Source organism: Pinus tabuliformis, chromosome 6 (genome assembly GCF_031772625.1).
Source record: "Pinus tabuliformis cultivar Carrire ecotype Pingquan chromosome 6, CPIR1, whole genome shotgun sequence".
Classification (NCBI taxonomy): Eukaryota; Viridiplantae; Streptophyta; class Pinopsida; order Pinales; family Pinaceae; genus Pinus; species Pinus tabuliformis.
The window spans coordinates 981,507,213-981,579,301 of NC_142292.1; the positions used below are offsets into that span (position 1 = coordinate 981,507,213).

Sequence of the window (72,089 nt, forward strand, 5' to 3'; positions counted from 1 at the left end):
TTGAATTGTAAATTTGTAAACAATTTAACTTGAAAAGAAAAACAAATTGGAATTTGGAATTTCTTACCTGGTTGATCCACATCTCTTGCCATCTTTGCCAAGTTTTTGCTAAAGGTACCAGTTTCCATACTGAAAACAGTAAGTTTTCTATGTATTTCCAACTGGTATGCATGGCTAGGGACATGTGCTCCAAGCAATCAATCAATCCAGCTTTGACCTCCCCATCCTGCAGATCTCCTAGTCGAGCTTTATAATGATACTTTGGGTCCAAAAAATACCCAGCTGCATGTATAGGATGATGGAGTTGATTGTTCCATATGTTATCAATGATTCCCATATACGACCATATTTAGCTAACATGTCCTTATAAGATGCATGTATCTTCTCCTTTGCTTGACCCATAGCCTCATAAATGTAGCAGCCCATGACCAATTTTAAGGGGCTCAGTAATTTTCACAAGATCTACAAACCTTTTGCAAAAATAATTGTCAAACACTCTATTTTTGGTGTCTTTGCCATCTTGTCTACGAGCCCACTGAGATTCAGTCCAATCATCAGAAGAAAACATTTTCTGCAGGTTTTTATGTTGACCATTAAGACATTGCAACATGAGGAAGTGAGTTGCAAATCTCGTAATTGCAGGCCTAACAAGCTATTTGTCCCCAGTGTTTTTCCTCATTAGGTTCAATACCCATGAGTGGTTGTAAATTTATTTTGTAATGCACTTGGCATGCTCTACAGTGTTTTTTACCCACTCCACTTTGCTTATGTCCTCAAGCATGAGGTCTATGCAATGTGCAACACATGGAGTCCAAAATATGGTCCTACATTTGGACTCAAGCATCTTTCCAGCAAGAACATAATTTGAGGCATTATCGGTGATGACCTGCACAACATTCTGCTCCCCAACTTCCTGAATAATTTCATCCAAAATCTCAAATAGAAGGGTTGCATCCTTCACCTCATCAGATGCATCAACTGATCTAAAAAACATGGTTCCTTGAGGGCAAGAAATAAGTAAATTAATGATAGTGTGGTTCTTTCCATCGGTCCATCCATTTGACATGATGGAACAACATGTTTTGAGCCATCAATCTTTATACTTAGCCAAATACTCATCAATGGAATAAATCTCTTTTTGCAAAAGAACTCCCCTCAAGTCATGCATACTAAGGCCTTTGAAGCCCTTTCCTGTAGCTATAACAGGGTCCCACATAGCTTGGTAATAAGGTGAGTGAGAAACATTAAATGGGATATCTTAATCATACCACCATCTAGCAATGTATTGATGAGAAGTTTCTTTGCATTTTTTTTTCCAATGTTGATCCAAACTGGATTGAAGATTTGGCTAGGAGGAAGTGGGATTAGAAGAGGAAATGTTATCAGAGGATGAGAAATAAATTTGGATGTTTGTTCTCTTTGTTCCTTTTGATAGTTGGCCAAAATAAGGATGAACATAGTGAAAGGCGCCATTGGTGGAAGGGATAGAAGAGGAGTCTTGAATCTCATAATCATCATACCACTCTCTTTCATGGCTTCTAATAATTCCCTCTTCCTTGCAATGTCATCTTGGATGGCCTTCTCCCTAGCCTTATCCTCATGAAACTTTTCAAGCTTGGAAAGGTATTATGCCCTAATAGGACCTAACATTGCATTTGGTGCATCACATGGATTTACTAGGCCTCTTACCCCAACCGAGTGTTGTTTCATTCTAAGAATACCCCCACCTCCAGTAGGTTTATGGCATAGTTTGCATATCATTTTTCCATCAATCACATCACAATGAGCCCATGCACTGTCCTTGCCTTTTGGAGCCATGTTTGCTTGAAATAATTAAAATTTTCAAAGAAATCTGCCATTTAAAAAAATAACGTAGCTAAGAAACATGGAAAACCAAAGCTAAATTTAGGAAAACAAATGCACATGTAGCCTACAATCATTGATAGCATAGAACTATAGATTTGATAGCATAGATGATAGAAGTTAGAAGTTTATAACACATAAAATAAATTAATACATGGACAACAGTCAAATGAGGAATTTTCAAGTGAAAATCCTTACCTAGAAATTCAAACTAGATTCCTTAGCCTCCCCTTGAGGATCCCAACTCCAATGACAGCTCCAAACTATCTCCAAAATAGCTCCAACTCCAACTCCAAGCCTCCAAGATGACTACTCCAGCAAAAACTCAAGACTCTTCAAGCTCCCAATCAAACTCACAAATACTCCAAATGAGATGTGTGAGACAAATGAGAGGGAGAAGGGCCTTTTAAAGGCTTGGAGAGGGTGTTTTTGGAGGGAAAGAGCCCTTACTTTCCCTCCAAAACACCCTAAACACTTGGGAAAAGGCACTGCGTGGATCCTCCGCGGCCGTGGCAGCTAACTAGCCAGTTTGATCACAAACCATTCGGTTTCATCCTAAACAGGACAATAAGGACCGATTAGGGAAATTTTTTGGAAAAATGGTGGGTCAAACCGAGTTTTTTTGTTGGTTTGACTTGGTGGGCTTGCTAACCGGTCAGTTTGATTGGTTAATAGTTCAGACCGGCTGATTTTTAAAACATTGCAATTTCCCCTCTAGGGCTACAAGTATCCTCAATGAATACATATAAACCTCCATTGTAGTCTATTCTTCTAAGTTTGAGGCTACCTCCTATGATAGCCCTAGGATGATTCCCCTTCATTATAAATATTTCATATACCTTGATTATAATTAAAAAGGCCTAAGGATACGGACATAGATTCCAAAGTTTGAGGAAGGAGATTGCTTTGGATTTGAAGGAAGCTTGACTTGTTTATGATAGCCATGAATGGCTAATAGGTATGCATTAAATTGGGCTAATCATATCAATTAATGGAGTTGGGCAAGAGGACAGAGGAACCATGCCTGCCTTGGATAATTCACAAGGAAGAGAGGACAAAATTTATGGATGATGCTGGGATAGTTGAAGATAACCAACGGGAATTGTTAGGGAAGTGTTGGCACAACCACATTCCCCACCACCACTGAAAAATGATAGAACCACTGTGGTCGAGTGGGAAGCCAAGATGATCCCATCGGGATCTTGTGGCGTTGTAGGGTCATTTACTTGGCATTCGATGTAACTCAACGGAGGACCATATGATTTTTATATCGTAAAATTAAACTTTACCCCACAGTGAAGCACTGGTGGGACCCATGACTAACGTGGCATGGGACGCGCCCATAATGCAACGTGACATCCTAGGAGTAGGACATGTGTCAAACGAATTTGGGGTTTTTGTGGGGCCATGTGGCCTATAGACTAGTGACATATGGCACGCCCAGAGTGGAGCCACAAGGAGGGTGACATCACCCTAGCAACAAAAGACATTGATGTCACCTCAATGATTTCTTGTGGTGTGTAGTGCAATATCATTGGGATTTTATTTCTGCAGTGAAGTGGTCGTGGTGGAGCCCACATGCTCAATTGTAAGGTAGAGAAATGGAATGTGGTGGAGGAAGGGGGACAGACCCCACACAATTGACTAGAGCACATTCTAACGGAGAGACAAGGCAGCTTCCATGTAACCCCAGTGCCTTAATCCCAAAGATTTCAAAAGAGGTTGAGTGGGAAACTTCCGATATTTTATTTTTGGGAGGACGTAGCAAGGAGGGCCAGTGGACACACCGTATTGGAGCAGGGGAGCCTCGTTGGAAAGGGCTGGGATGATGTGACATGGGGTAGAGCTGAGCGCGCAGCCATAGTAAATGACGTTGGGACACGTGGGATGAGGGGTCCACGAGGGATCCATGTAACCCTAAAAGATCTTCCCCAGTAGTTTCGATGGGGGACTGCATAATAAATTCTTGGGATTTTATTTCTGGGGTGAGGTGGTGAAATAGGGGGCCCACATGATATTTATATATAGTTGGAAGGGGTTTAACGCTTGTATGATAATACACACAAACATTTCACGATCCATGGAAAGGGGAGTACCTACATATGTGACACCAGACATGAACGAGTTAGCAGCTGGGGTAGTGTTGCCATGTGGCAGTGATGTGGCTATGACTTGGGTAGCCATGTGGGGACCACATAAGTGCCACGTGGTAGACCACAGTGACATGGCACTATCTAATATGTCAGTCTTTGAACACCAATATCTGTTGATCTGGGAGTCAGATTGAAGAAAATATATCACTGGAAAGGTCTTGACAAGACAAATGCAACAATGTCATTCGTTTTAAATTTTTAGGAAGTTTTAAAAGATTGAAAAATTTAGACCCCATTTCCATAATTGGACTTTGGAGGTCGATTCAGCATTGTAACAGCCTCCTTCTACCCTTAGTAGGGACTAGGGATGGTAGGGGGTATGTTACACCTTCAAACTTTGTTGCAAATCAAGTTCGGTTCGGGGATCTCTGCAATCATAGACAAAGTGTCCATCACACCTCAACTTCAGACTTGGAACAACAAAATAGGGAATTGAGAATCACTAAAGGAAGGAACAGGGAATTTAGAATTTTGTGACAATAATTAAACCATCACTGGAACAACACATACCATCACAGCTAGCCAAGGGACATTAGGCAATGAGTTGCAATTAGTTTAGTAACACTTGATTAGTATTATCATTGTTACAATTGAATGTTGGATTACTAAATTGTGATATTGTTGTGTTGGTGGATTATTGATTGGATACATTCACTGTGCGTTCGGAAGACATCCTTAATTTATTGTGAGTTGGTTGAAGAATCATATTGTTGTGGACATCCCTAAATTTTTGCATACATAGAAGGATAACTATTATTGTAAGAATGTGCATTGCTATTACATATTATTTTCTAATTTGCTGGCGAACCTCGATGAAATATAAAACCCTAAGGGTAAAAAATACCTTAGGTCACTACAAGTTGATAAAGCTCGGACCTAAAAAAGGAGGAAACTATAAGATATATATTCCACTTCATCTCACGAAGGTTAATAAGGCCCAACCTAACAAAAAAGGAAAGTGTAAGATACATATTCCACTACATCTCAGGAAGGTTGATAAGGCCCAAACCTAACAAAAGAGGAAAGTGTAAGATATATATTCCACTTCATCTCAAGAAGGTTGATAAGGCCCAGACCTGACAAAAGAGGAAAGTGTAATCTTGGCCCTTGCATATCAAGATAAGAGCATATATTGCTACAAGGTGATAATAAATCGATCATTTTACAATAGAGAGAATCAAGAATGAAGAACACAAGCATAACATGACAGTTGTTTTCGTTGATGACCTAACTCAATTCCTGCTCTTGATCATTTAGAAACACTAATACCCATAGACAAATATTTGCACAATAGACAACTATTAAATTATGGAAGGGAAACTATGAGATGCCTAGATGATGCAATTGTTCTCATCTTTGGCCTTGAGGACCTTGGGGTTTAAGTGGCCAAAAATGTGATACTCACAAGAGTGAAATCAATGACTTTGAAAGACTATTAAAACGTTGCTTTGTGAAACTTGTCTGCTAACTTCAATATTGTCGAAGCTGGTATTGATGAAAATCATGCAGTTGCTTCTTGCAATAAGTTGCAGGAATTAAACACCGTCGTTGCAATTTCAGTTTCTATTGCATCTATGATATCACAAAAACACCTAATGTGTCCAGGTGGTGGTGTTCATGGACATAATTATTGAGAAAGCAATTAAATACAATGATTTCTGCCATAATTATAAATCGTCAATGGATTTTATCGAACGCTGAAATTTGGGGTGTGTTTTATGACTTAAGGACTTTAGCGTTTTTTATATGAGTGGTTGGGAAGCACAAATGGTTACCATTGATTCCATTACCAATGACAATCCAACTCTTGTGTCATGTGTGGATGATGATGAGAGGCTACAATTCGAGGAAGGGGATTTTGTTATTTTCTATTTAGTTAAAGGTATTTGTAAGCTTAATGATGGAAAACCAAGAAAAGTGATGAATGTTACATCATATTCTTTCCACCTCCAAGAAGACACCACTTACTTTTAACACTATGAGATGGTGGCATAGTAACTCAAGCAAAGAAACCCAAGCTCTTAAATTTTAAGCCATTGAAAGAAGCACTTGAAAATTCTGGAGAATTTCTTCACCATGACTTCTCCAAGTTTGACTGTGATCCACTTTTACACTTGGTTTTTCGAGCTCTAGAAAAATTTGTTCATCAATTTGGGAGTTTCCCTTGTGCTGCTTCAGAGGATGTTAGTAGATCCATTGACTTAGCAAGAGCTTTAGAAGACAATGACAGTTGCCTAATTAATTTGGATACCAATGTCATTGATGAAAATGTAAATACATTTGATCATTTTGCAAGTGTTTCCCATGCAATGTTGAATCCCATGGCAGTTATGTTTGATGCAGTTTTGCACGTGTACCACCAACCTTGAATTACCATTTCATGGAGTTTAACTACCAAGGACAGCATTATAACTTGCATGGTGTTGACTCTCAAGAAATGTGCATTACAATTGACAAAAAAAGCAAAAGCATAGACAAACATACAACAACAGAAGCAAGGAAAATAAGTTACCGAGAAGTTGTAATATCCCTAAGGAAAATTTACAATGATAAACAAAGCATGCATAGCAAAACACGCACAATTTTTACACAATATTAAACACCCATAAAATTACAAAATTTGCGTTGGACTGAGCCATTTTATTAAGATAAATGTGGGGTACAATATGAGATCACAATGCATGCACCTCGGCTTGCCCAAGGAAAGCTAACAAGGCCCAGGTGATTGAATCAGTTGCTCGACAACTAAGAAATTGTCCCCAACAAAGCTTTTTGCTAGCCCTTAGGAAACTATGTTGTTGGTTGTAAGAAATAGCTACTAGGTCCTTCTCTAGTGCTCATAAAATTCAAAATTAACCTTGCTCTCTCCTCCAATAACCCACCAAGACCCAAAAAGGGTTTTTCCAAATGTTGACCTCATAATTTCAGCGCAATTTCTCCTCACTCCTCCCACTATTGGGAATTTTGTCCCACCTGTAAATATCATTATTGAAGGTCCCCAAAATGGTTGCAATACTCAGTGATTTCCCTCCAAGAATTTCCCCACAAAACTCAGCCCCTAACTCCTCCTTTTCCCAATGCCCCATGTGTGGCACGAAGTATCACTGTGCAGGCCCACGCAGTCTTTGCTAATGATGGTCTTTGCCTAACCAACTCACTCAAAATGGAGCTCTGAAATCTCTCCAAATCTTCAGCAAATGATGGCCTTAGGTTGTCCAGAAAAGCCCAACAAGTCCCTTTCTCCACAAAAATCTCCTCCAATAACTGTGTTTCCCTTCCTACGTCCCACCTGCTGAACCAACTCCTCAAATATGCTAAATAGACCTCTAGATCAGATCGAATGTGATGAAGGTTACCTCCTTGGGTTGGCACTCGAAGTCCACCGAAGGTAGAGTGATATTCTCGCTCGAAAATCTCGCATGCTCAACAGCACATGCAGACTTGGCTCCCAGATCAAGCGTGCTAGTCAAGGGTGAATGTTCAAATGATCAAAAGATGCCCCAAAATTAGTGTTCCCTCATATTTTGTCATTGAGCCTCCAATTTCCCCATTTGGGTCCGATCCTTCTATTTTCCCACTCTTTCCCTCCAAGAGTGTGTACTACCAAGAGGGGAGCATATTCCTTCCTTAGGGTGGCCCCCACCATCCACTAACCATTTGATTTCCTCTTTTCTCTTATGTTGGGTCCTTACTTTAGCTCAAAACTTTATGAGGGGTCACACAACCCATTTTTCCTAAGTAGTAATCCAAAATTTGACAAAATTGATATTTCCCTTAGCAATATTGCTAAGTGGGAATATCACAGTCCTCCCCACCAAAATGTTGCTTGTCCCCAAGTAACTGCAATGTTGGATGTTGGAGAATATTCTCACCCTCCCAAGTGGCATCCTCCTCGGGTAGGTTCTTCCACCGAATCAAAAACTCCCTGATGACTCTGCTCCTCAACTTCCTCTCCCTATTGTCTAAGATGTCCTCAGGCTCTAAGACCAAGTGCCCATCATCATCCAACAGAGGTAGCTCCGGAATTGTTGTCACCTGCAGGCTCAGTACCTTCTTGAGGCACAACACATGGAAGACATTGTGCACTTGGATTCACGGTGGAAGTTCTAACTCATAGGCCACTTCACTGACCCTCTGGGTGACTCGAAAAGACCCATAAAATCATGGTTGTAGCTTCTCGGCCCCCTTTTGCTTTAGCGTGGAATACCTGTAGGGCTAGAGGTGTAAAAATACTAGGTCCCCCACATCAAAGTAACTCTCAACCCGATGCCTGTCTGCATACATCTTATGTTGGTTTTGTGTTATTTGTAAGTTATCCTTGAGAGCCTTGAGAATGTCATGGCTCTCCCGGATCCAATCTTTGGTCCTTGGGGCACCACTGTCTCCAAAGATAATGTCAACAAAAGATAAAGCATCATAACAATACAAAGTGCCGAAAGCAGACATACCAATGGACATGTGATAGGTAGTATTGTAGCAATACTCCCCCAAGTGTAGTCATCTTGCTCGTGCATGTTTTTGCCCTGTCGCGTAGTTCCGCAAGTAACCCTCCAGCGATTTTTTGATGATCTTGGTCTTCCTATTGGTATGGAGGTGGTAGATGGTGTTGGGTGTAAGATTTGTGCTCACTAGCCTGAAAATCTCCTGCCACAAAGCCCCCATGAAGCGATTGTCTCTGTCACTCACGATGGTCTTGGGAAGACCATGCAACCGAAAAACCTCCCTGAAGAACAACTTTGCAACTTGCAAAGCAGAGTACCTATAGCAAAGAAGTGGGCATACTTCTTCAATCCGTCCACCACCACATAGACGCAATCACGACCTTGCACCATGGGAAGGCCTGTGATGAAGTCCATCGAGATGCTCTCCCACTTCCCCTCTAGAATATGGAACGACTGCAACAACCCTGCTATATGAGTCAACTCCCCCTTGTTCCTCTAGCAGGCCTCACACTCCTATACATATTTCATGATGTCCCCCTTGAGCCTTTCCATGAGAAACGCTCCATAACGATCATGTAAGTCTTCAAGAACCTTTGATGTCCTGAAAATGGTGAATCATGGGTTGTGGGGAGGATTTTCTCCTTCAGCTGTGAACCAAGAATCAAATAGATGCACCCCTTGTAATAAATAACATCTGCCATCACGCGATAGCGCTTATCCCCATAGGTACCCTCCAAGATCTCACATGTCTGACGATCCTTGTAGTACTCCATCAACAACTATTCTTTCCAATCATGACAAATGCTCATGAGGGAAAGTGTTGTGGGCCTCATAGATAGGGCAATTGCCACCACATTGTGCTTGCCCCTAATATACTCTATATCAAAATCGTAGGCCTGGACTCTGTTGACCCACTTCGGATGCTTGTCATTGAGGTCCTTCTACCCCAGAAAATGGTGGAGACTATTGTGGTCAATCTTCACTCTAAACATGTTGCCCACTAAGTATTATCAGAATTTGGCCAATGCATGCATAATGGCCAACATCTCCTTGTTGTAAATGGAATACAACCTACCATGTAGAAGGAGTTTTTGGCTCTCAAAAGTGATGGGATGGCCATCTTGTGACAGAACTGTACCAACGCCTTCACTTGATGCATCACACTCCAAGGTGAATGGTCGAGTGAAATTGGGGAGGGCTAATACTGGGAAACTGCTCATCACCTCCTTAAGGTGTTCAAACGTTGCCTGTGCCCTATCTATCCATGTGAAGGACCCCTTCTTAGTCAAATCCATGAGGGGAGCTACCAACTGTGAGAATCCCTTTACAAAATTCCTATAATAGGTGCATATTCCCACAAATCCCCTTAACTCAGTCACATTCCGGGGTACTGGCCAATCCAAAATGGCCCTAATCTTATCCTCATGCACCCTCACACCATCCTTCCCAATAATATGCCCCAAACAGAGCATCTTTTTCAACCCAAACTCACACTTGGGCAGCTTGGCGTAGAACTGTTACTCCTCTAAAATACGTAACACCACCTCCACGTGTTGTAAATGTTCCTCCTAGGTCCTGCTATAGATCATAATGTCATCGAAGAATACCAGTACAAACTTCTACAACTTCCCACAGAACACATGGTTCATGCAGGACTGGAAAGTGGTCAGTGTGTTGGTTAGCCCGAAAGGCATAACCAGAAACTCAAAGTGCCCATAGTGACATTCGAAGGTCATCTTGGGGACGTCCTGATCCCTCAATCTAATCTGGTGGTACCCCAGATGCAAGTCTATCTTGGAGAAGTACTTGGCTCCTCTTAGCTCATCCATCAGCTCATCTATTTATGGAATGGGGTAGCGGTTCCTCAAGGTCTTTTTGTTGAGTGTCCAATAATCTATGCACATGTATAACGTCCCATCCTTCTTCTTCACCAAAACAATTGATGAAGTGAAGAGGGTAGAGTTAGGCCTAATGTGCCCAAGTGCTAACAACTCCTGAATGGTTCGCTCAATCTCATCCTTGTAGGCCTTGGGATGTCTATATGGAGTGGTAATAATTGTTTGTACCCCTGGCTCTAGCTCAATAGTGTGCTCAAACCCCCGGTCAGGTGGTTGCATTGGTGGTATGTCCCTAAACACTACCGGGTACCTATCTAAGATGCCCTGTATGTCATGGTTTGGTGGCTTGGATTGACCCCCAGCCTTAGAAATCCTCAATTCCACCGCTCACTAAATGTCACCATGCCTCAGGTCAGCTTCCATCCTGTATGTTGAAACTGTATGTGGCGGGTAAGAATGCATGCCCCGAAGAACAACTAATTTTCCATCCGGACCTGTAAACTCCATCTCCAACTTCCTCCAATCAGTAGTGACTTGACCAAGAGAATAGAGCCACTGGATACCCATCAACAAATTGGTGTCTGGCACATCCACCACAAAGAAATGATTTGTCACTGAATAGTTTCCTATGGTCACTATCAAAGCGGGAACATATCGTGTACACTACATGGTCATATCCCCTGACACAAGGACTGAGAATCCCTCAAACTCCTCGGTCGTGATACTCCGCCTCTGAACCATTTGTGCATCGATGAAACTTTGGGTGGCCCCACTGTCCACTAAAACTGAGACACGATGTCCCTACACTGTGCCTCTCATCCTCAACGTAAAAAATTTGGGAACCCCACGTAAGGACTCAAGGACCCCTCCTGTTGGTGCAAAAGGGGCTCCCTCTGATGGTGGTGGTGGTGGTGGTCCCCTCTCCACATGTATCATGCTGTCATCTCTACCTATATCCAACTCTACATCATCCTCTTGGTCACTGTCAGATAAAACCTCAATGTAATTAGCCTTGTCCGTTGTGCATCTATGGTCTGGTGCCCAAGGTTTATGACAACTGAAGCATAGCTTCCTCCTCAGGAGGTCTCTCCTGGTCTCCTCATCCAACTATCCACGCCCCTGGTTGGCTCTCGGTGGTGGAGCCCTAGTGTCTCTCCTCCTCTGCTGGAACACCTGTTCGGGTGGTATCTGCGTTTTGGTCCTTGGTAGAGGATCCTGCAAGTCTCAAGCCCTACCAACTCCGTCCTGCAAAGTGGTGGGCCTATTGGACCTCACCAAACCCTTCAGTGGCCCTGCTAGCCCCTCCAAGAACATGAAAACCCTCCCAGCCTCTGATAATTGGGCACCACCACTGACAATCTTAGAAACTCCAAGATATAAGCCTTGGCACTCCTCTTCTGCTTGAGCCGTGTCAGATATCCAAAGTGTTCCTCTGAATCTCTTCTCTCAAAGTGCTCTAGCACCTTCCAAGTGAAATCCTCATAGGTCGTAACTCCTGCATGCCCCATCATGGTCAACCCATGGAACCACCAGTCATGGGCTTCCCCCTCTAAGTGCAATGTGGCAATTTTAATTGCCTCCATGTTACACAGTAATTTGTCACTCTCTTGTCATTCCCTGTTCCTGATCCCAAAAAACCCTAGTAGTGACTATTGTGTTATACTTTCACCATGAAACCTATGCTCTTGCATCCCTTGAAGTTTGAAGAAAGTAGTCCACACTCCCTTCAGAACATTTCCAGAGAATCCTTCTTAAAACCTGGTTTTTAAGATCAGTGTTCTTTCCCAGTGTCTCACCCACGCCGATCAGTGCTACTGTTAGTCCAATACCCACGCCGGTCTACTTCTGGAAAGTTTTTATAAAAGGAAACAGAGTTTCATGTCTAGAAACTTCTAGTGGCGATGCGCTGGATGTTCGTTTGGTTGGATGAGGGCAGAGAACTCCATATAAGGTTCTTTCACCCTTAAAAGTGGACCTTCCCAAGGAGATAAGACCTTCTTCCCCCCTTGAGTGGATCTCATTCTTATCCTCCTCTCCCTATATAAACCACTTCCTCTTACCCTTTTTGGTTACAATACACACAATGCAACACATATTGACGCTGCAAAATTCTGAAATCTTTAGCTTTTGATAGAAGAATATGTCTTAGATGACAAAAGACTAATCTTTGGTAACTAAAGCATGAGGAGAGAGAGTTAGAGCTTGGAAGCCATTTCATGTCAAGCTAGGGAAGAAAAAGAGTGTTGAAAAGGCGTGTAGCAGGACTTGGACACCGCAAAAGAGATCTCCAACGTCAAGGCTTCGGTTGTATTTCTCTTTGAAGTTTATTTTAATACAACTAATGGTTTATTTCCTATATCAGGTGTAACATTACATTTGATAGCTTAGAACTCCTTGACCTTTTAAGTAGATTGAATTCAATTTTATGTTATCACATTTGTTGTTTTTTCTTTCTTGTTTGTTTAAGGTATTTGAATGAAAGGAACGAAAGAAAGCTGGAGTAAGGAAGCAAGATCAACGTCAAGTGGATTAGCACTATAAGAGGTAGGCCCTCTTATTCGATTCTAATCTAAGGAAATTTACATTAGATTGTCTTGTTTGTAGCTAGACCCACTCTTGGGCTAGAGGGATCGTCTCTGTCCGCAAAGAGGATACTCCACCAAAAATTGGCGACTCCACTGGGGAATACATCTCCTTTTTATCACTCTATTTTTTCTACTTGTGTGCCTAGTTTGTTTATTTATGGTCTTTTGGATCTGTATTGACCTATTTGAAGGCATATAGGCACTATCCCACCCTCTGATGTGTTAACTTTGGCCCTGTGTGAAGTTATTTTTTAATTTTTTTCTTTGAATCCCTCGATCAGCGCTCTTTTTGTCCAAACAGTCACGCCGATCAGGGCTATCATCTCTAGTTGTAGCCTTTCCAGTCGTACCAATCAACGCTAGTTTCAACCCAAAAGCGTGTTAGTCTCTGAGTTAAGAAAAAAATAATAATTTCTCCCATTCCAGTCCTAATGTGTCTTGACCCTCAAAGTCTCTTCTTCCACCCAGAAGTGACTAGAATGCTTTGTTTGTTGTTTTGATTAATTGATTGGCTTGAAGTTTCATTGCTTGATTTTTTGAGTTTTTTGGATGGTTTCTATGACCTTAGGGCATCTAGGTCAATTACCGTTCATTTGTTTGTTTACTCATTGTGTCAAGTTTCTGATTTGCTGCTTCATTTAATCCATCTTTCAGTTGCAACATCTTCATTGCTTCATTTTCAATTGAATGAGTGAAAGAGTCTCATTTGTTCTCTTATTTTGAGTGTCTCTTTTCTCTTTCCAAGCATAGATTACATTGCTTGGTTTTTCGATTGAAGCATTTGTGTGTTTGGTTTGTGTGATTCAGGGAAGAAGTTGCTTTTAGTTTTATTTATCATGCTCTGGATTTGATCGATGCTTGTTTGTTTGGAATTGTGAAAATTTTCATTAAAGTGCTTTATGTGAAAGATTCATTTTGCATTTTATGAAAAGAAAAACATCATTCTAGTTTACTTAAGAGAAAATATTGCATTAGTAGTGTCATTGAGAAGCTAGAATTACATCATCATAAGCATTGGAAATGAAATGAAACTTCTTTTGTTGTTAAGGGAAGATTAAGTGCATTTAGGACATGTATTAGTGAAATATTTCATTCTTTGATTGTTGCATTGATTGTGTGCTCTCTATCCCTCAATTAGTGTTAACTTTCATTGAAGAAAGATTTCTTTTCTCATATAGCTACATATAGGAGTTTTCAGATGACAGTGGTAGGGCCTTGGAATTGAAACCTAATTCAAGATCAACTGTTAAAATTTATTGAATTAACCTAAGGAAGCATTGAAACTTAACGCTCACATTTAGTGGTCTAGGCTAGAGATGTGTTCCGACGTCTTTAAACCTAGTAGTTGTCATTCGCTTCGCATTAGACAGTGCTAGTACGAACTTGTGCTCCCCGTATCATCGCGTATATAAAGGGAGACCCCTATAGATTGCAATCCTTTATCCATAGGAAGTCGAGTCTACTGCCTTGTAAACATGATACACCGAACACAACATTCGGGGAGATTGTCTACTCATACTTTTCGGTTCGCCGGGAGGTATTCTGCAATTCACAGTTACCTGGTACCCATTTTGCCTAGATTATCTTGAGTAGTCATTTTGGTCTTTTTTACTCTTCAAATTTAAAATATCATCGATCACTTGTCCTTTCGAGCTCATTAACTCCGAAAGCGACTAGAGTCACCTTTTGCCCTTTTCTCGACTCTTAAAATATGAAAAGGAAAAGTTTTGTTTCAGTGTCTTAAAATTAACTACCCACGAAATATTCCTGGTTAAAGTTGTCTTCCTTAATGATTCTTTAGGGTCGTTTCCAATGGCAACATTTCCAGAGTCTACCAGTCAAGGATTCCCCTCAGATGAGAATCCTGGTCCTTTTCCTTCTTTTGGAAATGTTGGTGCTCCTTATATGGCAACGTTGTCCCTCCCTGGGTTAACCATTGGTTTACCTATCTGGTTATTTTCAACCTCGGTGGTCCCAAGTGTCCCAACTCCTATCCATCCATCTCCTTCATTTGAACCACATCACGTTGATTCTAAGGTTGATCTCTCAACTTCTTCCCCTATTTCTTCACCTTCCTTTTCTACTTCGCCTGGTGAAAGTTTGAAATCTAGTAACCAGGGGGCTAAGAAGAAGAAAAAGAAGAATTCAGATAAGTGAGAGGCCAACCGTGCAACTGTTACTCCAAATGCACCTCCTGTTGACAAACCTTCTGACCCTTTGCGGAATGTAAAATTCCCTTGCAAGCTATGTAAGGGTGACCATCTCCTTCGAGACTATCCTAGTATACCCAGAGTCTTAGAGGTATGGTCTCAAAATCTGGATCGACCATCCCCATCGACCTCTGGAGATCATGTCGATGCTACACATTTGTCCTCTTATGGATAAAGCTTCCAATATTTTGGAAAACCTTACAACTCCTCAGGTCCAACTCCCTGTTGGTTATCAGAGACTTTCTTTTGACCCTCTCCTAGTTGGTAAAGAGATTGACTTGGATTCATCTCTTTCCCATCCTACTCTTCCTGAGCATCGCTCTCTTGTGTCTGTTGCCAACCAACCATTGGTCGAAAAGAGTGTCGACTTGGCTCCGCCTTCGGTTGTTCACTATGTTCCTGAAGAGCGTAGTGATGATCATACTGCTCATATTCTTCTCGTCTCCTCATATTCTCATGGATCAAAGAGTGACCCTCCCGTCCCAGTTGTTCAGGAGAGTCCTTCTCCTCCTCCTACAGGGCATGGGCGCAATCATATGATACCCCCACCAAGTTGTTATGTCGTTTCTTTTGATTGGATTCAATTGACTGTTTGCTGCCTCTCATCTTATGTGCCTTTCCAGATCACAGTACAAGCCTATAATATGGTAGTACATGGCACTATATTAGATGAAGGTGCGTCTGTTAGCATCGTGTCTTCTACTACTTGGCAAGCTTTGGGTTCCCCACAGCTTGTGCCTGTCACCCAGAATCTGTTGGCTTTCAACGAAGGAACTAGTCAACCCTTAGGGATCCTTCTGAAGTTCCCTATTACTTTGGGAGGAAAGACCATCTATATAGACGTGATGGTAGTCCAAGGTCCCTTAGGTTTCAATCTTCTCCTTGGACATGACTATGTTTATGTCATGGGAACTCTTGTTTCTTCGCTTTTTTGTGTGGTTTGTTTTCCACACGAAGGGAGAATAGTGACCATTGATCAATTGTCATTCATTGGTCACCAGGTGCCTCCTATGCAACCATCATCCCCTATTGGTTCTTTTTTGCAAGCAGTGCCCTCCTTGCCACAGGTCAATTATGTGGTTACCCATTCCGTCTCCACATTTGTTGATGATCACATACATGGTATAGTACATTATGTACTAGGGGCATTGGAACTCGATCTGTCATTGGTACCAGTTGACATGTATTCCTCCCAGAGTGTGGTTCTCCTGTCTAGTGAGGACCTCTTGGGAGCCATGTTCTCGTATGGTCCATGAACAAAGGGTCACAGCATAGTTCCTTGTCTTGTGTCAAGCTCATTAAAAAATGAAACAAGGGGTCGGAGCATAGTTCCTTGTCTTGTGTCAAGCTTGTTAAAAAATGAAACAAGGGTCCGAGGATAGTTTCTTCCTCTATCTACCTTGTTAAAAAATGAAATAGATGTCCAAGGATATTTCTTTTACTGTGTCAACCTCGTTAAAAAATTAAACAACTCCCTTTTCCAAATCGAGTCTTTGACTAAGATCTCGTAAAATCCCAGTTGAGTCTTTCTTGGATCTCGAAAGTGAACCTTCATTCCATCCACCTAGTTGAATGAAACGAAGCATTAGGGGCATGTACCTCGAATTGATTCATTATGTTGGAGGCATGCAAACTTAACTCAAGCATAGTTTGTCTTTGTTTCAAGCTTTTGTAAAAATGAAACTAAACTCAAGCATAGTTTTTCATTTCAAGCTTGTGTAAACATGAAACTGAATTCTAGCAGAGTTCCCCATGGTTCAAGCTTGTGCAAAAATGAACCCATGCCCAATTTACATCTCGTGATTGTCATTTTTATTAGCTAATTTCTGCTAGATGAGCCTTGGTTGCTTCATTCCATCGCCACCATCTCTTTGGCCGATCATATTCTTTCACTTGGTTGTTTTTTCCTTCCCAAGGAACCAAAACAATGAGTGCTTTTGCTAACTAGCCTCTTAACCTTTCAGTGTTTTGAGCAGTTCCCCCTTAACTGGAACTTGTTTCTACCCTTTATACCACTCATTCCTCCAAGAAGAGTCACTTTTAAGCTCTTTTCTGACTCGTAAAAAATGAAAATATTGCTGAGTATTTTTCCTTTTTAGACTCGTTAAAGTAAATAAAAATGGGCAGTCTGTGTTAAGCCCTTTTCCGACTCTCAAAACACGAAAAGATTGTTGAGCTCTTGTCATTTTGAACTCAATAAATATTGCGAAACATCGTTTACCCAGTATACATTTACCCCTTTTCGGGCTGGGATAAACTATTTACAAAAAAGGTACACCTTAGTCGAACATGGCTAGGAGGTTCTCTCGAGTATTGTTTTCTACCTTTTCGAGCTCGAGAGACAACTTTACGAAAAGGGACCTTTTGGAGTTTTCTTTTTCGCTTCTTTTTCAAACTCTCTAAACATGGAAAAGATTATGAGTTTCACTTTTATTGAATTCGTTAAAAGATTAAACAACATAGGACTTGCCATTATGACAAGACCGCTACTCCTTCCTAGGGCTCGCAAAACTTACTAGGATGGATCCATTCGAAGGATGGACTTATATTACAAGCATGTGTTATCCCCGTCAAACTTGTATAAAAATAACTGGAGTACTCGCCAGAAATGGTGGGGGGAAATTAGAAATATTTCATTAATTGTATTCTTAATTTGAGGCAGCATGTCGCTCTTGAACATTGACACTCATCTGTTGTTCATGTCGGGTTTTGGGACATCCTCACTTTGTCACTTGCCTCCCTGGGTTTTGGGTTATCCATTTTAAACCGCTCATATGATCTCTGCCAAGTCACCGTGACCTATGATCCTATGATGTCAAATGCTGCCAAAATCCGGAGTCATGTCATCCACATGTTCAAGAGAAGTCTTCATATTTGTACATTGTCTGATCATATGTCACCATCTTGGATTACTCCCATTGATTGTGTTTCCTGTTTCATGTCAATGATGAAGCATTCATTATGACCTTCCTTCGATGAATCACTTCCTGTCGACTTCATCTCATTATCCGAGAAGTTGATCTAGAAACTCCCTTCTAGTACCTCAGAGCTTGCATGCCTCAATGCCAAGTTCTTCGCACTCGACAACAGGTCCTCATCATTGGCCCTTGATCGAGTGATTTTAGAGGTGTTCGACTTCAGTTCCTTATTCACACTTTATGAATTGTACTGATAGTACCTTGAGAGCCATTGACATTATGGGTGGTTTCTCTCGCGCTTGTTAATAGTTCACATCATTGGCTGGTAATCAAGTGATTTTCGAGCATGTTCGACTTCAGCACATCTATTCACATGTAATTTGTACTTTGATCGGGTCATGTTGGAGTGCAAGACCCTGGGCTTAGATCACAAAAGTCCAAGTTGAGGGGAGTGATAAGTCATTCATGATTATATACATGATTTTTTAAACGGATGGTTACAACCATGTCGGGGTATCATTTTGATCCTGCTCAGTCGAATGGCTGCGACCATACCATGGGTCTTTTAATTTTGATCCTTTCTATGCAGATGGTTGCGCCCATGACGTGGATCTATTTCATATGATCCCTTCAGTGGGATGGTTGCGTCCATGTCGAGGATCCATGCACATGATCCTTTTCTTGATGGATAGTTGTGCCTATACCATGGATTCATGTATTTTTATATGCCTCTCATGTTTATCAAGCATGACTATCAAATTTCAGATATGTACATGCATGTTTGAGTTGCAGGTCTTCTGATGTTGGCATTCCAAGTCCTCGCTCTGTCTTAAAGCATTTCAACCATTGCTCTCAACTCCCACTTCATGCTTTAGGGGGCATCTATTACACAGTAATTTGTCACTCTCCCGTCACTCCCTGTTCCTAATCCCGGAGAACCCTAGTAGTGACTAGTGTGTTATAATTTCACCATGAAACCTATGCTCTTGCATCCCTTGAAGTTTGAAGAAAGTAGTCCCCACTCCTTTCAGAAAATTTCCAGAGAATCCTTCTTAAAACCTAGCTTTTAATATCAACGCTCTTTCCCATTGTCTCACCCGCACCGATGGCAGAAGTTTACACTGTGAATCGCACCGATCAGTGCTACTATTAGTCCAATACCCGCGCCAATCTGCTTCTGGAATCTTTTTATAAAAGGAAATAGAGTTTCACGTCTAGAAACTTCTAGTGGCAATGCGTTGGATGTTCGTTTGGTTGGATAAGGGCCGAGAACTCCATATAAGGTTATTTCCCCCTTAAAAGTGGACCTTCCCAAGGAAATAAGATCTTCTTCCCTCCTTGAGTGGATCTCATTCTTATCCTCCTCTCCTTATATAAACCACTTCCTCTTACCCTTTTAGTTACAATACACACAATGCAACACAGAGTGAATGTTATGAAAGCAGCTCAAGAAAAAGATAGAAAAGATAGATCAACCCCTTAGAATTCAGCCTCTTCGAGGGGGCAACCTCCTTTACATTACATAAATCAACAATTCTTGGATGATACAAATGAAAAGACCTCCTTTCTATATATAGGAGTCTAAGGGGTCATAACATAATCAGCGCTGACATAACAATAATAATGTAAGGGCACAATAATAACAATAGTGGGCTTCTATGGGGCACAATAGTAATAATATGGGCACTACATGGGTACATCAATATAATAAGTGGGTTGTACTAATAACAATAAGGGGTTACACTAGTAGTATAGGGGCCTAACATGCCCCTCTCCTTCAAAAAGCGTTGTCCTCAACGCTTGAGTAGTTCTTGATGCTTCTGTATAAAATTCTTGTCCTCCCATGTGCAATCTTCAGCAGGTAAGTTCTTCCACTTGATGAGATACTCTAAAATTGATCGATTTCGTAGCTGTCGAGTTCTTGTTTCTGTGACTGCTCTAGGTTCGAATATGATTTTTCCTTCCTCTTCAATTTCTGGCAATATTGTTTGAATTGGGATCTTTTGCAACTTTTGAATAAGTGGCCATACTTTTTCGTCCTTCTTCCATTCATCTCTTGCTTCGTGTATCCAATCTGGTTGGATAATAGAAATAGCACAAAACAATGCTTCCACATCCTCATCCTTGAAGAGTCTTCCCACTCGGTAAGGTCGCCATTTTTTAAGTGCATGTAGTATTGCCAACATTTCATTCTCATAAATACTTTGCTTGAGATGTAGCAGTAAAAATACCCAATCCCCTACATCAAAACATTTTTCACTACGATGTTGATCTACCTGTTGTTTCGTTTGATTTTGCACCGAAGTGGCGTTATCCTTTAAAATTTGGATAACTTGTTGTTGATGCTCGATGTGATCTTTCACTGCTTGAACCTTTTTCTTCTTGATATGTCCTTCTATCTCTAGAGTTTGAGGAGTGGTAATTTCTTCCAATCCTTTACAAGATATGGTCGGATTCATTTCTTGATGCTCGATGTGATCTTGCACTTCTTGAACATTTTTATATGTGCTTCTATCTTGATAGTTTGAGGAGTGGTAATTTCGACCAATGAATTACAAGATATGGTTGGATTCATTTATTCTTTCTCGATGTGATCTTTCACTTCTTGCACCTTTTTCTTCTTAATATGTCCTTCTATCTTGAGAGTTTGAGGAGTGGTAATTCTTGTCAATGCTTTACAAGATATGGTCTGATTCATTTTTTCTTTCTCTGGGGTGGGATCACGGCGTATAGCTTCTTATTTTGATGTTTCTTGATCCTTTTCTTCCTCCTCTTCATATTCTATGTAAAATAATTTCTTCTCAGCACACTTATGACCTTTAGTGCATTTGCTATCACAATTGTAACAAAACCCTTTTTCTCTTTTTTCTTCCAATTGTTGTGGTGTAACCCTTGTAGGTTGTGGAAGGCTAGGAGAAACAACATTTCCATCTTTATAGTTGTGAGGGATATGCTTCCTGGTTTCCATAATTTTGCTTTCCACTATGTCACAAAGCCCTTTTACTCTTTCCAATTGTTGTAGTGTTGCTCTAAAGAAGGTGTTGCTCTTTGTATCCTCCTAATGTGCTATCATTTCCTCCGTGAAAATTGACCACATAACAAGTTTTTTACGAGAACAAAGTCCTTCATACCATAAAAATTGATCTGGTTCTAAATATGAAGATGCAATACATACATTTTGTAATAGTTGTACACCATGTAGATCAAAATATTGCTCCATCTGAAGTATCCAATTTACCAAATCCTTGCCATCAAACTTCCTCATCTTGCTTTTTCTTGATTTTAGGAGCTCGATCTTGAAACGACTGTAAATCTATGCTTTTAGATCTTTAAGTTCTGAAATTGCGATCTGTAGTAGCCCTCTGTGTCCTCTTTCCAATGCCACCAGTCTGATCCAAATTGGATTCTCCAAGAAAGAGTTATGCACAATCTCCCAAGATGACCTGATTATAGACCTTTCCAGAAGAGCGAACTTGTATGAAGTGCCACGTGTCATTGTTTCGACCTTTGGATCTGAAAAATGCATACAAGAAACTACAGTCCGTCCTCTTTTTGTACCTTCTTACGAAATTTCAATCTGATCTCCAGAGAGAAAGTTATGATGATTTTCCCCAGGTCACCTGTTTGGAATGTAATTCAGGAGTCTGCAAAAATACCAACTTCCTCAGATCATATCTCCGCAAATATAGTGCGAAAAGCTCTGAAATTCGGACCCAAGGTTCAGTGTGATTTCTTCTCAAATGGGTTTTTTTTGCAACCTCTGAAACGTCGCAGAAAGAAAGTTATAGCGAAAATGCCATGATGACCTGTTTGGAGCAGCAAAACCCTAGAATCCAAAGCTCTGATACCAAATGTTATGAAACCAGCTCAAGAAAAAGAGCCCAATTTCTCCTCACTCTAGCTGCTGGGAATTTCGACCCACCTATAAATATCACTGTTGAAGGTCCCCAAAATGGCTGCAATACTCAGCAATTTCCCTCCAAGAATTTCCCCACAAAACTCAGCCCAACTCCTCCTCCCAATGCCCCATGTGTGGCACGAAGTATCACTGCGCAGGCCCATGCAGTCCCTGTTGATAATGGTCTATGGTTAGCCAACTCACCCAAAATGGAGCTCTGGAATCTCTCCAAATCTTGAGCAAATGATGGCCCTAGGTTGTCCCGGAAAGCCCAACAAATCCCTTGCTCCATAAACATCTCCTCCAATAACTGTGTGTTTCCCTTCTTGCATCCCACCTATTGAACCAGCTCGTCAAGCATGTTGAATAGACTCCCAAATCAAATCGAATGTGATGAAGGTTACCACCTTGGGCTGGCACTCGAATTCCACTGAAGGTAGGGTGAGATTCTCGCTTGAAAATCTCGCGTGCTCAATAGCACATGCAGACTTGGCTCCCGACTCAAGCGTGTTAGTCAAAGGTAAATGTTCAAATGATCAAAAGATGCCCCAAAATGAGTGCTCTCTCATATTTTGTCATTGAGCCTCCAATTTCCCCATGTGGGGGCCATCCTTCGATTTTCCCACTCTCTTTCCCTCCAAGAGTGCATACTACCAAGAGGGGAGCATATTCCTTCCTTAGGGTAGCCCCCACCATCCACTAAGCATTTGATTTCCTCTTTTCTCCTATGTTTGGCCCTTACTTTAGCTCAAAACTTTAAGAGGGGTCGCACAACCCACTTTTCCTAAGTAGTAATCCAAACTTTGACAAAATTGAAAAAAATGATATTTCCCTTAACAATATTGATAAGTGGGAGTATCACAGAAGCATGAAGTTTTTACATTAAACAACCAGGTCAAACAATGATGCAAACGATACAAATTAACCTCACCAACACTCAAAATAGGAATGAATTCAAACCCTAAAAATTAGACACATAAAAAGATGATGACACCACATAAACATGCTTGTTAAGAGAAAATCCTATTTACTATGCTTTGAGAACAAAGCATTTGTGAAGAGGGTGGCCACATAATAAACATACTAATAAATAAATAATAACATAATAATAATATCATTAGGTTTATGAAAGTTTAGAACACACCCACACCCAGCCCTTCACCTTATAACTAATCAATTCAAATAAGCATACCATCACAGGGCTCATTATAAAATTATCATTTATATATTAATTATTTGTTACTCAATACATTTTTCTATAATTGCAGAGTTATTATGTTAATCTAGTAATAAATAGGAACTATTTACTATAGAGATGATATTTGACACAATAATGAACAAATCATCTTAAGTTGAGACAAAAAAGAACTTGTGTATCATCTCTAAGTGGGTGTTTCTCCAGAGATGATAAAAATTAGTCTCTCTAGAGACAATATAGAATGCAAATCTTTTGTCTCTCCAACACTTACCATTTAGCGAAATAAGCATAAAATTTATTTGTTTTTAAATAAACAACAATACCATCTGCTAATTTATGGTAGGGCACAGTGGAATTGAACCACCAATAGCCGGCTTGTATGGCGGGTGCTCTCCCATTGAGTTAGCATCCTTTAATGAATTAGGGGACAAAGGCAGTGTTAACACCCAGATGGCACCCTTTTGTAATCTTGGGTGTGAACTCCTGACGTCAACACTTGCATCCTATAGTTTGCAACAATGAGAAAAATGTTCAAAACCAAGCCAATAATTGTCAATTTTTTGAGTTCATCATCAGATAAGAACCATATTGTATTTTAAGGTGATGTACAATCAATGCATGCTCATTCATATGTCTCCAAGTAATGATTAGACGAGCACGTCATCACCCAATTTTTCTACAATGAATTAAGGCAACAAAGGATTATACATCAAGCATTCTAATAGGGAATTGATAAAATATTTTGAGCAAGATGGCCTCCAATTGAATACAGATTCAGATCATAGAAAGAAAATGTTTTTCTAGTGGACCAGTAGTTCATAAAATATAAACAGTGAAGTCCTTGCATCTGTGGAATAAGAAGAATAGTGATGGAAGTTGCTCCCTGCTATCACAAATATTATCCTTGCAAAGCACGACACAAGGTTGATTAGTAGAGTACTTTGGAGCAAATCTTAGTCCAATACCCAAGACATCGAAACATCAACAATCACTATCAAGAAGAAAATTATAGAGCTTATCGCAGTAATAGGAAAAAGATCATCAAGATTTGAAAGCCTAGTTACTAAAATCAAATTCAAAATTTGGAAATTTGAAGCACAAACAATATGAATCAACACGTAATAATGCTACCCAAGGCTGCAACAATATTTTATAAGATCTGCTATTGGAGATAAGGAGCAGTTGTTGGTCCACTTTGGTAAGGAATATATTGGACACCAGAAGTATTTCTCTTGCACAAAAAGGGGGTATATATCTAAAGATGGTATTTGTGCACCCTTCAATGGTTGTCATGTTGGATGTTGCTATGGAACATGGTAGATGGCTTGATTGCCTTCAATTTCGCCCACATCTATCAGAACTTGGTATGTTGCTAACTTGTTGACACTTCCTTCTGTACAAAAAGATATAAGAGCATAATAACAGCTGCTCTAGCAGACACAGGGAGTGAGCAACGATTTCATGAAGCCTTTGCTTTCACAATCGGAAAAAGGCACATGAGATTTTATGAGGAAGAAGATAACTTCCTATCAAAATATACAAAAGTGTCAACCTTCAAACTTTGAAAGCAATAACATTGGAAGTGAACAATGTAAACTATCATATATTGATCTGTTGAGGCCCCTATGTTTTAAAACTAGGCCGATTTGACTCAAAATCGGACTAGTTGACCGAGCCATACCCCTGCCCGGACCGACTAGGTCAATTCTTCGGTTTGGCAGCCAGTGCATCACTGAACCGGTCGAGTTGGTCACCAATTTGGACGGTTTGGAAACAGACCGGCCAAATTGATTGAGCTTGACTTAAACTAGTCGTTCTCGGTGACGGGAAAAAAAGGCGGGTTGGGTGGGCTTGAAATCACATTTTTTTTCTGTTTAAACTATTTCGTAGCCCCTCTATCCCCCTCCCACGCCTATAAAGTTGATCCAACACCGTCATATTTCCTCATAGCTATCTCGTTGCATTTGTGTGAGCATTTGTGAGGAGTCTGTGAGTAGTTGGAGTTGGTCTTTGGAGCAACATTGAGGCGGTTCTTCGGCAATCTTTGGAGCAACATTGAAGAGATTTTTGGGCGATCTTTGGAGCAACATTGAGGAGTTGTTTTTTGGAGCAGCATTTGTCATTGAAGAGTTGGTTTTTGGAGCGTTATGTGCTTTTATTCTTATCTCTATATATTACATGTATTGGATAGTGCACTGGGTGTCATTTTGATACAATAGATATATTCATGATCATACTTTGATCATATGTTGTCTTCTCTCTATTATTCTAATGCTTTGAATTTGTAAACAAGAATGAAAATCTTTAAAACTATGTTTTTTCATTTAAAAAAATATTTAATGTATTTTTTTACAAAGATCAAGTACTTGAAATCAACTAAGCTGAGTTAATACCGAGTCGGAGTCGACCCTCGGCTTGTTCAGAGTCTGAGTCCGAGTTTTAAAACTATACTTGAGGGTCACAACTTTCTACCAAAATATACAATAGTGTCAGCCTTCAAACTTTGAAAGCAATAACATTGGAAGTGAACAATGTAAATTATCATATATTGATTGGTTGAAGGTGACTTTAGTCTCTGTAATTGGGAATGTTGAAAAGATTTAACAAAACACTCTTATGATCTCTTTTTTCTAGAGGACCTGTCGTAGTGTTGAGAGAAAAAAAAAAAAAAACAAACAAACAAAAACAAAAACAAAAAAAAACAATGAGGGCACCACATGAGAGGTATTACATCAGCATTTTTTAGCAGTATAGAGGGAAATTACAAACCTAATTTTAGCACAAGAGGGATGCTTCCTTGAAGGAATTACATTCTATTTGTGGTAACAGCATCAAGGTGCTTTAGCTCAGCAGTTACACTTTCCTAGGGCATATTCAGGAAGGCAATTAGATGTCTATTTTGGACAGCAGTTATTGATCTATTGTTAGCCTGCAGCAGGGCATATTCTTGTGGTTTACTATGGCCATGTAACAGCAGTGATGGAATCTACTTCAAACAGAGGTTCCACATTGTTTGAGGCAGCATGAGGGTGGCCGCTTTCGGGACTATTTAACGAGCAGTTACATCATATCTCTGACATCAAGACAAGGCGGCATTAACTCAACAGTTACCCATCCTTGTGGATGCCTTTACTGAGGAGATTACACGCAAGGTGCATCATTAGAAGAGACATCATAGGTCATATTATTCACCAAAATAAGGCTAGAATATAACTGTCAGCAATGCACTTAGCATTTGAGTGAGCATTGGCAACGAAAGATAAAATTGAAGGTATGGGGAGATGAGACAGGTTCAAGAACCAAGACGGGTTGAGAAAGGCAGATATGAAATGTAGGGGTAAGAATGGTTGAGCATGCACAGCAGAAATCTGTGGCAGAGGGCATAGAATGGTTTCCTTATAGGAACTGGAATTGAAGACAAAATATTTTAGAGCCCCAATTTTCTTTTCCCTTCCAACTAATGCTTTTTCCTTTCCACCACCCTAAGTTTTTTGTCTTTCTTGAGGTGAAAAGTTCAAGGAATGATGAAAAACAAAGGAAAAAAAATTAAAATGGGCAGCAAGTGGCATAACGAGGGTAATGTCTGAAACAAACATCTCATACACACCCCTCCCCTTGTAGTAGTAGATTGATGGCACTTTTCATGAGATTTAATCAGATTTTTGTTATTTTAATCTTTTATGATTCAGAGGGAGACAGCATGCAAAACTCTATTCGCACAAACTGTAGCCTTTGTTTAATGTAAAAACCTTATTTACTTACAAAAAATGCTATTACTTGTTTATTTTCTCTTCGATTGGATTAAGACAGAAAAAAGGAAGTTCATCATTGTCCAGCAATGGCCATCCTGTTCAAGAAAAGAAGTGATTTTAGTGTTGATCCCACGCATTGGTCCTAGTTCTGATATTACTTTCCCTCCAAGATCTTTTGTAACTACCTGAACAACCTGTACAGTGTTACGTATATCATCTATGCTATGGAAAACCACAAATACAAATTTGAAAATATCATATAATGGAAATCGAAAAGAAAGATTTAAGAAAAAGATGGCATAACAATGTCTCTGCAATAAACACTTACCAGTGCATATCCATTTCTCCTAGTCTATTAAATTACCTCAATGACTATTATCTCTTTCTCATTGGCATATACAATCATTGTTATCGTATACTTCAAGTGATAGAAACACACTTTGAGCATTTGTCCAAGTATTAATAACTAATTCAGTAGATTTCTTGAATAAGATTGAGAATTGTTGTGTGTTCATTCATCAAGATCACCTTGAAAAAGAACATAAGAAAGCTATGCAACTCAAAACTCAGATTATCCTATGAGAAGGGTTATTCTATTGGAAGCTGCATCCCAAATGCCTGCAAAAGCATTAGAATTTGAAAATAAAAATAATCAACTTCTCTGAATTGCATCCATATGGGGTAAATTAAACTTCGATGTCATATATATAGTATATAGCAGATCTGAATGGTAGAAGTTTTAGAGTAGTGTCATGGACAATGGAAAATGTGATTCATTTCCCATATTGAGAAATTATTTATATCAACCAATCTATTTGGCATTAATAAATACAACACCTATCTGAATCTTACACGAGAGCTGGAAATAAATGGAACATGCAGGAAATAAATATACTCATATTGTAGGGTTTTCCTCCAAAAATTCATCATTACATAAAAAAATTCAAATGCCAAAAATGGGAACCAAACTTGAAACAAGAATGTTGAATTGAAATTTCATTGAGACATCTATCAAGCACTTGAATTGTATCCTTATAATTGCTACTTTGTCCATATAAGATGATAACAATTTCAAATTTTCCCTATTGACAACATAAATATCTTCCCATCGGTTTTCTGTAACTAATTGGAGACTGGATTTGTTGTAAAGAACAAGTTTTTATAGTGACAATTCCATTAAAGTAATAAAGTATTACATGGAAAACAATACAAGAAGAGAACTTGAAATCTTGTGGATATACTTAAAAGGGACGATTTGATTGATAGAAGGAAATTTGAGTGAATCTATCATGGCTATTTTCATTTTGGAAGCAGGAAGGGCATTGGCCAAGCAAACAAAAATATATGAGAGAAGAGAGCATCAAAGGAATTGAATTTGAACACTTCAGCAGTCAAAGAAGCATAGATTTTTCTTGTTAACCACTACAGTAGTAGATCACATTCTTTCCACTCGCCAGACTAACTTATAGACCACTTTTATTGAATAAGAGAACAATGTAACGAGAAAAACAAAACATATGCACAAGTCACTTCATATGATATGCACACAACAGTGGAAGTAAAATCTCCTATCATGTACATCTAGCAACCAACATATAGAGAAATGGTGACAGCTTTTATTATTTTATGCTTGGCGGGAATATTATTTGTTATGCTTTCCAGGAAATTATCTCAAATCAAATAGTGGACAATATTTATCTTGTGGCCTAGTAAAGATGAGTTAATAAAGCAAAATATTAGGATAGTGGCCCAGCCACAATGGAAAAAGTTTTGGAAATGGAATTCAGGGTTACAAATTAATCTGTGTTGGATTCTCATGCATGTCATTCCCAAGTCAACCAATGGTGGGAGAACGCTTCACACTGTCAATAGAAGTAGGCATTATCTCACGCATCTTGATGCCAAAAGAAAAGAGTGATATGCAATATCTGGCCTTCATGTAAATTCCTGCATGCACAAATATTAGGATCAATAGATGCAAAAGAAAAGAGTGATATGCAATATCTGGCCTTCATGTAAATTCCTGCATGCACAAATATTGGGATCAATAGATGTGGGCATTATCTGACGCATCTTGATGCCAAAAGAAAAGAGTGATATGCAATATCTGGCCTTATGTAAATTCCTGCATGCACAAATATTAGGAGTTGCAACCTGCCAGTGAAATGAATGTTGTTATTGCATTATTTAGAAACTCCAATTTTCTGGAAAATTATTAGAAATTGCAAGCATTGTATGAATGTAACCAAATAGAAAGTCAGGATTCAGGCTACGTGAATTGTCTTCAGGAGGCTTATGGTGTTTCCAAATATCTCCATAATCAAACCTCCAAGATAATTTGAAGAAGATAGGTCACTGCCAAAGACCTATATGCATTGATAGACTTAATTAACATAAATAGATGTAATCCAACAGAAGCTTAGAATTAACTATATTACTTCACTTGCAAGATAGAGGAAACAAGATTTGATTTTGAAATTTATACTGCATTTGGACTTACTGTAGCATATCCCCCATTACGAATGCCACTGATAAACCACATTTTCTAACATTTAACCAGAAACATGACAATTAGAATTTAATAGCATACCTACATAGAAGTTTTGTTAGAAAACTATCTAATTTTCTGCATCAACCAACACATACACTATCATCATTATTAACATTCCACTAACCATATAACCATGAGAACAAAAGCAAATGCTACTACCTTACCCAAATAGGACTGACTGCAGGCATGCATAATGAAAAGTGCTCCCTTTGTGTGCTCAATTGGAAGAGATATTATAAGCATATTGCTAGACATATGATAACATTAGATAAACAACTATAAGATAGGCTCCTAACTGCACCTACTAGCCTCCAGGTAGTTAGCGACATCCACTGGAAACTACTTTTATAATGCGAGTAAGAAGCCTAAGACATACTAGAACCATAACCACCTAAACATATAACATTTCATTGCGTTTTAGATATTTTTCTAAACTCACTTGTATTTTGGTCTATCATTATACTAACCAATAGCATACTTTGTGGTTTAGTACTGAAGATTGTGGCAAGTTTCAATTAACTCAAAGATAAGGATAACTGATTAAGGCTAGGTGTATGCATCAAGGGATTTTTATATACAAGTAGCTCTGTCACATCTTGTATTCTCTTCATTTTGAAAAATGCACTTTCAAAAAACACAATCTATAAAACACTATGGTTAACATATACAAACGAACATATATCCTTAGGAGTCCTGGTGGATTTTTAGGAGTAAGAACAGGATAAGATAATTTTATTAAAGTCATTGATCCATAAGTTTGTGCATGGTCTCTCATCAAAACTTGAGGCAGTCTTTGGACTGCCAAAAATCTCTCAACAAGCTCTACAAAGTGCGAGCCCTGGGAACCATGGGTCCAAAGGGTTTGACCCCAAAATACATCGAGAAGGACCAGAAATATGATTTGAAAGAAAAGAACCCAAAACTGCCCCAACGTTCAAACTGATTCAAACAACCCCTAACAATTTTAATGGTCGTTAAGGGTGTCCAAAATTCAAATGGTATGAATGTGTGCACTGAGTGCCAATCTACATGCCTAGATCAATGAAGGTATAATAAAGCAGGAGGTGTTATTAAAATAAGCACTTGAATAGTTCTTTCAAAATCAATATGTATCAATACATAAACAAGGAACACTTTATACAAGTGGAAAACCTATTATTGAACACAGGCAAGAATAAAGATATTCTTGAAAGTACGAACCCAAGTTGCCAGAAACGTCGTCCCTAACCCTCCAAAATGCCGATCCTCGTTTGTGGTACGGAAACGTGTACGATCCGGCCCAGAAATGGCATGGATCTATATCAATCCCGTTTCAATTTTTTGGAAATGCATAAATTTTGATCGGAAACAAATCCTTTGCGTTTTAAGGGTTTTTAAATAAGTTTTCAAAATTTTGGATCTGTATCACGGCTTCTAGATCCGTATCATGATTTTCATCGGATCCAAAAAGTGATACGGATCACGGATTTTCGGAAATGGATCCAATATTGGAAGCTCGTCAAGCCGGGAACAGTCAGGCATTTTCACTGATCACCAAGAACGGGCAAATTTTTTTTGGGTTGTCCGATTGAATTTTTTAATTGTTGGTCGATGTAAAAAGGTAAACGAACATAAAACCTAATATGCCTCATTTCGATTGTGACATCAAAGTTGAAGTTGTCGCGCCTATTGGAATTGTGAGACGTCGAACAGGCAAGTTTGTTGGAGCCGCGACAACCGCTCGGCGCTTGTTGGAGGTTGGAGGCGTGACACTGGACATCTGTCTGGAACTTGGAGCCATCTGTTGGAGCCAGAGCGAAGTTGCCAAAGCAGCATTGTGCAGTTAAGCTGCAACTGGCCACCGTCCAATTTCCAATTCCAGACAACTTGCAAGCAGACATCGGATGAGTTAAGTACTAAGGAGTTAGGGAAACTAACTAGCGGCTATGGTATAAAATTATAAATGTTGCATGGTTTAAAATCTAAATATGTCAACATCTCTCATTTTTAATATGAGAACCAACTGCCTTCATGTCAGCCTTTATACTTTAGGTCCTAGGAATCACGAGTCTAAAATTTACTTTAGAAAAAAATCCTCAATTATGTGATGAGTTATATATTGGTACAAAAAATACTCAATAGTAGAACACAAGAAAACTGCAAACAAAGTCATCCTATAGTTGCATTACATCTGCACAGTGAATGCTCTTCAATAATGGGTCTAAACAGGGGCCAAAAACATCCAACCAGCTCTATGGAATCCATGCTGCTTGTTAGGTTTGTTCCAAAAGAATTTGCAGGGGCTTTTTTATAGCTGCTTGTATGTTGCCATGGATGACACCCAATAAGAAGAGCAATAGACATTTGTGGTTGTTCATGGCTTTGTATAGATATGAAACTTAGTAGTTAGTGCTAGTGGTTTGGTTAGATTGGTTGGCCAACCTCAAGCTTAGGAAGGAGATCAACTTGAATGTGCTCGAGAGTGACTATGGAATTGAGAAAATAGCCCAGTGGTTCAATTGGCAGGAGGGCTAGACTTGGCGATTAATCTTAGCTAATGGAATAAAAAAGGCCAATTTCACTTGACTTGTAATTATTGATATAGAGAGAGGTTAGGGTAATTGTAGAGGGTTTAAAAAAGGGATCAAACCTAAGGTCTTAAGCATGGTTAGAACTTAGAATGAAAAATCACTCAACTTTGTCACATGCTTTTTGAAGTCAATTTTGTTGAATAATACATCCAGGCCAAAAGTTTGAGTCAATTCCATACCCTCCTAGACAATGATAGCATTGTCCAAGATGTATCAATTGCGACACAAGCTAGTTTCCTCATTATGAATGGGCTTAGGAAGAATACACTTAAGCCACATAACTAGAGCTTTGGCCATGATCTTATGTCTTGGAAATCATGTGAGAATCAAGCTAGTTTCCTCATTATGAATGGGCTTAGGAAGAATACACTTAAGCCACATAACTAGAGCTTTGGCCATGATCTTATGTCTTGGAAATCATGTGAGAATCGCTAGTTAGAGATGGGAAATATCTCAAGAATAGTCCAAAGGCAATATATGAATGAAGGGATTAATGAGATTTATGAGAAGGCATATTTATAGTGTCCTTGTATCTTTCCACGAAAAAATCTTTTTTGGATATCTGTTTCTTACAATGAAAACCTTGTAGATGTCTTGGGCAGATGGTTCAACTAATTGAGTTGACCCTGGGAGTTTCTTTTTTGGATACGTATTTCAATGTTAATTAATAATATTGAGGGTTGGAGGGAGGGGGTAGCACAAAGTACGGTAATTAGAAAAATTGTAATGAGAATTTGGAGGAGAACCAAGGAAATGATTAAGTCCAACAATAGAAGAAAAGTGAAAAGCAAGTTGTATCTTGATTGCATAAAAGGGATATATCATCAACTAGTGAGTTAGGTATTTTTAATATGCTAAAGACAACCATAACAATATACATTATGTCAAATGCACGAAAGGGCATTAGAACGAGTAGCAAAAACTAGTGCTATTGGAAGGATGTGACCTTAATGACAATTTGGAGGAATTTGATGATAAAGTTTAAATTTGTCCTGAAAATTGCACAAAATATAGTGTAACCCAACTACAAATTTTTCCAGACTCAAAGTTGGTAATCCAATGGATGAAGTTTATAGCTGTAAACTCCTATTTCTGTAAGCAAAAATACATATGCCCAATGCCCATGTGATTGCAAGCCCTAAACTTTAAAGGCACCTAAAAGCCAAAAACAATAGCAAGACCAAAACAGTAAATACTAAAGCAATAAATAAAATAAATTTGCCCTGAAATTGCCACAAAAGCAAACTGCCCCCAAGAAAATTATTTCTGTTTTTAATTAAAAGCTAACCTATTTGGAAAGAAAAACAATAGCTAAATTTTTTGTACATTTTCTCTTAATCATCACACTCCAATTTTTTTGGGCATATTCTTCATTTAGAGTAACTTGAATTCACTATATATAAGATTTTCTGGCCTCAAACATGGCAACCAAATTATCATAGTCTGGTAGCTTTGGATGAACTTGAACTTTTAAATTTTGCAAGGGTTTGAATTTGAATTTGTAATTGTCAATTTTATTTTGCAGTTTTATTTACATGACAACTTCAAGTTCAGTCATTCGTGAGGCATAGGAACATGAAATTGAATCTGTCTCTATTTCTAAAGTTGGTCCAAAATCACCACTTTGGAAATATGTATCTGTTGTAGGGAAAGATCCAAGGAGAGGGATTATTGGCATGGGTTTGCAATGAGTGTCAAAAGGAGTTTAAGGGACCATACAACCAAGTTAAAGCACATTTACTTGGGTTAAGAGGCAATTGGATTCGAATATGTACTGGCCTACTTAAAGAGAATGGGACAGAGGAAAAAGGTTTAAGGAAAAACTTGTAAAATATCGAAAAGAACAAGATGAGGCAAATGCTAAAGCAAATGAGGCAAAACTCGTCTCTCACTTCAAACAACCAACAAGGTTAGGATCATCTGCATCAAGGCCTCCAATTCCCTCTCATGGAATTGGCAACCCTAGTTCAAAGCGGTCTAATTTGGGGCCGCTCGAAAAGAGTTTTAATAATGATGCTCAAGAGACGACAGGCGCAGCTATAGGTCAATGCATTTATGTAAATAACCTTCCCTTTAACCTTGGGTGATCTCCTTACTGGGGAAAGATGATAAAAGCAGTGAATGAAGCCCAAAAGGGTACAAGAGACCTGGATATGAGAAGGTTCGCACTACAATGTTCAATGTTGAGAAGTTAGATTTGGAGGCTAAATTAAGCCCCATTCGTAATTCATGGCGCATTTCATGGGTGTCCATTTTTTATGGATGGAAAGATCAAAGGAGTAGGTCTTTTATCAATGTGACTGCTCAAAGCCCAAAGGGGGCAATGTTTTTGAAGGCAGTGGATTGTGAGGGGCAAATGAAAGATTCCTAATTCATTGTTCACATCTTGATTGAAGCAATTGAATTGGTGGGACCATAAAATGTTGTCCAGATAATAATTGATAATGCAACAGTGTGTAGAGCAGCAGGCCTAATTATTGAAGGAAAATATCAACACATCTTTTGGACCCCTTGTGTTGTACATTCATTGAACCTCATGTTGAGCAAGATGGGAAGCAAATTGAGTGGATTCGAGTTATTTTTGAAGAGACAAAAGAAATTCAAGCCTTCATCACCAACCACCACATGTCCCAAGGCATCTACAAGGAATTTGCGAAGTTGGAGCTCCTTAAGGGACCTAAACTTTAAAGTTTATTTCATAAATTCTAGTTTATATAACTCTAAATTCAAATATGTAAATTGGATTCTCAAATGTCATGATTCATGAATCATAATAGTTATTCAATCAAATTATGATTTATAATTTATTAAAACATTGACAATTTGGCACTTGCAGATTGCCGAGACTCGTTTTGCTTCTCACGTCATAGTCTTAACAAGGCTTATGAAGGTGAAAGAAGCATTACAATCAATGGTATGCAGTTCTTTTTGGAATCAATGGAGGCAATCCCAATCTAAAAGAGCACAAGTACTGAAAAGGTTGGTTGTTGATGATGAATGATGGGTTATGGTGGAGTGCCTCTTGGCATTTACTAAGACAATTATGGATTTTCTCCGCCTGTTTGACACAGATATGCCTAATTTGGGAGAGGTGTATGAGGGCATTGATTCCATGATAAAGAAGATAAGAGTGGTTATAAATGCTAAGAAGAAGGACCCAGATTAATTCTTTTACAAAGAAGTAAAAGATATATTGACGAAAAGGTGGAACAAGATGACCACCCCATTGCACCTGTTGGCCTATGTAGTGAATCCAAAATATTATGCTACAGCGTTGCTAAGTTATCCAGAAAGAACCGCACCAAACAAAGACCCAGAAGTCTCACAAGGATTTAAAAAAACTTTTAGAAAGCTTTTTGTAGGTATTGCAATTGGGATTCGGATTCGTTCAGAGTTTGCTCATTTTGTGGGATCAAAGGGTTGGGGTGTTGATATTGATTGTATGCGGGACAATACCAGATTAAATCCAATTGATTGGTGGAACTACTATGGTGGGAAACTTCCACAAATCCAAAAATTGGCCATCGAGATCTTGTCACAGGTTGTTAGTTCCTCTTTAACAATAAGGAACTAGAGTACATATGGCTTTATCCATTTAGTGAAGCAAAATAGATTGGGCTCCAAGAAAGTTGAGGAACTAGTGTATGTTCATTCAAACCATCGCCTTCTGTCACACAATAGAGATGAATACAAATTTGGGCCCACCAAACTATGGGATGTGGAACTAGAGTTGCTTGACTTGGATATGACGTTAAATGCCAGTTCTCATATGATTGTGTTTGATGAGGTGTTAATTTTAGTTAACAACAGTATGTTCTATGCTTAACACAATTGCTTCAATGTTCCTTTAGCAGCCCGATGACAATTTTCAATTTAGATTTCTAGTAGCAATCACATTAACCATTAATCACATTGAGAGAAAAAGTAGATAGAACATGAAACAAAATGCAGAAGACAAGCCAAGACAAGAGAACACCAAATTTGGCGGATGCCAGGGAAAAACCCTAATGTGGGGAAAACCCTTTGTTCAATTCTTCTTATTATTATATCAAAATGTTCAACACAGAGAGAGAGAGAGTACAATAGTCAAAATTGACTTGCTAAATTCAAGTCCAAACAACCTTGTCAAAAATTGTAGTCAACTACAGTCAAACTTCAGCCCTAACCAGAAATCATAGATGGTCAATGCAGTAATCAAACTCCTCCTTTGAAACTCGGTCAAAGGCAGTCAAACTCGGCCTCCAAGAGTGGTCAAATTCAACCCAAAACAATCACAGAATCTGTGGTCAAACTTATTCAACCTGTGGTCAAACAAGCCTGTAGTCAACACAAGTCAAAGTCCTTTTTCCTCGGTTTTGGTGACCAAGAATGTGGCCTGCTAAGACAAATATATCCAGAAAATCGAAGTCAAATGATCCCCAGAAAGTCAAAGTCAACACTGGTCAAACTGCAGAAATTTATGAGATTTTCAGCCCTGTAATTTCATCCTCCTTATGCCACACGTGGGAGAGAGAGAATGCCCAATGTTGTACGAACCAATGAGAGAAGGAAAGAGAATGTGTGAGTGATAAAGATGCCAAATGAGGTGAGAGGTCAGTTGTATTTATACAATTCGTTGTGGATGACGAGTTATGTCCATTGGGCTTCATGAACCTACATGTTGATGTGGCCAACCTGAACAATTTGCACGTGTGGGCATAAATTCAAAAATGCACTTCCGCTTGTCCAAATTGGATGATCTTTATATCAATTTTGGTCCTCTTGAAAAGAGGAATTTAATGCAATCATCATCTCCATCAAATGAGTTGTCCCAAGGTGGAATTTGGCCCTAGTTGCCAATTTTAACATGAGGAGACACCAATAGTTGGATCTTCAAATGGGCATGGCAGCAATGCTCCCACTCCTAGAGAGGATGTGGTTCTTAGTGACATGAATGAAGACATATTTAATGATATGTAAATGTAATTTATGATGGCGTTTTAAACTTTTAAACAATGAATATTGAATACCATAATATGCCATATGAATAATGAATAATGGTAGTAGACTGTCAGTCATAGTTCATTTTGTACTTTGTACTGTGTAGTGTGCATTACTAATTTTGGTGATGATGTTGTAACTTGTCATGTTGATGATTGAAATTTGAAACAAAAACTTGATGATATGTTGAATGATGAATCATGAATGTTATAATAATCATTAATGATGATGACAATGTTTATGTTGAGTTGATGATGATGATAGATGATAATTGATTATGTGTTTTTAGATATAGAATCTAGATTCTAAAAGATGAATGGTAATATGAAATTCTTATATATCCAAAGGTCTTGGATAGACGATGATCAAAGGCTCTGTTAAGGTACTCCTTGAACTGAAGTCACTGGTTCAATTCCTTGCCCCGATCAGGGTGATATATTGGACATGATGAAGATGTAGTCCCACAAAGCTTATGTGTGTGTCATTTCGTTGCCATATCATATCCAATTTTTTTGAAAATTTGTCATATCTGTTTCAAACCCCGTATCCATATCTGTTTCAGTGTAACTTAGGTATGAACTAACATAGGAGATTGGTGCATAAAATTATGGCATCAAATCATGGATTTTCTAGGATGGGGCTTCTCTTTCATTGACCACTCATGCAAGAGTATTCTATGGAGGACAAAGAAGGTGTGAGTCAATGGTGTATCCAATACTTCTAAAGATTAAAGGTCTTCCTTAGAAATGTGTTTCAACTTTCAACTACTTGATATAAAGGTTATAATGTTTCTAAGTAACATTGTTAAGCTTAGGAATGTGTATTCTATCTGCAAGGAGAATATGCAGTGACCAATTGTTAAAATTGGCAACTAGGGCCAAATTCCACTTTGGACAACTCATTTGATGGAGATGAGGATTGCATTGAATTCCTCTTTTCGAGAGGACCAAAAGTGATTAAAGATCATCAAATTTGGACAAGTAAAAATGTGTTTTTGAATTTATGCCCACACATGTGCACATTGTCAAAGTCGACCACATCATCATGTAGGCTCTAAGAAGCCCAATAGACAAGTCACTTCACCCTCATCAATTTGTATAAATATAAGTGACTTCTCACCTCATTTGGCATCATCATCACTCACATATTCTTCTCTCTCCTTCTCTCATTGGTTCATACAACTATTGGGCATATCTTTTCTCTCCCATGTGTGGCAAGGAGGACGAATTTCAGGACGAAATTATAGGGCCAAAAATTTCAGATTTTCCTACAGTTTGACCAACATTGACTTTGACTTTTTGGGCAGGTCATACTCTTTGGCACAGAAACCGAGGTTATCTAAGCACTTTGACCGCAGAGATAAATTGTAGGTTGACCGCAGATTTCAAGGCGGAATTTGACCAAGTTTGACCGCTAACTTTATCACTGTTTTGGGCCAACTTTGACCAACTATTTAGGCCAAGTTTGACTTGGTATGACCGAGCTACTTTGAGGACATTTTGTTGTTGCTTTGAACAACGTTGACTTTCTGGTTAGGGCTGAATTTGACTGCAATTGACTGCAGATTTGACAGAGTTGTTTTGACTTTGATTTGGCAAGTCAATTTTGACTTTGTGTACTCCCTCTCTTTGCTAAACATTTGATATAATAATAAGAGGAATGGCTCAAAGGGTTTTTCCCTAGCATTGCCAAATTTGGTGTTTTCTTGTCTTGGCTTGTCTTCTGCAATTTGTTATTTCATGTTCAATCTACAGTTACTGTCAATGTGATTAATGGTGATTGATATTGGAAACTATATTGGAAATTGTCATTGGGCTGCTAAAGTACATTGAAGTAATTTTGCTAAGCATAGAACATACCATTGTTATCTAAAATAGCATGGTTTCAGAGCCTAGGTGAAGACAAAGCCCAAGCAAGAGAGAGAAAAGCAATTACTAAGAGAGAACTATTGGATAAGTCCCCATGGCTTCTACATCTTACTTCAAGACCGAGGACAAGCTCAATGACAAATCTGACTATCATGCATGGAAGATGACTTTGGACTTGACTTTGGAAAAACATGATGCAATGGACTTTGTGCAAGGAAAAGTGGTGGAGCCTCGAGATGAATAAAGGGGAGTCTATCCAATCCTACTTCATGAGAATAACACAAATCAAGAATGACCTACTATCTATTGGAGAAGTTATCGCTGACAGGGAGCTCACTCTCATTGCACATGGAGGCCTTTCAAGAGCATGGGACGTGTTTAACACCACCATTCTCAACAATGACATGATACCTGATTTCGATGAATTAATGGCTAGATGCACTCAAGAGGAGACTACATGATGGAGAGAGACAAGCCCTCAAATGGAAATGAACCTACTACTTTCTTCGCTCATGTAAAGAGGAAGAATAATGTTGGTCCAAGGAGACAAGGTCAAGGATTCAAGTAGGGATTCAAAGAAAGAAGAAAAGGAAGGTGCTACAATTGCAACAAGTTCGACCACTATGCTAGAGAGTGTCCTCACAAAAAGAATTCTCCAAGGGATGATGACAACAACAACAATTTCAAAGGCAATGAAAATCAAAAGAACAACAAGTTCAACATCAAAGAAAAGAGAAGTACTCATGTTGCTCAAAATGTAAATGGTCAACCTCCCAAAAGGACGAGAAATACCCGGTATGATGAAAGTAGTGTTGTATAAAAACAAAATGAATTTATATTATTTCCGCTCTATCTACGCCCTCTCCTCCGAATACTTTGGATCATTGGTTGATTGATAGTGGAGCCTCAAGGCACTTCATTGGGTACAAGGAGGCCCTCTCAAATTTGGTTGAAAAGAAGACTAATTTGGAGATCATACTTGGAGACAATGCCACCTACCTTGTGAAACGGATAGGCACTGTCACTCTTCACTTGAATCAAGGTCAAACCATTCATCTACAAGAAGTGTTGTATGTGTCTGATTTGAAGAAGAACCTGGTGTCTATTTCTGCGATGGAAGATAAAGGCTTCAAGGTAGCATTTATTAATGGAAAGGTATGTATTTGGTAAAGAAACGATAAAGATGCATTCACACTAGAATTTAGGGTTGATGGTCTCTATCAAGTTGAAGTCCTTTGGGAGCCTTGGCTAGGGATACTTCTCTTCAATCTGAGCTATGGCACCGGAGATTTGCCCACGTACATTACGAAGCCTTACCTGGGGTAAGGAAGATGGTCACAAGTATGCCCGAGTTCAATATTGTTAAATTGGCAACTAGGGCCAAACTCCATGTGGGTCGGCTTATTTATGGCAGCTGATATTTTTATTGGATCCCTCTCGTCGAGAGGTGTAGGATTGATCCAAAGATCATCCGATTCCGATAAGTAATTATGGAGATATGAATTTATTTTGTTTATGTAAGTATAGTCAAGCCGACCAGCTCTTATGTAGGCTCTAGAAGCCCAACCGACGTGTCTATTCATCATCCTTGTTTTGGTATAAATAGATGAGGATTTGATGTCATTTATACTCACACACTCTTTAGGTGATCTCCTCTCCACGTCTGGGTTTTTGGAGAAGGAGAAAACGCTAAGAGTACTTGCTATGATGCCCTAACTGCAGTAGCGTGAGCATCAGGTATTCCAGCTTCTTGCTGTGAGCTGCTTTGTCTACATCACTACCACTGTGCGAAGAAATTTGATGTTTGGCTGTTAAATTCTTCTTCCGTTCTTGTTTAAGGGAGAAAAAGGAATCTAAAATCTGAACAGTCAAACGCGGATAAGCTTAAAGTCAGTTCTTGATACAAGTTGCACAATGGCACCGGGGAAGAAAATTCCGAAGCTGGAATTCAAGTCTGCAGATGGTGCATGGTACGATGTGGCCATTGAGCTCACAGGTCCGCATCTCAAGGTTCATTACGAAGAGTTCGATGAAGACGACGACGAGAATCTGCGCTGGGAAAAAGAGTTCAAAACTGTTGATGACGTGAGGTCGCGGTTGCGATTCTCATCAAAACAACTTCAAGATCAACATTGTGAAAGACTGAAAGAGGGAATGAACATATGTGCATCTTTCTCAACCGACGGTGAAGATAATAAATTCTTCGATGTCGTTGTGGAGCAGGTGATACGCATTCACGTTGAAGATTATATCGAGCCCTTGAAGGTTTACTTGCTCATGTACAAAGAGGCGGAGGTGATACGCAGTCATATATGTCCCCCACTGTTTGGAACGCAATCATAGAACCCGCAGTCAATGGTGAACGCAGTCATGATATATATATCACGCACAGTCATACGCAATCCACTCTAGGTACGCACAAGTCCAGACAAAGTACGCACAGTCATACATTGCAGTTGTGGTTATATACATTCGCTGGATAGTCATATACGCTAGGATGTATACATGTGAACGCAGTCACATACATATATGGAATGCAATCATATGAACGCAGTCAAGGTATTGAAGACTATACGCAGTGAAGGTAATATGAATGCAGTGAAGGCACTCAGTAATGAAGACTGTACATATGATCATAGGGCAGCAATATATATACGCAGGCCCTAGATCTGGCAGTGTGCAATATATACGTTGGGGTGATACAAGTGATACGCTCTATGCTCATATCTTCTAAACTATGCTCATATATACATGACTAGGTATATGCAGGTTATGGCCATAAATATCTATGCAGGCAAAAGGACGTATTATCATAAGGATGCAGCGATAGATATTATGATGCATGGAGCATGGACAACATCATGGTAAATGTAATCATGAGAATGGTACAATTGTGATGAATGATGCAACGGGCAGCAGCATGATAAGATCATGGACATGGGCAGCATGATGATAATCACATCTATTGCAACATGACATCATATGCAGTGATGCAGCAAGTGGACTTCTGTTGTAGATCTAGACAAGTCAAAGTGTTGACTTCTGTTGTAATTGTACTCTCTCTCTCTCTCTCTCTTTCTCTGCTGAACTTTGAAGATAAAAGAAGATTTGATCAAAGGGTTTCCCCACACATTGTGGGGTTTGTCCCTGGCTCGCGCCATATCTTGTGTCCTCTTGTCTTGGCTTGTCTTCTGCATATTATATTTATGTTCTATCTGCAGTTTATCGTAATGCTGATGTGATTGCTAACTGTAAAAATTTAAATAAATTGCTCTAGCATAGAACATACCTAATCTTAACATATGAACCATGAAGATGTTTGTCAGGGTTGTGCAGTTGGGAAACATACAAAGGGACCATTCCCTTCTAGTGAGCCACACCACTGATATTCTTCAATTGGTCCATTATTACCTATCAGGTATGTTGCCTGTAACATTATTTGGGAGGATACTTATACTATGCAATCTTTGTGGATGACTTCTCACGCAAAACATGGATCTATTTCTTAAAGAAGAAGGATGAAGTGTTCAAAAGGTTGTGTTCTTTCAAAGCATTGGTGGAAAATAAAACAAGGAAGAAGATCAAAATATTGAGGACCGACAATGGAACCGACTATGAATCAAATGAATTCAATGACTTTTGTAGAGAGACTAGCATTAAGAGGGAGACAAGTGTTCCATATACTCCTGAACAAAATGGTGTTGCTGAAAGGAAGAATCGAATAATCATGGAAACCACCCATGCCATGCTCCATGATCAAGGTCTACCGAAGTTCTTATGGGGAGAAGCTGCCAACACTATCGTGTATGTTCAAAATAGGAGCTCGCGTCAAGCATTGGATTTCAAGACAACCAAGGAAATTTTCACTGGTAAGAAACCTGATGTTTCTCATTTTAGAATTTTTGGTTGTCCTGTATACTTTCATGTGCCTAAAGAGAAAAGAAACAAGTTGGAAGCATCTAGGAAGAAAGGTATATTTGTGGGCTACAGTGAAAATTCAAAGGCATATAGAATCTATGTGCCTGGTCAAAGAGATGTGGAAGTAAGTCGTGATGTCACCTTTGATGAAGATATTGCCCTTGGGAAAGCCAAAGATCTCCCTATCCCAAGGAAGGACAATGATGATGCTGCAGAAAAACAAGATGAACCTCTGACAGATGAGCCTATGCCCGATGTTGAAGGCCCGATGGATCCCATTGATCCACCTCCTAGTGATCCCTCTACCTCAAGGAAAAGACCTTTATGACTCAAAGATACTCTCGAAGATGCTGAAAAACATGTTGCTCCAAGAGGGACATTTTGCGAAAGTAAGAAGCCTAATAGGTATCAAGGGTACTTGGCTACTATGAGTACTATTGTTCAAGATGAACCACGCACGTTCGAAAAATTCGTAAAGCTCCAAGTATGGAAGGATACTATGCATGAGAAATATGAATCTATCATGAAGAATGATGTTTGGGATGTGGTGCCTAGACCCAAGGACAAGTTTGTGGTCACCTCAAAATGGCTTTACGAAATTAAACATAGAGTTGACAAGAGTGCTAAAAAATATAAGGCAAGGTTCATTGCTCGAGGCTTCTCTCAAAATGAAGGAGTGGACTATGAAGAGATATTTGCACCAGTTGCATGATATACCAATATCTAATCTATTATCGCTCTCGTTGTCATTCAAGGATGGAACCTACATCAAATGGATGTTACGATTGCTTTCTTGCATGGCTTGCTAAAAGAGGAAGTCTACTTGGAACAACCTTAGGGGTTCGAAGTTCAAGATCGAAGGACACATGTATGGAAGTTGAAGAAAGCTCTCTATGGGTTGAAGCAAGCCCCTAGGGCTTGGTACAAGAGGATTGACATTTATCTTATGAAGCTGGGATTTACAAGGAGTTATGCTAACCCAAACCTATATTTCAAGGTTGAATAGGACATGCCTCTCATTTTGGTCCTTTATGTTGATGATCTCTTTTTGACTAGTGTAGACCCTCTCATTTATCAAAGCAAAAGGAAGTTGACTTCTGAGTTCAAGATGAAGGACCTAGGACTGATGCACTACTTTCTAGGCCTGGAGGCCTGGCAAAAGCCAGGCGAGATTTTCTTTTCTCAAGGAAAATACATTGTGAAGCCACTAGAGAGATTTGGGATGATGGATTGCAATTTTGTGTCTACATCGATGGAACTCAACTTCAAGAAGCTATGTGGAAGTGTTGTTGGGCCCAAATTGGCAATCTTGTGGGGGCCTTGATGTTCTTGGTAAACTCCCGACCGAACATATATACATTGAGTCAATTTATGGTCGAGCCTCATCACATACATTGGATTGTTGCTAAGGATCTCTTGAGATATCTCTGTGGCACAATCAACTATGGACTGAGATACACTGTCGGGAATTTAAGGGTACATGGATATATTGATGTTGGCTGGGTTGGCAGTGTGGTGGATCGAAAGAGCACGTCTGCATGTTGCTTCTCATTGGGGTCTGCTTTGATTTCATGGATGAGCAGGAAGCAGAAATCGGTTGCTCTAAGCATCGCCAAGGCCAAATACATTGCAGCAAGTATGGCCTGTTGTGAAATTGTTTGGTTGAGGAAGGCTTTTAGTGAGCTATTTGAGCACGTGATGGATACCACCGTGATCTATTGTGACAACCAAAGTGGGATTCACCTTTCAAAGAATTTCGTGAGCACGTGATGGATACCACCGTGATCTATTGTGACAACCAAAGTGGGATTCACCTTTCAAAGAATTTCGTGTTCCACGACCACTCCAAACACATTGATATTAGGTATCACTTTATCTGGGATATGGTACAACAGAGAGCAATAAAGCTCCAAAATATCAAGACCAATGAGCAGATTGTTGACATCCTCACGAAAGCCCTTGGGGAAGGTCAAATTCTTAGCTTTCCGAGAGAGACTTGGAGTTGTGGAAGGACCCTCCCATGAGGGTCCTGCTTGAGTTGGACATTGAGCTCTGGGGGCTTCGGGTACTTCTTGGAGCTATGAGCAACCATAGGGTGAGTGGTTCACCTTCCCCTATAGGTGTGTTGTGTACAGAGTGAGTGGTTCACCTTCCCCTGTGATATCCCATGATAGTTGACATGTGTGTAGGGTGAGTGGTTCACCTTCCCCTACAATCGATGACACGTGTGTAGGGTGAATGGTCCACCTTCCCCTACGGTTGATGATATATGCACAGGATGAGTGGTTCACCTTCTCTTGTGGATACCCCAGCATATATCCTACCCATGTACTCCAGGACCCATGGGAAGTACCTCTCATCTGGCCAATGGGTTGGGAAAAGTGGATAGAGACCATAGCACTAGAGATGGAAGCATCGTGTACTGTCGTACTCCCTATGTCTAGGATGCATGATGTTCAACAACTTGATTTGGGATCACGTTTGATTGAGGTTTTACCTCTGGACTGACTTTTTTCAGTGGAGAGTGGTAAGGTCTTGTGACTCACTCTCGACCGATTCTTCTTCATTATCTATATCAGTGTTCAACAGAGAAGAGATGGGATGGTACATGGTGACAGGATGGCATGATGATCGATAATGATGGATGGATTGGTAGGTGGAATTCTCCCTAGTTGAGAGGGAGTGTTAAAATTGGCAACTAGGGCCAAATTCTACTTTGAACAACTCATTTGATGGAGATGATGATTGCATTGAATTCCTCTTTTCGAGAGGACCAAAATTGATCTAAAGATCATAAAATTTGGACAAGCAGAAATGTGATTATGAATTTATGCCCACACATTTGCACATTATCAAGGCCGCCCACACCATCATGTAGGCTCATGAAGTCTAATAAACATGTCACTTCACCCTCATCAACTTGTATAAATATAAGTGACCTCTCACCTCATTTGGCATCATCATCACTCACAAATTCTTTTCTCTCCTTCTCCCATTGGTTCATATAGTTATTGGGCATATCTTTTCTCCCCCACGTGTGGCAAGGAGGATGAATTTCAGGGCCGAAAATTTCAGATTTTCCTATAATTTGACCAATGTTGATTTTGACTTCCTAGGCAGATTTTGAGTTCGATCTTTTGGACAATTTTCTGTTTGGGCAAGTCGTACTCTTTGGCATAGAAACCGAGATGATCTTAGCACTTTAACCGCAAAGATAAATTGCAGGTTGACCACAGATTTCAGGGCAGAATTTGACCATGTTTGACTGCTGACTTTGTGACTATTTTAAGCCGACTTTGACCACCTGTTCAGGCCGAGTTTGACTAGGTATGACTGAGCTGCTTTGAGGACATTTTGTTGTTGCTTTGATTACTGTTGTATTTCTGGTTAGGGTTGAATTTGACTGCAGATTTGACAGATTCGTTTTGACTTTGATTTGGCAAGTCAATTTTGACTTTTTGTACTCTCTCTCTATGCTGAACATTTGATATAATAATAAGAAGAATTGATCAAAGGGTTATCCCCATCTTGGGGTTTTTCCTTGGCATCTGCCAAATCTGGTGTTCTCTTGTCTTGGCTTGTCTTATGCATTTTGTTATTTCATGTTCTATCTACAGTGATTGTCAATGTGATTAATGGTTAATGTGATTGTTATTGGAAACTATATTGGAAATTGCCATTGGGTTGCTAAAGTACATTGAAGTCATTGTGCTAAGCATAGAACATACCATTGTTATCTAAAATAACACCAATGTATGTTGGAAAGTTATATTACTGCTATTTTCTCCCCTCATGGAAAAACCATTTTAGAAATTGTTAAAAGTTTTAAACATGATGCAATAAAATCTCTTTCAAACCATTGTAGACTATTTCGAGCAACTTGACTTTAAAGCATATCAATTCACTAGGAACTACAAAATGATGAGTATTGTAGCCAAAGAAGATGTTTCCAAAGGCAAACATGAGATGAAGGAGGATAGATGGTTCAAATGAAGTGGATCGAATACCAGCAAACTTATTATGCACTGCTAGTCTTCTTTACTGACATTGTTGAGGAAAGATATGGGCATGGAGGTTATTGTTCTGACATCGCTGAGTAACAATGGCAGCTGCAATTATTGAACGATCAATACAAAGAATTGAGATACACTAACCAACAATACAGACTCTCATGTGTGGACTTTATTTTCAATGTTTTGTAGATGAAGGAGAGAAATTTACTAAGAAAAGGAAGGAGGGAAAAATAGAAACATCACTTGCAGAAAACGTCTCTGTTCAGCATTTTTATACGGTGGATGTAGAAGTTATTAGAAGGGAGTAATGGAAGTATTATTTTTACATCTACGTAAATGCCTTGAATTTACCTAGCATCATCAATATCAACTGTCGGTTTTAAATAACTTATATGCAGAGACGAAGGTGCAGAAGCTTGCATTTATTGGGAAAATAAAATAACGCAAGACACATATTTCTTGTGCTACAGTAATTGTTAGATTTTGGTTATTTGGTATCCAGGTCTATAAATCTAATACCAAATAATATATACTCTATTTTGACTGGAAAAGACATTGCAAATTCAAGTAAGGTATTTGGCACAAGATGTCGTTCTCTCTGCTTGTAGAACTGCCGACTATAGAATACACTTGTGGTCAAGAAAACAATAGGTCAAGTACAAATAGAGTACAAGCTTTGTAATAGAATGAACACAAGTCAAAAGATTAGCAGACTGTGAACTAGGAGATATACTTGTGGCAGAGAAGATAACAGAGCAGGTACCAACGGAATATAAAGCTTTGTAATAAAATGAAAATGCATAAAAAAATTAGCATTCTACCAACTAGGCAATATTATCGTGCTCGAGAAACAACAGAGCAAGTAGAAACAGAGTGCTAAAAATGAGCACATATTAGAAAAGTTAACAAAACCCTGGCCTGGAGAACAGAACGCTATCCTAGAACAATAGGTCAACACCCCACTACTAAAATATGACTCGTGTACACTGTATGCTTTCACAAAAAACTTATTCAAAAGAAACAACGTGTTATATAGACAATTCCACAGAATTTTCATGGAATTGGAAAAAGAAGTAGCAGAACATTTAGTTTTGGTAAAACAAAATGATGACCTGTTCAAAGGAAATACTTGTAGCAGTAATGGTCTTCTCATTTGAAGCACTGGTTGTGAACTTTCCTTATTGACAACTTTGATGTAAGAGAGCTTGTTAAAATTTTAACCTCAATCTGACCAAAAGTTTGTTCACCTCTTTGATATCGTTTGTCTTCTTAACAAATCCCGATGCCTCCAAGGGTTCCAATAGTTTGGATTGCTTTGAGCTGCAGTCTGCAAGGAAGCAGCCAAGAAAGAATATGGAACAGATCAAAAAGGCCTGAAATAGTTAGGGTATGGGCGTGTGCAAGTGGACAAAAGGCGCATAGGAAAACCCTTCGTGTGAGTCGAGAGTAGGTAGATGGCCTTTGTTTTTTTTTCTCTGTAATACTATTCTATTGATATGAAAACAAAATAAAAATACAAACACGCTCTAGCTTCTGCAGTGCTGAACAGAGTCTGTCAAAAAATATCACAAACCAAAATGAGACTGCCCCATCGAGGAAGAAACCAGTGACTTTGTCAAAAAATATCACAAACCAAAATGAGACTGCCCCATCGAGGGAGAAACCAGTGACTTTGTCAAAAAATATCACAAACCAAAATGAGACTGCCCCATCGAGGGAGAAACCAGTGACTTTGTCAAAAAAATATCACAAACCAAAATGAGACTGAGACTGCCCCATCGAGGGAGAAACCAGTGGGCAAGACCAGAAAAAAAAACCCACGCAGGGGTTACAAGTTTTAACATCAAAAGAAGCTAGAATCAAACTAGAAGGAATGTTTTCAAAACAAAACAGAGCAAAAAGAAAAACCTCAAACAACAGCATATGTGACCTCCAGCGAGCTATAAGGCGACACCTGGCCACCCTGTTGTCAGTCAAGATGGACCCCCTGGAGGTAGTCTGGACCAGGTTCTTCAACAATTCGGCACGCATACTTGTACCACTCCTCTTTTGCTGATGTGCAGCACAATATTCCACGAACTGGTTGAGTGCCAACAGAGCTGCCCTTTGCTGCATGCTTGTGTAACGTGTTGCCCCGGACGTCACCCGTGGCCTTCGTGTCTCCTGCTTGGCTATCGGTGGCATGCTGGCTATCGGTGGCATGCAGGGTGGCAGAGTTCTCAACCATCTGCTGCTTTCCTGGATCTCGGGCATTCCTGTTCCTTTGATCAGCCCTCTGCTGCTCCCTGTTGTTTCTTAGCTGAGCATCTTCTTTGTCCGGGTTGAATCTTTCAATCCAGTGTCTCAAGTAAAGACTAGCTGCATTAAAGAAGTATGGTCCTCCATCGAGGACCCTCTTTCGATCTTCTATACAGTTGAAGACTGTCGTGAAAAAGCCCTTAGCTCCCAGGTGCAAGGTAAAGTGTCCTTTTGGTTTCCATTTGGCTGCAATCCATCCATGCAAAGCTTTCCATGTAGGCCAGAAGCCAATAAATTTCCCGATTAACGCATGATCCTTCATGTACCGGATTCGGGTATTGATTCTTTCACTTGGGAGCACAATCTTAGGTCGTTCAGCTGCAACAGGTTTACAGGTAGCCGATGTTGCTTTCGGAGCCGCATTTCTTTCTGTATTATCTGTCTGTGTACTAAGAACCGTTCCCGCTTCTTCCTGGGGCTTTTTCCCGTCATTTTCCGTATGCATGTGAATATTTTCTTGATCTTTGAGAGAAGGCACTGTGTCCTCCCCCTGGAGGATGTCCATGATTTGTGCGCTATTCTTTGTCGTGTATTGTTGTTCGTATTGCTGGAGAGTTGTTACAGTGGTGCCTGGTCTGTGCAGGGCTGCTGTTGCAGGGTCTGACACAAACCCTAAACGTCCATCGTTTCTCCCGTAGATGGCTTTTGTTGAATAAAGAGGAAAGAAAGAATAGGTACACCTATGGGTACTCGATGAAGATATTCCATCATGCGGAATTTGGCTTTGAGAATTCAATATTGATATTAGCACCCTAATCACTGGATATTCGATCTCTAAATCTGTTAGCAAAAACCCCCCAAAAATCACCGGGAAGTTGCAGAGGAAGTCAATCGATTCAATCCTGGTTATTCAGTTAAGAAATGTATTAGGTGAGAGCCCATGGGATATTACGGGGCAAACATAGTCTGCTAATAAGGAATTGAGATGAGATGGGATGGGTAGTGGATAGTCTGCAAGCAGGGAGCCGAAATCAATCGAACAGAGCGGAGAATGGATGCAGTCATGAGAACTGTCGTAGAAAGCCGAGGGTGAAGTTAAAAGGGAAATATAATGCGCAGCCCTAATTTCGCTTACCGCGGGTAATTTTCTTTGAGCATGTCATAATCAAGACGAAAAACCTTTAAGTTTAAAATATTAATTTAGCAAACACACAAAGAGAATCATTTCGGAAAGTGAGTGACGAAATGGGCAAAGCCTTAATCACGAGGCAGAGTGGCTTTTTACGAGCATTCAGACACCACCTAACCCTGTCGCCCATGTGCATAGCGTTTCTCCAGCAAACGCTTTCCAGTAAGCGTAATGCTCCATGCGCCCAGGCCCACTGCCCGGTAGAACCCCATGTGAATTTTCTCAAACGATATAGAGATTGATGGATGATCAACACAGTGGATTGATGGGCAATTGTCTTAAGTTAATCATTATACAGTACAGAAAATTAATATCTATATCTATACATTATACATAACTACGGGTAAAGATTTTTTTTTTTCTAGTTAAGACTAACCTAAGTACCCACGGGGGATTTGAACCGGTGACCTATCGCAAGGAGTGCCTTAACAGTACACCCATTCACCGTCAATCCAAAGCCCAAAGATTAAAAACCATACACTAAACTAATTATTGGTGGCTTAGTGCATGGCATAGCGATGTTGAGATGGTATGGCCATAAACACTGTCACAACTTTCCGGTGTTCGCCAAACCATATGAATGCATGTTGAAACGATTTCTATTTTTATTGTAAATTTAATGCGCCAAACCATATGAATGCATGTTGAAACGATTTCTACTTTTATTGTAAATTTAATGCGCCCGACATGCGGGGCAATAGCCTTCTTTTTTTTCCTCTAGTCATCACAGCGCGGGTTATATCTAATTATTGCCTGCATATCAAACTACATTAAATTTGTAATAAAGGTGCACGTTATATCTAGCTATCGCTCGGCATGTCAGCCTGCATTAAATTTGCAATAGAGATGAAAATAGGATTCACCTGTTGAAACCGCGTGAGATGTACAGGCGTGACGGGACCCGCCATCAATGCAAAGAAACTATGGGCATCCCTTTTTCTATATCTCCACTATTCTGACTCTGCACGGGGATCCATGCAATGACGTTGAGGAAAATTTAAATTTTTAAATTTTGATTTCCCAAGTAGACATTTTAAGACTGCTTTAAAAGTACCTGAATTTTTGCTCTACTGGTTTTGTGTTTTTTCGAAGTTGTCTGCTCGACTCTGCCTCCTAAACATCTCTTGGACAAGGCTCTTACGCACAGCGATGTGGGAAATCTTAATCGCTTGGTGACTCCAAATCAGCGATGTGGGAAAACTTAATCGCTTGGTGATTCCAAATCAGCATGTGGAGAAGTATTTCCCTTTGGACGCAGGTCATTAATGGAGCTATTCAATTGGACTATGAAGGCCAATATCAGCCAATATGAGCAGATTGTTGCGATTTTCTTCTTTTTTCTGACCATGTATCTTTGTATGTAAGAAACCAAAAACACTCTTCTTCTATGTGTAGTATTCCTGTAACTTTATGATCTATCAGAGTTCGGCAACAAATTGCTTAGAGGCAACCAGAGCAACAAAATCTGATATTTGCAAAGTTATTCCGAAGTGTTTGGAACTGTTGAGGGTGGCTCTTCATGTTTTAATAAAAAAATGATTATTACATCTTAAAATCTATTTTGGTCCAATAAAGATTATACCCGTTTGACAGGGTACCTGTGAGCTTTGCAAGGAGAGGAATTGTCAGATCCAGTTAACGCTGATGCAGCGTTAACGGTATGCTATTCTGGTTTTGCCATTTGGTCATTTATTTAGCCGCAGTTTAAGGAGTATGCTTGTTTGTTAGGAAAGATATGGAAATTCTGGTTATATTTTGAAAAAATTTCCGAGGAATTTTTGTGAATCCAAGTATAAGTTGTCAAACTTCATAATTTTAAGTGTTCTAGAGGCTTTTGATCGTGCTGAATCTATTTCCACCATAAAAAACATGATTCAAACATTGTTTCTATAAGATTTTTCGAATTTTTTTTTGCCCGGAAAGCCACTTTTGACCATCCCAGCAATCCCAACAATTCCTCCGCCTCAATAAACAATTCCATTTTAAACTCACCCTTAAAACATTCTTCTCATGATTTCTATTCCGCTAATAAATATTTTTCATCAAAAATTCCCCTCACCTCCAGAGAGTTGTTGTAAACATGGAAAATTTTAAATTTAGTAAAAGCAAGGAACCCAATAGGTAGGTTTTTGCATTTGTTCAATCCTTTCATGGTTTATGTTCCTCCAGTGGGTATATCTTCATTAAAAATTCCATGTTCTTATACAAAGAGACGTTAAATTTAAATTTGGTAAAAGTGATGCATTAATATATAAAGGTTTTTATGGAAATATAATCCTTACATAATTTATAACATTATTGCTTATAAGTCAAAGTATCTCCAGCATATTTTTATTCTGGTTTTGAAATTTAATATTTTATCATCCTCTCTATATTTTCACATAGTTTTACTTATAACACATATTTTAATAAATTTAAAATTATAAAATAAATAGTAAACAATATAAATCACTATTTTGAATACATATATTTATTTTTCTACTTTAAATAAAATTGTTGTAATAAATTATATAAAATTAAATTCGTATAAATTTGTTAGTATGTGAAGTAGTAAATTTACATTATTATTATTATTTATAGTTTGTATAAAAAATGAGGTAAATTAAAATTATTTAATGATATTATTATTTTAATGGATTTAATTATAATTTGAAATAATAGTTATTATATTTTTATGTTGATTTATTATAATAATAAAAGTTAGTATAATATTAGAATAATTTTGTAAAAACTATTTAATTAAGTATTATTGAGTTTGTTTTATAACCATTTTAATTCTAAACATAGCAAGAGTATTTGTATTAAGAAAATGGTAACATTTTACTCTTTAGAAGAGAAAATATTTTACCATATTATAATGTAAATGACTTAAATATCATGTTAAATTAAAAGGTTTAAACTAAATATATGCATAAAAATAATTTTAAAATGTATATTAAAGTAAAAAAAAATCCTATTATTATAAGAAAATCTTAATCCTTCAATAAATTAATTAAAAAAAATAGCATAATAGTACAACATTTAAATCATTAGATAAATATTTTTAATATTCAAATATATCAATAAATAAAGATGATGTAACAATATAGGAAGAATCCATTTCTTCTAAAATACATCATAATAATAAAATTTATATTAACAACCACAAAACTTATAAAACATAACTCTACACCTCAGTACACCAATGGCTAAAAATTAAAAATAAATAAATAAATTTATTAATTACTTAAACTATAAAATAATTTATAAACTCTTTTAAAAGTGAATGAGGACAAAGAATTTGACTAAAACAACAATTATTTTATTATGCTCCATTGCACGTGTGTCATAAAGTCGATATAAAACATTCAAAATATGAATCAATAGGATGATTACAAATTTGTTTTTTAATAATGCTAAAAAATAAATATATATTTTATAAAGTTAAACATTAGGTAATATATTGGTCAAAGCTAAACTAATGAGTAGTCAAAAGCAAATTGAGTTGTGCCTTGGGAGGGACTAATAAAATAAGATAACAACGAAGAAAGGGGTTGATCACAAAGTTTGTGAGTACTTGAGTTTGGAGTAGGCTACCCAGAGAGAAATGAAATGATATTTTAAGGTTTAGGAGACTAAAAATAGTTTATGAAACCATTAGTTCCTTGTTTTTCTCTTTTTGCAATTTAATCCTTTTTGGATTCAAATTGATGATGAGCTTGCCCAACCTTCCAATAATCCCTTCGCTAAAAAGGGAACCCCAAGAAACCGATGCTAACATGTTCTCATAACTTTCTCTGGTGTCTTTGAATGCATCACATTCCAAAATGAAATGTTTTTCCGATTCCACAACCTTGGACATGCAAAATGTACACACCCGTTCTTCCCAAGCTTCTTTAGGCCTTTTCCACTGTCTTGTTTCACACCGAAGTTGATGTGAGTTGGTCCTTAATTGAGCAATAAGAACTTTTGCCCTCCACGCAATGATAGCTCCAATGAACTCTTTTTGTGATCACACGTAGGGTTGAATTCCTCAATGTAATATTTCTTCTTTCTACCCAACTCTTTTCCCCATACCTTTTTACGAAACTTCTCCATAACAAAATCCTTTAGCTCCTTGCTATTTGTGCGACAGGTGTTGAGGTAGATATTCAATTTATATTCAATTTTTGCATCCATGTGTAGTTTTGTTTCATCCATGTTTTCTTTCTTTTACTCATGCCTTCATTGAAGATAACATTAGGTCATCTACCTACTTTCATTTGCTCAATTCTTTTTAGATATCTTATGAGCCGCACCATAGCAATTGCTTCAATGGGATTTGCACTTGTTTCACTCAACATTATCTCATAAGGTACTGAACTTTTTATTTTGAACTTGCTCATGATCAAGCGTTTTTGGATTTTCTCAATTTGTTTCCATTTTGAGACAGGAGTGCTGCTAGCCCACAATTCACACCCATATAGCATCACTGGACAAACTAGGAGTCCAAAAAGCACTTTAATCGTTTTCCAATCCCATAACTCTGTCTCTCTACATTTGTTTTGAAGAGCATATAATGTTTTCCACCCTCCTAAAATTATCTTCTTTTTGCAGTCCTCCCAATTGAGTTTGTTGTTGAAATCAATCCCAAGGTACTTGTACTCATTTACTTCTTCAAGAAAAGAAAAAAATATGTTGGCTCTGCTTCCTTTTATTAGAAAAAATCATTATTTTGGTCTTGCTAGTATTGACTTGCATCCCCACTTCTCTACAAAAATGCTCACGAGCATATGCAATCCATGGGACGGTTTAAAAATCAATACAATATCATCAATGTATAAAAGAAGCTTTATCACAAATTCCCTCAACCAAACACCATCTCCACCTTGCAAATTTAACCACTCTTCTAATTTATCAATATATAGACAAAAAAAAGGGGAGGATAGAGGGCAACCTTGCTTGACTCCAATGTCACTTCTAAAACTTTATAAAAAAAATCAAAACACCTTACGATTCAATTGTTGACCAGAGTGAAAGAAGAGTTATGTTACTTCAACCGAAAGAAGGTAACACTTTTGTTGGGTTCCACAAATTACATTGCATTCAGACAAAAGTGAAGAGCCTCTTTAAAGAATTCCCTGCGTTTGAATGGTTCATCTTGGCCTAACAATGGAAGAGGATAAAGCTGTTGCAGTTTTGTATTATGTCGCGTAAGTCTACAAAGTTAAACCTGTTGAGTAAATACTCAAAACTTCTTTCATATGTGTTGATGTTATTTTACATCAGAATACGTATTGTAAGTTTATATATTAAGCAATCTTTTTACATCCTTGTGCTTATATGTATATTTAACTTTCATTATGTTATTTTTTGAGTCATATTGCATATATTTAACCTAATATATGAGTTCTTTCGTGTCATAACAGCCGTAAATTGTTGATGTTTATTTATTGTGGACTTTTTAATTGTGTTTCGCTTGTATGCACGTCGAGGTGGCTATTTCACTCAACCGCCATTTTCCGTCATCTTCTGAATTAGAATGTTTTCCAACCAGTTACAATTCTCAAGTAATTCCTATAATTTCCAAGCAATTCCTCCACTCCGGTAGACTGCTCCCTTGTGTTTTCCTTAATTAAGATTTCATATTTGTTTTGATGTATATAATTTAATTAATTTACAATTATCTAAATATTTGATTGATATTAAATTAAGTACTAATATAGATCCATGTTAACCACAGATCTATCAAGTGCAAGGAGGAATCAATTTTTTTGATATGCAAACCACTTCTTGAATACAAAACTTGGAAGTGTGTTTGTGCTTCAAGAGATTTAATCCCTCTAGGTGCTTGATAAATCCCTGGTTAAGATGGATTTCATGTGTAACTTTTTCATTAGTCAAATTTCATTTTCTAATGCTTAAATATATACAATGCCTCAAATGTCCCCTTGGACACTTGGATTGTCTAACATCTCTTCCATCTTACATGGAAAAGTATGTAAATGTCCTAGAAATTTGACACAATGAATATTTGTTTTATAAGGTAAATATCTTTCATAATTACATAATTCAACATTGTATAAGGACACCACTTGGGCTATGTGTTCCTTACTGTTACAAGTAACATTTGATGTTTCTATTCCGCTCCCAGGGAATTCATTATCAAATAATTTTGGATATTTTATCTTCTTATGGTATCTTTGTTTAAAATCTAGGATCAATGCAAAGTCCTAGTGTACCAAGATTTGAGATTCTATCTCCCACAATTCTTAAGCTCATAAATATTCTTTATATATGTGCATGATCCTTTTATTTCTTCAACACACACACACATGCACGTATGCCTTATATTCATGTGTATAGACCTTACACCCTTAATTTCTATACATATACTTACTACTTGCATTATTAATATGGTGTGTAACATTAAGTTCCAATGAGATACATTTATCACTAGTGCGATATATATATGTGTGTGTGTGTGTGTGTGTGTGTGAGAAGGTTTGCTTGGGTCATTCTGCATCCACCCAAAGCATTTGTAAACATGTTTTGTATACTTTATCTATGTATGCTTATAATTTTTCATAATTCGCTCCACGATAGCTACCACCTAGAAGGTTATTGCTTTGGTTAATTGACCATAAGTCAAGGGGCCCACACATCTTGTCTGAAACCCTAGCCATAACTTGTAATGCTCTTAATCCTGCAAGACGATACCAAAATACCAAATATGTGAGAAAATATACCCATAACATAGAACAAGAGCAATAACAGCAAGTATTTTATTATTCAGAAATCAAAGTTCACTTGCCTCTTCGAGGGGGCAACCTCCAATAGAGCTAAGCTCGATTACAAAATAAGACACGATGCTCCTTGTAGGGAGTCTCTATCCTTTATATAGGATTCATACATGCAATACCATGGGACAATACCATGGTTCTTATTAATACCATCTATCTAATACCATGGTTCTTATTAATACCATCTATCTAATACCATGGCCCATTTGCAACTAACTATGGTCCCGTCATTAAATGTAGGTTAACCACTTACAATTATTAATATGGGCTTTATTGACTCTTTACTTAACTATAACTATGACTCAATCGTATTACATAAATAAGGGGGTTAGGGTGGGACCCTAACATGCCCTCCCCCATAAGAATAGCCTTGTCCTCAAGGTTGAAGCTGCGGAAACTGCTGAAGAATAGTGGTTGGTTCCCAGGTTGCATCTTCTGGAGAGGTGTCTTTCCACCTAACGAGGACTTCCTTGATCATGCGGCCACGCAAGTGTTGTTCTCTTGTATCCAGGACCTATTCAGTTTGGAGCCAGATTGACCCTTCTTCATCCAGTTCAGGTAGACTGGTTTGAATTCTGCAATTGTTCCCAATCACTTTCTTGAGGCATGAGACATGGGAAACTGGATGGATTTTGTAGTGGGTGGCAAAGCTAGCTTGTAGGCCACTTCTCCAATGTACTGAAGTACTTGATATGGTCCATATAATTTTGGAGATAGTTTCTGACAACCCTTTGTCTTCGAGTGATGTTTGCTTATATGGTTGCAGCCTCAAAAAGACTTTATCCCCTTCTTGAAATTGGCGTTCTGAGCGATGCTGATCTACCTATTGCTTCATGCGGTTTTGAGCTTGATGAAGATTCTCTCTAAGATGGGCGAGCTTGGTTGTGCGGTTCTTTAGGAGTTGATCCACTACTTGTACCTTCAAGCACCCCTTGATATAAGAAGTAGGGGAAGGAGGGTTGACCATAAACTGCTTCATATGGAGTCATTTTGGTGGTGGCATGATAGTTGGTGTTATACCACCATTCAGCTAGAGGTAACCACTGTACCCAGAGATGTTGCTTTTCTGAAGTGAAACACCTAAGGTAGCTTTCCAAACATTTGTTGACTACTTCAGTTTGACCATCAGTTTGTGGATGATAGGAAGTACTGAGTTTTAGTTGGGTACCTTGTAGCAGAAAGAGTTCCTGCCAAAAATTACTGGTGAAGACCAAGTCACGATCAGACACAATGGAAGTGGGCATGCCATGCAATTTGAAGATCTGATCCATGAAAGATTGAGCGACGAAATTCGGTGTAAAAGAGTGGGGTAGGGCGCAAAAATGAGCATACTTAGAAAGTCTGTCCACAACCACCATGATGACTGATTTGTTTCCCGACTTTGGAAGACCTGTAATGATATCCATAGAAACCTCTGTCCATATTGATGTCGGAATGGGCAATGGTTGTAATGTGCCTAGTGCTTTGACTGTCTCTCCTTTGTTGCGCTGACAGACGTCGCATTCAACTACAAAAGTAAGAATGTCCTTTTTCATGCTTGTCCAAAAAAATGATCTACAAGTGCGAGCATACGTCTTCTAAAAGCTTGAATGTCCTGCAGTGGGAGATGAGTGTAACTCCGCCAAAATGCGGCTTTTGAGGGTGGATGTTGGTGATATTATGACTCTGTCCTTGTAGCAAAGAACCTCATCCTGCCACGAGTAGCCCTCGGAGGAATTTGGATTCGCTTGTAATTGAGTAATGAGTTGGGAGAGCCCGGGATGTGAAAACCATCCTTGTGAGCCTCTTCAATCCATTCTAGAATGGGAAGGGAAATTGCGAGCAGGGTACTTTCCTCCTCAAATTGGCGAGATAATGCATCTACTACAATATTTTCGCGCCCTTTCTTGTAAATTATCTCATAATCATATCCCATCATTTTGGCGAGCCATTTATTTTGTTGTGGTGGGGATAGGCGTTGCTCCAAAAAATATTTAAGGCTTTGATGGTCTGTGCGGATTTGGAAGCGTCGCCCCAATAAGTAAGGTCGTCAGGTATCTACTGCATGTAAGATGGCCATCATCTCCTTCTCATAGGTAGATTATCCCAGATTCTTCCACTGAGTTGTTGGCTTGTGAAGGCGAAGGATCAACCTTCCTGCATTAAGACCGCCCCAATACCCGTACCCGAAGCATCACATTCAATGACAAAAGATTTAGTGAAGTCGGGTAGTGCTAAGACTGGAGTGGAACACATGGCATTTTTTAGAGCTGTAAAGGCCTGTTGTGCTTCATCATTCCAGAGGAATGAATTTTTCTTGAGAGTTGAGTGAGGGGCCTCGCAATGCGACCATAATTACGGACAAATTTGCCATAATAGCTCGTGAGACCCAAAAATCTTCTCAGGCTCTTCAAGGTCTTAGGTTGAGGCCAATCTTGCATTGCCTGGATCTTTTTGGGGTCCACCCTGACACCGTCACGCCCCATAATGTGGCCCAAATACTCAACTTCTTCCATGCCAAAAGAACACTTGGACATCTTAACAAACAATTTATGTTTGCGGAGCAGTTGCAAGAGCATATCTACATGCTGAAGATGTGCGGCCCAAGTGCGACTGTAGATGAGGATGTCATCGAAGAAAACAAGGACAAATTTTCTAAGATATGGTTTGAGCAGGTGGTTCATAAGGCTCTGAAAAGTGGATGGGGCATTACAAAGACCGAATGACATGACCAGGAACTCATGATGGACTTCAAGAGTTCTGAAAGAAGTCTTTGGAATGTTGACTTCTTTCATGCGAATTTGGTGGTAGCCTGAGCAAAGATCAAGCTTAGTGAAGAATTGAGCCCCATTTAGTTCATCCAGTAAATCATCAACAACCGGGATGGGAAATTTATCTTTGACTGTCAACTTATTGAGGGCCCTGAAGTCTAGACACATACGCCATTCCCCATCTTTCTTGAGCACCATGACCACCGGTGGTGAATAAGGACTAATGTTGGGACGAATGACGCCTGCTTCCAAAATTTCCTTGATTATTTTTTCTATTTCATTCTTTTGGGCGAACGGATATCTATATGGGCGCACATTTGGTGGTTGTGCCCCTGGGACCAAAGTGATGCTATGATCATGTTCCCCTCTCGAGGGTGGAAGTTCATGAGGCTTGTCAAAGACTGGCTGATGGGTATTTAAGATCTGTTGCATCTCAGGATGAATCGGAAGAGAATTGGGTTCGAAGGCCTGGATGGCATTAAATTGAGCTATAAATCCATGATGGCCCTTTTTTAATAATTTTTCCATCCGATGTGAGCTGATGATAGAGGGAGCTCCGGCCTAGAGTCCGCGGAGGGTATGTGTGTGGTCGTTCTACTTAAAGCTCATATATAACTCTTGGAAATCCATTGTGATTGGGCCAAGTGTGCGAAGCCATTTAGCACCTAGGACAATGTCGCACCCTCCCATGTGTATGGCAAACATGTGGGTCTTTAACTGATAATCCCCCATTTGAAGTTTGACATTTTCACAGCAGCCTTCACATTTCATTGTGCCCCCATCAGCAATTTGGACTTGGAAGTTAGAAACTGCTCATACAAAACAATGCACTGCTTCCACTACTCTTTGATGGATAAAATTATGTGTACTTCCACTGTCAATCAAGACTACTACTAGGCGATGCTTAATAAAACCTCTGATTTTGAGAGTTTGAGGCGAAGAAATACCTGCCAAAGCATGCAGCGAAATAACTGGTTCTTCAGATGCATTGTCCTTCTGGTTGTCCTCTTCTTCCTCCTCTGGTTTCTCAAGTGGTGGGGCTTCCTCCGATGATCTGTGATCAGTAGCATCAATTTGAAAAAATCTGGGCTCCTTGCATTTATGCCCGGGGGAGTATTTTTCATCACAGTAGTAACATAATCCTTGCTTTCTTCTTTCCGCCATTTCTGTAGGTGACACCTTTTGAACCTTGAGTGTTTGGGTAGTGTTGTGAGCCTGTGGGGGGCGACCCTTAGCAGTGAAATTTGTGCGATTGGATTGAGCCGCTAACACACGTTCTACTTCACGAGCTATCTTACAAGCCTCTAGCCATGAGGGAGGGTGGTGCAGTCAGACGTGGGCTTGTATGGCCTCTTTAAGACCACTGATAAAACATTCCATGTAGAACTGATCTTGTAGACCTAAAGTGCGGAAAGCTAAGGCTTCAAAAGCTGTAATATATTCATCCATTGTTCCAGTCTAAGGAGCTTAATGAGACGACCCAAAAAAGCATAGTCATGGTCAAAGCAATCCATAAGAGCTTTCTTGAATGTGTCCCAAGTCAAGGGCCTTCCATAGCAATGTTGATTCCATTGCCACCATTGCCATCTTATATTGTCCAAGTACATGATCCCCACACTAAGCTGAGTGTTATTATCCAGGATGTAATTCAGATTGAAATATTGCTCCATTTATGCTATCCATGCTACCGGGTGAGAGCCATCAAATTTATGCATGTCCAGCTTGGGTGGTCGCGGACGGGATTGTTGGTGGGTGCCCCAGAGGTGAAGAGAGTGGCTAGACTCACCCTCACTGTGTTCATTGCCAATATATGCGTCCTCGCAGGCTTTTGCCTTGCCCGTAGAGAGTGTTGTAGTTAATTTCATCAACTGATCTTGGATTTCTTTCAAAGATGCTTCAAGTTTGTCCATCCTTTCATTCACCATAGCTTGATTTCTAGTTTCTACCATGCACCAGGCTGATATACTTGAAATTTGGGACCGCCCTGTTACAGGGAAAAGTGTTTATTTAGAACTGCTCTATCCCACTAAGGTGTGACAGCTGCCTTAGAAACAAACAGAGAAAAACTACTTTTGTTTTTCCTTTATGAATTATAGATAGAGAGGAACAGAAAGACCAACCTCTGTCTTGCGCTAATCCTTTGATTCGATCCCTCTCTTCTTTGATAGTCCTCAACTACCTGCTCCCTTGCACGTCCAGCTTCACAAAGTACCTGTAAGATCACAGAAGCATAGCACTATACAAAGACATGGATCTATAATCATAAACAATCTAGGATCAGATGTAAATTGACCATACAAATGTAACAAGCATCAATGATACAAAAGCATGGAGGAAAACTCAAATAACTTTTATTGATAAACAAGAAAAGATCCAAGAGGAGTTACAACCAGTTGTTCCGACCCAGCATCAACCTCCCAACAAAGAAGCCCCTCTTCACCTCAAACAAAGCTTAGATCACCCAACAATCTGATGTTTGTCTCTAGAAACCAACAACAATTCCTTACAATATGCAAAATTCCAGCCTCTGGATCTCTGGGATGAGGGATCCATATATAGATATCTGTAAGGGGGATGAGTCAGCTTGTGATTTGATTAGTGTCTTCTCTCTGACAGTTCTTGCTTCCACTTGGAGACTGAGGGCCTCTTACTCATCCTTGGTCGAATTCAGTGAGGCAAGTGTCACAGGAGAAGATTCTGGAAGCTTCCATTGCCTCTCCACCTCGCGGAATGACACTGCCATTTGTCATTTCTTGCCCATCGCACCCCACAGAAGGGACTTATAAAATGCAACGCACCCTCACAGTGTATTTAGGTGAGATGCAACGCACTTAGCCAGTGGAGCAGCTGCAATGATCTTGTTTTGACCAATTCTGAGTAGTTTCTCATGGAGAACTTCTGGGAGAAGCTGTAATCTGTTGACCTTGTTCCTTTAGGGGTTAGAACGACACTTTTAGGGACTTAGGAGCCCTTGGTTTATGGGCATTTCATGCTTGGGGTTGTAGGGCACAAGAATGTCTATAACAGTTGCCCCCTAAAGTATGAGGCCGTTAACCTTTTGGTGTTGGGTGAAATGCTTTATTATGAGGATCCGAAGTTCTTTCAATGCTGGGAGGAGACCTGTAATAAGATACAATACAATACATTATCTTCATAATATTTTCATGATCTAGCTAAGGCGGGCATTCCCATGCTCAGCTTTATAAATTCATTTTCATGTACATAGGACAGACAATCGTCTAAGTGTAGACTAATGATTCTGATAGAGCCATCATCCTTTTGAGTGGATGATTATCTGTGCGGCAATGATGTACATTTAATGTCTTTATTTCCCTGAATATATATCACAGCCCGGATGGATGAAACTAGATCCGGGGTCTTCAATCTCGTCCGATCTTCACTCGAAGTACAAGTCGATCCATGTGAGAAATGTTCTGAAGTCGAACATGGAAAGACATCGCTTGATTACCAATCAATGATGTAAACTGTTAACAAGCGCGAATCACCGATAATGATAATGACCCTCAAGGTACTGCAGTACAATTCACGTGGTGTGAATAAAGGACTTGGTGTCGAACACCACGCAAAATCTTTCGGTCGAAGGCCATTGATGTAAACCTATCGCCGAAAGTGAGAAACTTGCCATTGAGGCATGCAAGCTTCAAAGTACTGAATGGGGTGTTCCTAGATCAACTTCTTGGATAATGAGCTGATGTCGACAAGAAGTGATCCGTCACAGGAGGGCCTTAATGAATCCCACATCAATGACACGGAACGGAGCAAATGATTTTAATGGAGGTGAAAACGATCTGGTGATATAAGGTTCAGGGTGGCGGTCATGAAAGAATGGAGTATAATGTATGGTAGTGGGTGAGATACAGGTGAATTCACTGAATGACTTCTCTTGAACATATCGGCGACACTGATGTGATGGATTGGTAGCATTAACCCCAAATGTGGATGGTATGGCGTAACCATGGTGATGTGACCGGTGAATGAAACAACCCAACCCGACTCGGACACGGAGTGGAAGTGTCATGTTCAAGAGCGACTTGCTACCAACAAAGTTTCTTCAAGTTTTCTTCCCAATTTTCCCCAGTCATTGCTGACCAGTACTTCTTTATTTTTGTCAAGCTTGAGGAGGATAACATATGCTTGTTCTATAATTTTCCCTTCGGGCAAACCCATTGCTATGTTTTAACGAGCCTAGCGATAGTGAAACTCGTTCTCGTCTATAGACAAGTTTGTCCCTATTAATCTTTTTAACGAGTTTAATGACAAAGATAACTCGGTCCTTTTCAATTTTAGAGAGTCTGAAAAGGAACGTAAAGGTAACTCCAAAATTCCTTTTTCGTCATCTAATCCCTTAAGTCCGAAAAAGTATAAAACAATACAGAAGGGATGAATTTTCGATACTTTTAACGAGCCGAACAAAACAAGCGCTCGATCATTTTGTGTAATAATCCCTCAGGTCCAAAAAGATTAAAATCTAGAGGAGGGATAGCACTTCCTATCCCTTTAACAAGATGGAGAGGCCAATGGCTCGACAATCTTTTCATATTTTACGAGTCAGTTGAAAAGAGCTTAAAGGAGACTCGTCTTTTGAGGAACAAGTTATAAAACGGGTAGCAGCTGATTCCAGGTAAGATTTGGAATTTTCCAATCACGGCAGTGTCACAAGGATGGCTAGTGAAATCACCCTTCGCAGCTGTTCCTCAAAATGGGTAAACAATCAAATGGAGGTGAATGATCGGCCAATGAAAAAGTGGAGGTGACGGTGCAAACATGACCAAGGCTTTAACGACTGAAGTACTACATTCATGATGGTTATTTACCGAGGAATAGTTCATTTTTTAACGAGCTTAAACGCGGGGGGAAACATTTGCTCATGTCTTATGTTTATTTTTTAACGAGCTTGAACTATGTGCTAAAACTGCTCGATTAATCCAGTCGTGTGATAAGAATGTCTCATATGAAACGACAACTTTTAGAGTTTTGCCCCACATCCTTTCTTTATGCAAGTTAGGAGACGACCAATCCTACGAGTTTAAAGGGTTAGAGGTCCTAAAAATTTAAAAAATAAATAGTCGCTCTTTGCTTGCACTCCAAAAGGTTTGCATGCCCCCAGGTATAAAATAGAGTTTCAAGGTTACCCCTTCTTTAGTCCGTTAAAACATTTGTTTTACCGAGAGAGGCCTACCTCTTACAGGTTACCCAAAGATTGTTCTATTCACAGCGCAAACAAAACACTTCCCCAGCGGAGTCGCCATTTTGTTACAGGGAAAAGTGTCTATTTAGAACTGCTCTATCCCACTAAGGTGTGATAGTTGCCTTAGAAACAAACAGAGAAAAACTACTTTTGTTTTTCCTTTATGAATTATAGATAGAGAGGAACAGAAAGACCAACCTCTGTCTTGCGCTAATCCTTTGATTTGATCCCTCTCTTCTTTGATAGTCCTCAACTACCTGCTCCCTTTCACGTCCAGCTTCACAAAGTACCTGTAAGATCACAGAAGCATAGCACTATACAAAGACATGGATCTATAATCATAAACAATCTAGGATCAGATGTAAATTGACCATACAAATGTAACAAGCATCAATGATACGAAAGCATGGAGGAAAACTCCAATAGCTTTTATTGATAAACAAGAAAAGATCCAAGAGGAGTTACAACCAGTTGTTCTGACCCAACATCAACCTCCCAGCAAAGAAGCCCCTCTTCACCTCAAACAAAGCTTAGATCACCCAACAATATGATGTTTGTCTCTAGAAACCAACAACAATTCCTTACAATATGCAAAATTCCAGCCTCTGGATCTCTGGGATGAGGGATCCATATATAGATATCTGTAAGGGGGATGAGTCAGCTTGTGATTTGATTAGTGTCTTCTCTCTGATAGTTCTTGCTTCCACTTGGAGACTGAGGGCCTCTTACTCATCCTTGGTCGAATTCAGTGAGGCAAGTGTCACAGGAGAAGATTCTAGAAGCTTCCATTGCCTCTCCACCTCGCGGAATGACACTGCCATTTGTCATTTCTCGCCCATCGCACCCCACAGAAGGGACTTCTGAAATGCAACGCACCCTCACAGTGTATTTAGGTGAGATGCAACGCACTTAGCCAGTGGAGCAGCTGCAATGATCCTGTTTTGACCAATTCTGAGTAGTTTCTCATGGAGAACTTCTGGGAGAAGCTGTAATCTGTTGACCTTGTTCCTTTAGGGGTTAGAACAACACTTTTAGGGACTTAGGAGCCCTTGGTTTATGGACATTTCATGCTTGGGGTTGTAGGGCACAAAAATTTCTATAACACGCCCAAATTTTTTTGGCACTAACATTTGAATGGTACCACCTTGCTCAGCTCGTTGTCTTGATTCTTATGGGCTAAGTCACCAATAAGCACCGAATCCTTGAAATGTCAATGTTGCCAAAAGTCCTGCGAAAATCACGCCCAAGTATAGGAACCCACACAACTACTCAGATTTGGATTGTGGATCTGATGGATATGAACGGCGAAACTGATTGCTACTGTGGATTTGATGGATCTGAGAGATTTGGCTGGCTGATCTGATAGATCTGAACTGCGATACTGATTGTTGCTGCGACGGCAAAAACCCCACTTCAGAGATCTGATCTGGAAAAGATTATATATGATCCAGGGAACTATGGTCTCCAGGAGTGTTAGGTGCTACAAATTGCAATATACATAAGGGTCTGACAGTAGTACTCAGCCCAATTTTTCAGGGCACTAACCAAGGAGGATCAACCGTACCCTTAGCCGTACAACCCGACTACCCTATCGTACGGGCGAGTAATCTCTCCGAGTGTTGTTCTTGATGTACTGTAGTAGCAAGACGACCGACGGTTTATCTATGGCGAGGTTTCAAGGGAGCTAGGGGGCTTCCGATATAACCAGAAGGTACTTGGAAGACAGTTCGTGCATGGTTCTGTATTATGTGCTACTACTCGAAGGGGTACCCAGAGGGGTTACAAGGGAGTCCAACAAGCATGACCACCTCTTGTATTTCCTGCGTGCATGCCTCCCTAGATCCGCAGGTTTATGCACTCAACGACAGATCCCGTGGTTTAAAGACACCGGAACACGTCTCTAGCCAAAAAAAAAAATTGCTAAAAAATGCAGATCCCACTGGCCTTGGAAAATGCTCTGATACCACTTGTTATGCTCTTAATCCTGCAAGACGTTACTAGAATACCAAATATGCAAGAAAATATACCCAGAACATAGAACAAGAGCAATAACAGCAAGTATTTTATTATTCAGAAAGCAAAATTCACTTGCCTCTTTGAGGGGGCAACCTCCAATAGAGCTAAGCTCGATTACAAAATAAGACACGATGCTCCTCGTAGGGAGTCTCTATCCTTTATATAGGATTCATACATGCAATACCATGGGGCAATACCATGGCTCTTATTAATACCATCTATCTAATACCATGGCCCATTTGCAACTAACTGTGGTCCCGTCATTAAATGCGGGTTAACCACTTACAATTATTAATATGGGCTTTATTGACTCTTTACTTAGCTATAACTATGACCCGGTCATATTACATAAATAAAGGGGTTAGGGTGGGACCCTAACATAACTTCAACAATGGAGATCCCTCCTTAGTTGATCAATGGTGATCGTGAATTTGACGGATGTTAGGCTAACTACCTTACCATACCCCATCAATGCATTCTCATCGAGATGTTGCTCTGGTTACATTTCGAGCTTTGCAACGTTGTTTAGAACCCTGTTTCAACCTAGGGAAGTTTTAACTTGTTACTAAAAACATACAATAAATTTGGTTGACTTCACTTGGATTAACCATTACAAGTCTAGATATAATCACATGCATGGTTATGGCACTACACTGGTTCAATTTTTTAGTAATTTTTCTCAAGAAGTTATTTTTATCTTTTTGTTTTCAATTTGGAGTTTACTTTGTCTTGATGTTATTGTCAAATTACACTCTAATTCTCAGTTGCTCACAGGTACTCCAACTCCTCTCTAAGGGTTTTCTAGTCATGGAAACAAATTTATACAAGGAATTTAGTTCAGTTCTAGCCACTCTAGGTGATTAATCTTGGTGAAATTTCTCATGGTGAGTTTAGAAGAAACCCTAAACCCACCAATTTTTCCTTTTCAAGGTTTTAATTTTCCATTTTACGGTTGATCATCTTTAGGACTAAATTACTCCTTTACCCTGCAAGGCTAATGGAAACAATGTTCTCTCATCCACAATAACTATTTAAACCCTGCTAGGGTTAATTTCCTTCCCATGTGGTGAAATTTTCGTTAAATATTTTGAGAAGATAACGACTATACTGACTTGCTCACAGGTATGCACCAGTGGTGTTGAAGTTTTTTATTGATGCCCTGTTGTTTTTCCATGACTTTGGTGTCTATGATAGAATCTTAAATCACTTATGCTACCAAATCAAGAATCACAAGGAAGCTACTTTGCACAATGGAATATAACCAACAATAAATCTACTAGTGCATAAAATATATACAACATTTTACACAATTTTGTAGAATAACCCAACTTCGTTATATTAATCCAACTAAATAATAAAATGATATAGGGCTATTGTATGAGGGATAATGGCCCTCGAGTATCCACTAGTACAAAAATACACAACAGGGGCTTGCTTTCAATTCATCGACAACCAATCTACCCTCAACAAGATACTCTAACCATCTAGATCATGTAGAGTTCCTCACAGCTACCTTATTCGTACCCTGTACCTGTCTAGTGCTTTGGATCTCGTTATGCAGCACTACCTTTATCAATGATCCAAGTCCATATGTCCACTAAACCTTGGTTATCCAATCTACTTGCTAGTTGTTCCTTAGTCCATCAAGGGCACAACACATTAAGACTCTTGTCGAGTTGTTCATATTGTTTTTTATGAACGAATCTCAATCTACCCACTAATGCTCCTGAGCCACTCAAGGACTTCAACCCACTATAGTCTTCCCGCGTTTCTTCAATGAAGACTAACATAGGGGATAAGGGTTGCCACCTATCACTGCAAGATGTCCAACTCCCACAATGAACACGGGTGAGGAGAACTGCCCATCATCTGTTGTAGAAGTTCTTCTCCACACACAAGTTTAGGGCTACTCAAACTGCTCTTGGCTTATTAGACCCTTGATCTCAACAACTGCCACTCTAGCAACCACTTAAGTTCATCAAGATGGTGCACACCGGGCTCCAACTTGGGCACTATCACATTTTCCTCCAACAAACCGTAAATTCCCAATGCATTGTCCACACTTGGTCCACTCTCACATTACCCTTGAACAGACCATGAGTGACCAACCTTGTTGTGGCATCTACTCCTAGTTAGGGCATCCAACACCTATGGAGACCCTTCCATATGGCTACTAACAGACTCCTCAAATCTTCCTCTCCAAGGACATTATACACCTGCAAGTCACATCAACTCAAGAGGACTAGTATACCTCTGTTATGCACTAATGTTTATGAACTGCTCATAGGATGATCACAAAATTCTCCAACACACCAACCATCCAAATTGGTCAATACTTGACCCAACACAAGTCAAAACAAGCTATAAACATACCCCAGGTCTATTGTTCGAACTGTTGTAGCATTGTGATCTAGTTAGGTCATAACAATGGTCCATGCCAACCCCTCTAAACTACCTCACATGCCTCTCTACAATTGCGGCCTCCTCATTCCCTACTCCTCCTTCCTTCGCTGGATGTTAGGGCTAGTTTCCACCCACACTTAGGCCTACTAGCCCTCTCAACTCACCCATCTATCTTGAGGAAGATTTGTGGCACCCTAAACAGAGGATTGTCCCTTGTTTCTAGGCATTTCATCCCTCTCCACAGGAAGGTTCAAGTCTCAGCCTAGGTCCGCAATAAGACAGGGACTGAAGCTAGAGAAAGACCACCCAAACACACTCAAAACAATCTAGAACCTAGCCCAATCAACTCGGCCTACAATCTGATCCAACTCGGCCTGCAATCTGATCCAACTTGACCCTCAAACAATCTCAAGAAAACATAAAAATGCTCCTTCAATCTTCACAAAGGTCTACTCCTAGGATCTGCATCCCAAACAAAATTTATCTTCCTCTTCTATGTGCTTATTTCTTCACTCCTTTGTTGTCCTTGCCTTGCACTTTGGATAAATAAATGATCAAACATCACCTCTTATTTATACTGAACAAGAGGGCTCCAATGAATTCTTCCAAGGTGGCTTAAAAACTCATCACATGACTTGTCCAACTCAAGGCTACATGAAACTCAACCCACAAGCCCACCTTCTAACTTCAAAAATTCATATCTCCATTTCTACATGTCAGATTTCGATGATTTTCATTGCGTTGGATTCGTCTCAATGTCCTCTATCATCTCCATCCATCACATGTCCAATTTTCTCCATGGTTTTGGCCCAAACATCGATGTGTGTAAAACCCCAAGATTGGGTTTCAAGTCCACAAGGCCACTTGTGGAGCTCCTTCCTCCAAACCCTTGGTCCTCAAGGCTTGGAGTACCTACCAAGCTAAAAAAAATCAACACTCCCTCTTAGCGAGGGAGGTACTTCCAAGATTAGGAAGTAACCATCATCATCTGGCAACACTAGCCCATCTTGCGTCCATCACTACAACATACTCTATATAATGAACCCGACAACCTTCGTAGTGCCTCTGCTTGATCAAATTTGAACTTGAAGATCCCAAACCTCCATAGGGTTTCTCCCTTTGAGACTAGACTCCCTCTGAGCCTATATGATCTCTGTTGACTCAGTCGTGCAAGCACTCATCCTCCGGGATCAAATACCACTCATGTAAATCCCTCCAATCTCAGATATGCAACATCACGATCCCATGAAGACTCTAACTTGTCAATCTGCAATCCATCACATGAAGCAATCTCAGTCATCTTGATCTCATCCATACCAAAGCAATCCTCGAGCAGTCCCAATCATTCATGACAAGTCATGGGAAGTCCATGATCAACAACCTATACTACGACAAACTATTGTTCTCCATACTCTCCACCAATCCACCAGAATCCCAACCAATATCACTGCCAATCCAGTTAGGACCACATCTCCATGTCTTCAATTGAACCCTCTGCTCTATGGTCTATACACCCACAACTACCTCTGAGTCGCTTCGATGTGCACACTCTAATTCATTGTCCCTCAAAGTAGCTCAGACACGCTTTGAAACCATGTTATTTTTCCACGACCTTGGTGTCTAAGACATAATATTAAATCACTGACGCTACCAAATCAAGAATCACAACGAAGCTACTTTTCACATCGGAATATAAACATCAGTAAATCTACGAGTGCACAAAATATAGACAACTTTTTACACATTTTTGTACAATAACCTAGCTTTATTATATTAATCCAACTGAATAATACAATAGTCTAGGGCTCCCGCACCAGGGATAATGGCCCTCAAGTATCCACTAGTACAATAATACAAAACTGGGGCTTTGTGTCAATTCATTGACAACCAATCTACCCTCAACAAGATACTTTGACCGTCTAGCTGATGTGGAGCTCCTCACAACTGCTTTGGTCGTACCCTGTACCTGCCCGGTCCTTTGGCTCCCATTCTGCATCACTACCTCTATCAACGATCCAATTCCATCCGGCCACTAAACCTCAACTATCCAATCTGCTCACTAGTTGTGCCTTAGTCCATCAAGAGCACCACACATTGAGACTTCTGTCAAGTTATTCACAACTTTGTTTGTGAACGACTCTCAATTTTCCCTTTGCTTCTCCTCAGCTACTCAGGGACTTCATCCCACTATACTCTTCTTTCACTACTCCAATGAAGACTAACATAGGGCACGAAGGGTTTCCACCTATCACTGCAAGATGTCCATATCCCATAAAGAACATGGGCTAGAAGGATTTCCCATCATCTGTTGTAGAAGTCCTTCTCCATACACAAGTTCAGGGCTAATCAAACTACTTCCGGTTGATCAGACTCTTGAGCTCAACAACTGCCACTCTAGCAACCACTTAAGTTCATCTAGATGCTGCACACCAGGCTCCAACTTGGGCATTATCACATTGTCCTCCAACAAACCATTAATTCCCAACGCATTGTCCACACTTGGTCCACTCTCACGCTGCCCTCTAATAGATCATGAATGACCAATCCTACTGTAGCATCTACTCCTAGTTAGGGCATCCAACACCTATGGAGACCCTTCCACATGGCTGCTAATAGACTCCTCAAATTTTCCTCTCCAAGGACATCATCCACCTGCAAGTCACATCAACTCAAGAGGACTAGTATGCCTCTGTTTTGCACTATTGTTGATGAATTTCTCATAGGATGATCACAAAACTGTCCAACACACCAACCATCCAAACTGGT

At 39.4% G+C, this 72,089-nt stretch overlaps 1 protein-coding gene across 12 annotated transcripts; it reads right to left on the reverse strand.

Annotated features, from left to right (window-relative positions):
* Positions 1 to 28,453: 28,453 nt before the first annotated feature.
* Positions 28,454 to 50,202, reverse strand: LOC149262284 (uncharacterized). Of its 12 annotated transcripts, none has more exons than XR_016258942.1 (3): positions 48,712 to 50,191; positions 47,870 to 48,084; positions 28,454 to 28,804 (listed from the first exon to the last, which is right to left on the reverse strand). XR_016258942.1 is itself a non-coding variant. In XM_089423895.1 (3 exons), the coding sequence occupies exons 1-3, from the start codon at positions 49,008 to 49,010 to the stop codon at positions 28,744 to 28,746; spliced, it is 486 nt and encodes a 161-aa protein (XP_089280021.1). In that variant the 5' UTR covers positions 49,011 to 50,201; the 3' UTR covers positions 28,454 to 28,743. The 12 variants fall into 12 exon arrangements, 4 of the variants coding, with proteins under 4 accessions (XP_089280021.1, XP_089280018.1, XP_089280016.1 ...); XR_016258938.1 differs by having other exon boundaries at positions 48,666 to 50,189; XM_089423895.1 differs by having other exon boundaries at positions 48,005 to 48,084; positions 48,666 to 50,201.
* Between the last annotated feature and the right edge of the window lie 21,887 nt (positions 50,203 to 72,089).

Excerpts from the sequence above, each read along its gene's own strand:
- LOC149262284 (XM_089423892.1), bottom strand. The coding sequence starts at position 49,560 with ATGGACATCCTCCAGGGGGAGGACACAGTGCCTTCTCTCAAAGATCAA.